The sequence below is a fragment of the Sceloporus occidentalis genome, unplaced genomic scaffold, assembly GCF_023333645.1.
Source record: "Sceloporus occidentalis isolate IW3139 unplaced genomic scaffold, rSceOcc1.0.p SCAF_70, whole genome shotgun sequence".
In the NCBI taxonomy this organism is placed as follows: domain Eukaryota; kingdom Metazoa; phylum Chordata; class Lepidosauria; order Squamata; family Phrynosomatidae; genus Sceloporus; species Sceloporus occidentalis.
This window is the reverse complement of record NW_028317050.1, coordinates 3,132,988-3,205,076: the sequence shown is the minus strand read 5'-3', so window position 1 is coordinate 3,205,076 and position 72,089 is coordinate 3,132,988. Positions and strand designations below refer to the sequence as shown.

General features: G+C 42.6%; 1 protein-coding gene across 1 annotated transcript; it reads right to left on the bottom strand.

The window, feature by feature from the left end:
- Positions 1-15,540: 15,540 nt before the first annotated feature.
- On the bottom strand, positions 15,541-66,326 carry SHISA7 (shisa family member 7). Its single transcript, XM_089494249.1, has 6 exons — positions 65,965-66,326; positions 57,550-57,704; positions 49,531-49,590; positions 39,281-39,436; positions 36,975-36,980; positions 15,541-16,124 (listed from the first exon to the last, which is right to left on the bottom strand). The coding sequence occupies exons 1-6, from the start codon at positions 66,324-66,326 to the stop codon at positions 15,541-15,543; spliced, it is 1,323 nt and encodes a 440-aa protein (XP_089350375.1).
- Positions 66,327-72,089: the final 5,763 nt, after the last annotated feature.

The following is a 72,089-nucleotide window of genomic DNA, read 5'->3' as shown; positions in this document are numbered from 1 at the left end:
CACGACCATACGATTCACAGGGGCAGATGCACCACAAGTAACCATTCTTATATATGGTTAACTCCTGCACCGTACCAGCCTTAAAAACCTGAACCCCCAGCTAACGCAGAAAATAGGAGAGGGATGGGCGGAAAAAATTATTGCCCCTATAGCACAAGCCCCCCTTATTATATATACCCCTCAGGGAGGGCAATTACCCCCTCCCCTCCGGTCTTGCACGTGCCTCAAAGCATTAACACATTAAGTGCCAAAATTTTGCCTAGTCATCCCTTAACCCTTACAACCAGGCATTCAAAGGGGTACCTCGTCCGGCACTTCATTCATGGGACCCCTCCATCCCATTGTTTCCCTACGGGGCTGTTCTAATCAGTTTCAAGGTTTGGCCGAGGTAAATGTCTGTAGTGGTGGAACTGGGGGAGGGGGGGCTGACTTATATAATGGTGGTCACTCCCTGGTTGCAAATCCTGGCTGTCTGATGGGATGATATACTGCTGGGGGTAGCCACAGAAGTATTTGCAAAGTCAAGGCCCATAGTCAATAGGGAAGAGGCTGGCTGTCAGGCCTCTCCAGTGGCCCCAGTGATGGAGGGTTCAGTCACAACTAATATACAAAAACATACCCACACATAAATATACACTAACATACCAAACAAGGACACATCTTTACACACATTTACTAACATACCCAGATACACACTAGAATCGGTGGATTTCGATATCTATTTGAGAACTATGTATGAGATACTTGTTACTGAAGACTTACCCTTGTGTAATTACGGGATTGCATGATGACACCAGCACGCTCCTTTACGAGAAACCTGAAAGTGTACCGATGAAGATGGTGGCTATAAAGAAGTTCAGCGTATGCCTGGTAGAAGCCCACACGGGGGGAAATGTGGCATCATTGAAGGATACACCGATTTTTGAAAGAGAAGCTTTTTTTTTCCGGCTTGTTTTTTAGCTTCCTCCATTTTAAAGAAGATCTGCATATTTGTCTTTGAGGTGCCTACTGATCCCTTGATTTCACATGAGTACATTTGGTGCATATTAATAATCAAGGTTTCAGACAATATTTCACTATATTGTGCTTTCTTTGTTTCTCCTGCTCCTATGTAAGCTCTCGCACAGCTAAGCCAAATACAAGATCTTTTGAAGAGCCTGCTGTTTTCGATTATATGCGAGTGCAATTTATGCATATTAACAACCATAAGGATATTTAGATTACTACACTATATTATCTTTTTTCTTTTTTTTTTAGCTGTTTCAGATAAAGGAGTCTGATGCAGTAACAGGTTTTCTATAGGTACTACTTTTATGATTGTTTTTTTTCACAATAGCACATCAACCACTTTTTTTGTTGTTTATTCTGAAGGTGTAAGTAAGAGTTACATAGGTTCACATTGCAGCTGGTGAGAGAGTAGAGCGCTTTTTTTTCCTTGAGTGGCTGAGTGACAAACAACAGAGGGTTGTAGTCAATGCAGTATATTCAGAGCAAGGTCTTGTAACACAGTGGGGTACCTCAGAGATCTGTACTTGGTACTTGGTCTCCTTAATATTTTGATTAGTGATGTTGCAGAAGGTAAGGTATGTCTTTTTGCTGATGACAAACAACAGGGTTGATGTTCCTGGAGGGAGAAGCCAAATGGCAAATGATTTAGGTAAACTGGAAAACGGTATTAGCAGTAGAGGGAACTACTTCTGCTGTTGTACAGAGTACTGGAAAGATTATTGTATTGTGTACAGTACTGGAGAACGTACCTCCAGAACAATATAGATATGTTGGAGAAAGTTCAGAGAAGGGCTACTAAAATGGTTCATGGATTAGAGAATAAAACTTACCAGGAAAGGATCTGCAAGAAAGGGGGACGGTATGATAAAGGAAGAAGGTTGGGCAGTCTGGATGTGCCGAATGGTTCTTATCTGCCGTCACTGGGGGTCGGCCAATCATCAAGTGAGTGCCATATTAGAACACAAGGGCGGGCTGCCCGTGGCCAGTACAAAACTATCCACCAAAGGTGCCTATTGTTAAAAATTGTGGACGGGCCTGGGGCATCCAGCCCCTGTGTGCTTGTGTGGCACGCCCTCATGAGAGGCACCTGTGGCAGACAGCCCTCCCAAGTATGTCACTGCTCCCATGCACTTCCGCAAAAAGGTGGAACCTCCAGACTGTTCCCGTGGCTCTGCCTTTTTGTGGAAGTGCACAGAGTGGCCAGTAATGCAGATAGATTTGTGGAGAAAGAGAGATACAGAAGCACTTATATTTTACAACAATTCTATGAATGAACCCCTGAGACCCATGTAGGCTTTTTATGCTCCCTGTAAATTGTTGCAAAGGTACAGCCCTGTTCACTGGCATATGGCATACATATGGGTACATATCAGCTTGGGGCAAAAAGAAATCAACTACTGGTTGGGATATGTTATAAACCACTTAATGTTAATACTGATGAGGAAGAACAGCTGTTAGAGCAAATTGAGAAAGCTGCACATCTGGGTAACACGTTAATTATTGGAGATTTTAATTACCCAGACATAAATTGGGATAGAGGGACTAGAGTTCTGCAAGGGGACTCAGGTTTTTGAACCTGTTAAATGACACCTTCATGTGACAACTGGTAAAAGCACCAACTAGAAATGATTCTTGTCTGGATCTTGTTATAACAAACAATGTTGATCTATTGTCAACATTCAAGTGGGGGAGCACATATGCTGTCTTTTGAAATAAACTAAAAAAAGGAATTGCACATGGGGAATACTAAAACATATAATTCTAAAAAGGGGATATGAGAGCATTATATAAATATATTCAGGGCCAATACAAACCATTGTGTGGAAATCTATTCATAAACAGGACTATGCATAGGACACGTGGTCACGGATTTAGACTAGAAGAAAGGAGTCTAAGGCAAAGGAAAGAGTTTTTTTACAGTTAGGACAATAAGGATGTGGAATTCTCTGCCCGGAGAGGTAGTTTTATCAGAGTCTATACAGACATTTAAACAACAATGCGATGTATACTTGCAAAAACATAATATTTAGGGATACAATATTTAAATTATGGAGAAACAGCTTCTTGATCCAAGGAGAGATCTGACTGCCATTCTGGGGTCAAGAAGGATTTTTTGTGCAAAATTGGAAAGAGTCACAACTGGGTTTTTTGCCTTCTTTTGGATCTACAGCAAGAAATAAACAGATATGGGAAAGGCTGATGGACTTTCTTTAGATACCGTCTAATTTATTATAAATAAAATGATTTAAAAAAACATTTTTCTGCTTTTATTTGAAATAGTGCTTACTCTACAACAGCTAATGAAAAAACTGCTTTATAGATTATAAAAATTGTCCTGAGTTTTGAAATATCTAATGTTTTTATGGGGTTTTTTTTATAGGGGACTAAGTGTAAGTAGTGTATTGCTATTTCAAAACGATTTTGAAAACTGTCAACCATCCCCCATGTCCTATTTGGGACATCTTTGAAGCTGGTCAATCTTATTTATACCATCAAACCATCTATTGCAAATGCTAGTAATTTAATTCTTTCCACGCAATAATTGTACCACTAGCCATTGTCATGGTTTTCCTACTCCTGCAAAGGGGATATCTTAGATTCTGCCCCAGATGTTCTCCCTTCTGAAGTGTCTGAAGTCTCCAACTCTGTGTCCACATGAAACAAGAACATCAAGCACAGTGTATCCCGTCATTGTAATTCATGCATGAAATTCTCATTAGATAGTTTTAAAATTAAAGGTATTGATTTAGTTACACCTAGGTGGTAATAACGTAGAGAATCTATCAAAAAAAAGAAACTGAATGGATTTTTAAATTAAAAATGTTTAAGAAAGGAGGTTTAAATACTGATTTAGATATTGTAGCTTTTATATGACCTTTTAACCAATATTTAGGTGCATCTATAGCTTTTTTTAAATACCCTTTTAAAAATTTTTTATAAATTATTTTATTCATTTTTATCTTTTTAAATGTATATTCATCTAGATACCAATTTTTATTTGACTCTATTTTGTTTTTATAGCCTTTTTGTGTATTTGAAGACTTTTATTATATACACTTGTGTTGGGAATAGCTCCGCTTGGAAAGGGAGTATAGTCACCTCTTTATCTATTCCTTTTTTCATGTCTGCCCTATGGTTTTTTTAATATTTTTATATTCAATATTTTTTATATTTATATATCATTTGGGAATAACTTGTTTAAAGCATATATAGTTACTCCGTTTCTTGTCCCCAATTAGTATTCCATAAAGAGACATTTATGGGGAACGGTATACACACATAAAGGAACTTACGTCTATAATAGGCATCAGCACTTTATTGGACAGTCTTTTTATTTGTGGATTACATCACTGAAATCAAGTCAAGAACCAACACTATCATCCGGTCTCCTTTGGATCACCAGGAAGCCGTGGAGCTTGTTTGACTCACAGCACACTAACACGCAATCTGGCGTGTTCACAAGTTTGTCAGTGCACATTTTATTATTATCCTGCACTAAGGGAAAGATACTACACCATTTGGTTTCTGTTGTTTCTTGTTATCTGAGATTGACAAGAAACCCAGAGGAGCTTAAAAATGACAGATACATTGTGAGTGTGACATAATATACATTTGTGTTTTTTTATACTACAAATTGTTGTTTTGTTTTTATTTTTTATCTCTTTCTGGTCTTGCCGTGAGCCCCCTAAGTGGATATACAGTATCTCACAAAAGTGAGTACACCCCTCACATTTTTGTAAATATTTTATTATATCTTTTCATGTGACAACACTGAAGAAATTACGCTCTGCTACAATGTAAAGTAGTGAGTGTACAGCCTGTACAACAGTGTAAAATTGTTGTTCCCTTACAAATAACTCAACACACAGCCATTAATGTCTAAACCTTGGCAACAAAAGTGAGAACACCCCTAAGTGGAAATGTCTAAATTGGGCCCAATTAGCCATTTCCTCTCCCCGGTGTCATGTGACTCATTAGTGCCATGTCTCAGGTGTAAATGGGGAGCAGGTGTGTTAAATTTGGTGTTATCGCTCTTACACTCTCTCATACTGGTCACTGGAAGTTCAACATGGCACCTCATGGCAAAGAACTCTCTGATGATCTGAAAAAAAGAATTGTTGCTCTACATAAAGATGGCCTAGGCTATAAGAAGATTGCCAAGACCCTGAAACTGAGCTGCAGCACGGTGAGCAAGACCATACAGCGGTTTCAGGACAGGTTACACTCAGAACAGGCCTCGCCATGGTGGCCCAAAGAAGTTGGGTGCACGTGCTCAGTGTCATATCCAGAGGTTGTCTTTGGGAACTAGATGTATGAGTGGTGCCAGCATTGCTGCAGAGGTTGAAGGGGTGGGGGGTCAGCCTGTCAGTGCTCCGACCTTATGCAGCACTCTGCATCAAATTGGTCTGCATGGCTGTCATCCCAGAAGGAAGCCTGGTCCGATGAGACCAAGATAAACTTATTTGGTTCAGATGGTGTCAAGCGTGTGTGGCAGCAACCAGGTGAGGAGTACAAAGAAAAGTGTGTCTTGCCTACAGTCAAGCATGGTGGTGGGAGTGTCATGGTCTGGGCCTGCATGAGTGCTGCCGGCACTGGGGAGCTACAGTTCATTGAGGGAATCATGAATGCCAACATGTACTGTGACATACTGAAGCAGCGCATTATCCCCTCCCTTCGGAGACTGGGCCACAGGGTAGAATTCCAACATGATAACGACCTCAAACACACCTCCAAGACGACCGCTGCCTTGCTAAAGAAGCTGATGGTAAAAGTGATGGACTGGCCAAGCATGTCTCCAGGCCTAAACCCTATTGAGCATCTCTGGGGCATCCTCAAATGGAAGGTGGTGGAGCAGAACATCCACCAGCTCTGTGATGTCATCATGGAGGAGTGGAAGAGGACTCCAGTGGCAACCTGTGACGCTCTGGTGAACTCCATGCCCAAGAGGGTTAAGGCAGTGCTGGAAAATAATGGTGGCCACACAAAATATTGACACTTTGGGCCCAATTAGGACATTTCCACTTAGGGGTGTACTCACTTTTGTTTGCCATGGCTGTGTGTTGAGTTCATTTTAAGGGAACAGCAAATTTATACTGTTATACAGGCTGTACACTCACTACTTTACATTGTAGCAGAGATTCATTTCTTCAGTGTTGTCACATGAAAAGATATAATAATATATTTACAAAAATGTACTTTTGTGAGATACTGTATATCTCTCTGTGGAAGGCCAGGTTTAGAAGCGGATAAAAATTTCCTTGGACAAAGAAGAAGACAGAAGACAGAGCAAAAAGATGCAAGAGAAAAAGAGGAGCGAGGGGCAAAAAGTAGGGAGACATTCAGAGAGAGCGTGAGTGTGATATGAGAGTGTGAGATAATGTAAATGAGCGTATGAGAGAGTAAGAACATGAGAGAACATGATTAAGAATAGTGAGTGAGAGTGGAAAATAGGGCTGCAACTAAGGATTATTTTAATGATCGATTAGTTGGCCATTTATTTTTTCGATTAATCAGATAAAAATTAATATGAATTTTTTTTATTTATTTAAACTAATTTAATGAACAAACTGGGTGTTGACATTAACATGTGTCATTGTATCAGTGAACAACTTCCTATTTTACTGACATAATAATATATATAGGTACAAGAATCCAAACATAATATTTCTCAAACCTGTAAACTATTTTTTCATATTTAATAAAAACTATGCATTTCTCGTTTTTATTTCCTTTTATTTTCTAACCTGCCCCAGTTATGCACATCTGCCCCCGGGCTTGCCACTCCCCCCCCCCCAGATACGGCTTATACCCCCTGATATGCCACTCCGCCCCCTGAGATATGCCTTATACCCCTGTATATGCCACTGTGCCCCTGATATGCTTTATATCCCCTATATGCCACTGTGCCCCCTGATATGCCACTGTGCTCCTTATATGCCTCATATATATGCCATATACCCCCCGATATGCCATTCTGCCCCCCAGATATGCCTTATTCCCTCAGATATGCCACATGCCCCCTATATATGCCACATGCCCTCTCCCCAGACTTGCCCCCCGTACTCCAGACTCCCTGGTGTCTAGTGGGAGCAGCAGGTGAAGGTCTGCGTGATGCGTGTAGACAAACCTGGGCTGCTGCTGGCACTTTTGCTGGAGCACCGGAAGGTCATGTCATGCTGGTACTCCATCATAGAAGCCCCAGCGGAAGTAAAGGGCAGTAGCGGAGGTTGTCTGCATCGTGCAGACATCCACCAGCTGCCAGAGAGTAGGATCCAGGTCCCATGCAGCACTGCGGGGGATACTGGCAGCCGGTGAACGTATGCACAATGCGCTAAGACAACCTCCGGGACTTCCTCCGGGGCTTCTATGACTGAGCACCAGAAGATCATGTCAGGCCGGTGCTCCGTCATAGAAGCCCCAGCGAAAGTGGAGGGCAGTAGCGGAGGTTGTCTGCAACGTGCAGATGTCCACCAGCTGCCAGAGAGGAGGATCCAGGTCCCTTGCAGCGCTGCGGGGGATCTGGATCTTAGTCTTGTATTTTTCAGAGCATTTTCTCTGAAAAAAAACCTTGTCTTATAATTGAGCAAGTACATTTGTTTTGTGACATGGAGGGCCAATGTTTAGGAAAGGAGCACACTAGGGCAACCTCATGTCCCGGATTCCCCAGGACAGTCCCGCAATGGGACTTCATGTCCTGCGTCCCAGGCAGCTTCAATCTGGGACAGTGCATTGTCACGGATTGAGAGCTCTCAGTAGACATGGATCTGGGGGCGGCTTCTTAAAATGAAATATTGATCTGAAAGAGAATGGATCCAGCCAGCACCGCTCAATAACGTTTGTGGGCGGCGCCAGCGTGGCTCAATAATTTTCCTGGGCGTCGCAAGCCCCGCTCAATTATATATGATATATGTATATATTTATGATTGCTAACAGCAATCACACTCTTATCATGTCCAGGCAGCCAGTACATGCTAGAACCCGAGCATGATAGAAGTGTGATTACAGGCTCCCTATACCATGCTATTCTTCCGCCCCCACTTACACATCTATGCTATCACACACACACACACACTAATTCATTTACTCATTCACAAACATTCATTCACTCATTCATATACTAATTCATTCACAGATGCCCATTCATTCACTTAATCATGCATACTTGCTCATCCACCCTCCCCCACCACCTTACCTGAACTGCAGATCTTCTGCAGGGGCCCTGCTGCTTCTGTCTGTGTGAAAAACTTCTCTTGCCCTGCCCCAGGAGAAGAAGGAATGGTTACTCGGCTGGGTTCCTGCTTCTCCTGGCCAGTACAAGAAATGCGCAGGTAAGCAGCCTGACGATTATTTCCGGGCATTTCTTATTTTGGCATTTTGCAGATAATGCCCTTTTCAGCCGATATATTTCGGCCACCGATATATCGGTGCATCCCTAACGTTATATATTATTTTTTTCAGGACAAGAAGGGCTTTATTTAGATGTCATTATTTTGATTGTATCATATAATTTACTATAAAAAAGTATAAAATCCGCTGAATAATTTTGAGAAAAATGACTTTTTCTGATCTATAAAAGTTAATGAAAAAACCTGCTAAATAGATTCTACTGTTTGTCCTGAGTTTAGAAATACCCAATGTTTTTATGTTTTTTTGCTTTTTTCTGCACGTTATGGCGCAATAAGTATATGTAGCGTTTTGCTATTTCAAAACCATTTTTTCCAAATTTTCCATGTGCTATTTTGGGTATATTTGAAGCTGGCCAATCCAATTTACCCCATGAAACCATATATTTTTGAAACCACAGACACCCCAGGGTATTTTAACTCTTTCTATGCACTAATTCTACCACCAGTCTTTGTCAAACTTTGTGGTAGTCATTTTTTTGCGGTTTTTTTTCCACACATTTTACTTCATGTATGCATTATCAGGTCCTAGTATATGTCACTGTCATTAAACACTCCAATATGTGTTCAGCAAGTACAGTGATACCACCCGCGTAAATTGGGACAGTCGGGGGGCATGCCATGGCGTCCAATATGCACTTGCTGGGACACAGAAGGAGGGAGTGAAGGGTGAATGGAAGAAAATAATAAAGGAAATAAGAAATAAAAAAAGGGAAGAGAATTTAAGATGAATTGAGAAAAGAAGGGACTGAGGCCCAACCTAAGCGGACCCAGCCCCACCAGAACTCAGAAGAGGTGAACTGGATCCAGAGCAACCGGGTTGCCACATATTTCTCATATTATTCTGATGCATGTTTTACCAACTCCTCCATTGCCCTCATCTCCTCCTGATTCATTGATTGTTGGTCCCATCTACATACTGGAACTCTGCTTCTCCAGACAAGATTTCCTGGGATCTTTTCTATGAAACACCGCAATGGAGGGGGTTTATGGTGATACATTTTCTTTCAGGACTCAACAGCTTTGCTTCTCCGTTGGTGTGGATTTTAAAGGGACCATTTTCATTCATACATTTGTTCTGGTAACACATACAATTACTCTTCACCCATTTGGATCTTACCTTATTACTCATTGTGACAATGTAAAAATGTTAGAGAGCTAATTTTGTGAGTTTATTTCATCTATATGTTTTCTTCATTTGTTTTTTAGATATACATTTTTTATCAGTATTGTGGATATAATATTGTAAGTTTATCATTTATCACTGGATGTTTTCATGGTGTTTGTTGTGTCATCTGGAGTAGGTGAAGAGTAGAAGGAAAGGACCCAATGCATCACCCCCCCCCCCAAACCCAATGCGTGACAGAGTCGCTGCCATGATTGCCCTATCCACCCTATCAAAAGGCTTTTCGGCATCTCTAGAGAGCAAGAGGCAAGAGCGTTCTAAGGTTGCCAGGTGCATTAGATTGAGGGCTCTGATGGTGTTGGTGTTTGATCACCCTTGATAAAGCCTTTATCGGCGAAACATTGGGGATCACATTTCAGGAGCGTTGTTGTCCGCCCTCCAGTCTGTAAGCATGTAATAGAATTTCTCAGTAACTTTAGAGGGATAACTTTACAGCAACATAGTACTTTGCCCCCTTTAATCAGACCATTTTGTTACATTGACGCTTTATTAAACATAATCGGCAATGATTGGTAAAAAAAAACCTACCCTGAGGTTTGTATTCAATTTTGAATCTAAATGTTTTGTTCCTTGGAGCAAATGACTACTCACTTTTGAACAAGAATATAAGACCTAGATAGCAAATACTTTTTTATGTGTCTGGTAATAACTACAGTCATTAGAAGCTACTTGTGCATGACGAAGACTTGGTTGCAGCCCTGTCCTGCAGCATTTATTTGGGATGTTTCTGACTCTGACCCCTAAAAGCTGGAATATAAACCCCTTAATTACTGGGCTGTTTTTTTTATTTTTGCACCCTTCATGACCAAGGCTGTTTTAACACATTTGCAGTGCTCCTGTTTAGTCGTAATTTTCGGCTCTCATTTAGTGTACCCACACGAGTTATGTATTTTATTTTCAGAACACGAACGACTTTCTTTGGATACCAGTTATGATTTAATGTAAAAAAATAATGAAATATTATGAAAAATGGAAAAAAAGGCACATTTTCTCTCTTTTTGCTATTCTGAAAAATGTGTTCTTCCCAAATCTTTGCTCATTAGAGCTGCTGTGCTGTACAACCTAGTGTTCCCTGCTGTTGCTCTCTCTGGTATCCTGACCCTGGCTTTGGACCTCGGCTGACCCGTCTTCCGTAACCCTGACCAAGGCCTCCATTTTGACCACTCTCTATCTTGCATCCCGGACCCCTCACTAGTACATATCCTAACATCTTTGGGACATCTTTGAAGTCAGCCAATTCAATTTACCCCATCAAACCATATAAGTGTCTGGCACTTCATTGGCTCTTAAGGGATTAAGCAAGGTTTTAACCATTCAAGCATGTATATGGACATACTATATTTTTAAAGGATAGTAAGTGTGCATATTAGATTAACATCAACAAATGTTTTAGTATATTATTAGATAGAGCATATATAGTAAGACATTACTGTTATTTCATTCATAAATTGGAATCAAATATATACATCAAAGGTATATTAAAGCATTACTATGTCCATTTAGAAGGCCCTTTCATGTATTGTCTCCATCCAGAAAATGGAGAGTTTTCAATAATTTAAATAATGTGGAGTTTAAAGGTTTATTTCAAAAACTACATAACTCCCATCATTTAAAAATGTGAAAGAGGGACACTTTAAAAAAAATTAAAAATAAATCTCCCGGAACTCACCAATACAAGCAATTGCACTTTAAAATGTCCCACTTGCATCGCCACTTAAAACACGCTTCGTTCTTACCAGCACAGTCATGCATATTAAAAATAACCAACACATTAAATTGATTTCCCATGAGGCTCAGCCAGACACACTACTTCCATGATGTTGGCTGAGCATCATGGGAAGTGCAGCAACAGTAAAGCTGCAGATGCTAGCTGTGAACTAAAATTCCCATGATTCTCAGCCAGCCAGGTGTCCACCCTAATGCTGGCTGAGCATCATTGGAAGAGTAGTCCACAGCAAAAGAGATTTTTTTTTAAATTAATGTTTTTACTCCCCTGCCCATAAACACACATATACACATACACTGCCTTTACACACACATATACACTGCCCTTACACACACCTGCCCATAAACACACATATACACATACACTGCCCTTACACACACACACATACATGTACACTGCCCTTAAACACACACATACACTGCCCTTACACACACATTCACGTACACTGCCCTTACACACACACACATATACACGGGGGGGCATGTAACTATTTGCTGTCTTGACAACTACAATAGCCAGATTATAAAACTGACTGTGTAACATAAATATGGACACAATGGTACGCTAAAAACTACCATTAGAAAGAAAAGGCCTCTGCTCTTTGCAGCCTCTCCTTTTTTCATGAAATGCTTTTCACAGAACACAACTAGTAGTTTACTCCCATAATGGCACAAATTGCTGAAGTCTCTTGCACAAATGTCAAACTTGACAAAGTATGTGTTTGAAAAACAATAAACTAAAACTAACACTACCATCTTGCAAACTACATTATATTTGACTTCATTATGCCTTTGAAGAGCCATGACCTTTTAAGTAGTTTTCCAATACAGCAAGAAAGACAATGCTATTATTTCAAATTTAGTCTTAGTGTTGACAGGATCGTGACACATACTATTAGGGGTAACTATTCACTTATGATGATATGGGCAGCAGGATAGGCAATTTTTAAGCAACACTTGAGAGCAAAATATGAACCGCACACTGTGTTAGGAAAAGTAAAGCAAGTTAGAACGCTATATATAGGGTTGGCCTTAGGGGTGTGCGACCTGTGCGCCTGCACAGGGCGTCTCGGCAGCAGGGGCGCCGTGCAGCCGTCCCATCACCAACGCCGAGGCGGCAGGGAGAGGAGGAGGAGAGAAAGGGGCGCCGAGTGGTCGCACATGAAAAAAGTTTTTAGCAACCGCTCGGCCCCCTTTGTCTCCTCAGCGCCCTACCGCTGGCCCTGACTGCAGTGGTGGGAGCTCGAGGCCTCTGTCGCGGTGCATGACGTCATATTCAGACGCTCAGCAGTGAAGCTGTGTGAGCCGCGGCAGGACAGAGAGACAGGCCTCGCATTCCCATCACAGGACTTCCCCAGGATAAGTGAACTGCAAAGGGGGGGTAGATAGTAAGGAGGGGGAGATTGGTAGATAGTAAGAAGGGGGAGAGGGGGTCAATAGTAAGAAGGGGGAGAGGGGGTTAATAGTAAGAAGGGGGAGAGGGGTAGATAGTAAGAAGGGGGATAGATAGTGAGAAGGGGGAGGAGATTGCGAAAAAGGTAGGTTGTAAGAATCTTGAAAGAAAGAGTGAGAATGAGTAAGAGAATTAATGAATTAATGTGTGGATGAATTGTGTGAATGCGTGAGGATGAATAAATTGGTATGTGGATGAATTTTGTGAAAGCGTGAGATAATTAGGGCTGCAACTAACAATTATTTTAATAATCGATTAGTTGGCTGATTATTTTTTTTGATTAATGGATTGAATTTTTTACATTTAAAATAATGTAATTTATCGCAATGGCCTCTCTCTATTCACCTTCTTATTTTACTGACATAATAATAAAAGTTACAAGAACCCAAACACAGTGTTTCTCAAACTAGGTTTTAATACAAAGTTATTAGTAAATATTAAATCATATGTTAACTATTTTTCATATTTAATAAAAACTATGAGAAAAAAGCCTTGTTTATATTTTATTTTATTTACCAAACTGCCCCCAGTTATGCACAGCTGACCCCCAGCTTGCCACTCTGCCCCCATATATGCCTTATACCTGCCTTACATGCCAGAGATTCCACTGTGCCCCCTGATATGCCACTGTGCCCCCTATATGCCTTATACGCCTTATATGCCAGTGATATGCAACTGAGCCCCCTGATATACCTTTTACCCCCAGATATGTCTTATGCCCCCCTGATATGCCTAATATCGATATGCCACTGTGCCCCCTGATATGCCTTATAACTTCCAATATGCCACTCGCCCCCATTTATGCCTTATACCTCCCTATATGACATTGTGCACCCTGAAATTCATTATACTATTTTATTTTATTTACCAAACTGCCCCCAGTTATGCACCTCTCTGCCTCCTATCCCTCCCATACACCACTCTGCCTCCTCCCCCCTCCCATACAACACTCTGCCTCCTCCCCCTCCCATACACCACTCTGCCTCCTGTCAGCAACGGAGGTTCACAAGACACCAGGGAGCCGGGTAGAGAGGCAGAGTGGTGTATGGGAGGGGGAGGAGCCAGAGTGGTGTATGGGAGGGTGGTTCCCATACACCCCTCTGACTCCTCCCCCTCCCATACACCACTCTGCCTCTCTCCCAACTTTTGTGAACGTTTTGTGAACCTCCGTTGCTGACAGGCACTTTCACTGCAGCTTCATAGAAGCCCCAGCGAAAGTGAAGGGCAGTAACGGAGGCTGTCTGTGGGCAGACCCCCACCAGCTGGGTGCACGATGTTACTCACCTTCACTTCTGCTGGGGCTTCTACATCATGTGATGCTGCCACTGCATCGTAGGAGCGGAAGTGGAGGGGAGAGGCGGAAGTTGTCTGTGCGCATCGCACGGACACCCACCGGCTGACAGTGAGGGGAATCCAGGTCCCCTGCAGCGTTGCGTGGGATCTGGATTCTAGTGTTATAATCCGATCTCTGTTTGAGGTCGGATTATATAAGGAGAGGAGTTTTTTCATTTGCTCTGGAAAAAAAACTCTTTTTATAATCGATAAAAATCAATTCGACTAATCGATAATGAAAATCGTTGTCAACGATTTTCATTATCGATTATTATCGATTAGTTGTTTCAGCCCTAGAGATAATAAATGAATTAATATCTGTATGAATTGTGTGAAAGCGTGAGATAATAAATGAATTAATGTCTGTATGAATTGTGTGAATAAGGAAGATAAGGATGATATTAACACATATTAATGAGTGGATAAATTGTGTGAATGAGAGAGAATAAATTAATGTGTCGATGAATTATTAAAGGCAAATCAAAAATAAAGTATATAAACCATTTTAAAACTTAACTTTAAATATTGAATACATTAAATATCAATGCTGTAGTATTTGAATACTATCTTAGTATATGATGTTTATTTATATGCTGTTGGCCCAGCTGCAATTCCCTAAAAATAATAAACTCTGAAATTCTAGAGAGATATTGGATAGTTATTTCTCCATTCCATGTTTATTAATGTGTCTTCATAAATTCTAAATCAAGGATTATACCTAATTTTTGGGTAGTCCCTAATTAATAATAACCATTTTATTGATGCATTATAAACAATAATTGTGTACATCAGAAAAAAGCTAATTGTTATTCATGAAGAATATTTTTGGACATGCCATTTCAGAAATTAATGTTTTGTTATATACAAATTCATACACATTTTATACAATACAATTTTCTATGAAAATGCCCATCTTTTGTATTATTGTTTTATAATCAGATTGGCATTCTCTTGTAAACCAGCCATAGTGAAAGTTGAATTTTACACATTGAACCAGGATATTGTTCTTAGCAGCCTGGGGAAAATTAAACCATAGCTTTGCCTTTACAGTTAATTACATTAATGAGTTCTTTCCAGCCTTCACATTTCACTTTAAAACAAAACAACAATGTGCAATGTGCATGGCCTCTAGTCTTAGTTGCTTTCATTTTAATGCTGAATCACTGCACTGGTAAAATAATTTTGTTAACTTAATGGGAGTGAAAGTCTACAACTGCATAGGTATCTTGGAAGGCAATAAATAATTCAAAAACAAAAGATGAGATAATACACTACCATCATCATGACTCAAGAAAGCCAATCTTTTCTTAGCTTTATTTCAACAATATCTGATGATAAAAAATATGCAATAAGGAAATATAAGGAAAGCACAAAACAAAAATCAACTACTTCATTTTCTAAGAAGGTAAAATCAAAATGTACTATCTCAAAAGTTAAACAGTGACCTCATTTTTGCTTCCTGTACGCAGATGCTGGCTTGGAAGATGGCCAGGGATAAACTGAAGTTGCTCAACTGTGTCTTGGCGTTTGGTGGCAAAGGCTTGTCGTCTATTTGCTGTATGGTTCCCCATATCCCAAGTGGTTTTAGGTGAGTTGGACGATGTGGGGTGGGAATTCATTTTGATCATGTGGTGACGATCCAGCATTGGAGTACTAGCACAGATATTGGTGTGTGACAAGGCCTTCTGGTGGCCAAGGCGCACTTCTTGGAATGGAGCTGGTCCACGACGATGAATCTTTTCAGGAGACAGCAAGTGCTCCTGCGAATGCAAGACATCGCGGGACAGAAGGTGTTCATGCGAGATGAGACGATCTCTAGGTATGGTATAATCATTGTGAACTGGATAGTGATTGTCTGAGAGGATATGTTCCTGGGACATGACTCGCCTTGGTGTCTGAGATTTTTCTAGGTAGCCATCTTGATCACAGTTCATTTTCATGACATGAAGTGGAAGGGTGCCACGTGTTAACTCTGCCAAGTGTTTTCTTTTAAGGTAAAAGTCATCCATGTCTTTTTCTGTTTCAATAAAAAGTTTAAATACAAAACAAGATAAAATTACTTTTATCCAAAACTAAAGCACTTTTTTTAACTATATGAACAATATAATACATTTATTAATTTCAACTGAATTTTTCATTATTGTGGTGATATGCACAGAGAAGTTGAAGGTTTTCACAAAAAACAACAGAGGCCGTTAAAAAACAGTTAAGTTAATAAAGTCAAGTTAATTTTGCTGGACATGTCCACGGCAAAATAAAAGTAACATTAATGAAAAAAAATCAAGCAGTTGTCCTTTTGACATTTTACACCTAAAACGTTATTTTCAAGTGTTCCTGATGGAGTGCACAAAACCAGTTTTCTCCCCAAAAAATCAGAAGGCGGATATCAGGAGGTTAAAAAGTATAAATATATCTTTAATCTTGAATAAAATCTGGTAGCGTACATTAAAAAGTGGTATAAAACGTCCCGTAACTTACGCTTGGTGTTGGCTACACTCATATTGCATATATTTACTTCTGAGCGTGCGGCTCTTCCCCTCCTGTTTTCGTCAGTACGCACAACGCGTTTCGCTCCAAAAGCTTCTTCGCTTTTTTTTCTTTCCCCACAACTCTATTTTTTTGAGCACTGTCACTAATTACCTTTATTTCACATTAGTTTTTGGTTGACTGGGGTTTTACCCTCAGTGGTTCAGCAGCACTTATTACGTTTGTTCAGCGCTTCACCTAAAGTCACTTATTTTTAAATATAAATCTAAGTTTAGGGAGGCAAAGTGCATTATTAGATTATAAGTACACATCGAGGAGAAAATAGCTAGGTTAACAAATAAGAGTGATACAACCTTTTTAGATCTATAAGTGAGAGAAGAAATTCGGGAATAATGAAACTCAAGACACAAGGGAATAGTATAAATAAGAATAAAGATCTAGCTGACTGCCTAAATAAATACTTCTGTTCTGTTTTTACAGAGGAAAATGAAGGTGAGGGACCCTTGTTAGCCAAGAAAAATAGGGTGACACAGCTGTGTTTACAGAGGAAGAAATTCTACTTGAACTGTCCAAAGTAAAACCAGACAAATCTAAAGGATCTGATGGGATACATTCAAAGTTATTAAAGCACTTCAATGTGTGCTTGCAAAACCGCTACCAGACTTATTTAACCAGTTCCAGAAGACTGGAAGTTGGCTACCGTAGTACCGCTGCATAACAAAGGTAGTAGGGAAGTCTCAGCCAACTATAGTACTTACTTAATGTTGGTAGTTGGTAAATGGTAACCATGCTAAATGGTTATCTGGAAGTAAATGCTTTGCAATATCAAAAACAGCATTCATTTACTACAGGAAGATCCTGTCAAACTAAATTCATATATTGACTGGGTAACTAAGATAATATACCAGGGAGAGGCTGTTAATACCTCCTAACTAGATTTTAGTAAGGCATTTGACACTGTCCCTTATAAAAAGGCTTTGCGTTTGGATGCCAGAATAGTTCAATGGTTTGATGAGTCAGAAGGTTGTAGATAGTATAGTAGTATAGTATAGTATAGTATTGTATAGTATATAAGGTTTAAAAAAGACTTCAGTCCATCAAGTTCAACCTTTCACACATACCTACTGCTAAAGTTCTAAAGTTGATCCAAAAGAAGGCAAAAAAAGAGATCCCCTCTTAGATGTCTCTTTTCAAGTAAAAACAAGTTCAGTTTTTCTAGTGTTTCTTCATAACTAAAATTCTCCATTCCTTTTATTAACTTTGTAGCATGCCTCTGCAGTTTCTCCCGCTCTTTAACAACCTTCTTAAAAACAGATGCCCAAAATTGCACTGCATTTTCAAGGTAAATTTATATTTTCATCTCGTGATTTAATACTCCTCTTTATGCCTTACTGGCTTTTGCTTTTCTAAAGTAAAGTGTCTTGGTAACAGTTACAGTGATTCCCCCATCTCCAGAAGGATATTGACACATTGGAGAGAGTTCAGAAGAGAGATACAAAAATGGTAAGTGGTTTGCAATACAGAAATTATCAGGAAAGGTTAAATTATATTAATATGTATAACTTGGAGTAAAGAAGAGACAACATTTCAATACAATACAGGAGGCACGCTTATTTGAAAGAAGGAGCAATGTTAGAACAAGAGGTCATGGTCTAGAGGGTCAGGGGCTTAGATGCAACCTAACAATGATTACTAAGAGGTTACTAGATAAACTGACCAGTCTCCCAGCAGAAGTAGTGGAGGCTAATACAATGAAGGAATTTAACCTAAGTTTTAGAAGTAAAGAATTGTATTTCATTTGCTATTTTTATATCTATATGGATAGAGGTTTGTTGCCTGTGTGCAAGCATTCTCCATGATGGTGTTAATGTAATTGTTATATAAAAATACACAAATCTGCTAATTACCACTCAAGTTCTCATGTAACTGAATATTATCGTCAATTCATACTTTGCTTTTCATAATAGTTTTTTTTACTTTATGGAATATTTAATAATATAAAGTCATGTAATGTACTGTCACCTCAACAAAACAGAAGTTGATAGTGTCACGCACAGCGAGGTAGGACACAATGTACGGAGGTTCAAGCCGGGGTCGGGGTACCAGAGATCACGAGATACGAATGACAAGCCGAGGTCAGGAATCCAGAAGTCAGAGGAAACGAATAACAAGCAGGGGTCAATAACAGAAAACACGAACCAGAACGCGCACTGAGGAGTAACACTATAGTAATAGGTACGACCATCAGAGGGCAAGGTCTGAATGTCCACTGGGAGTTTATAAAGGAAGAGGAAGTGACTAGGCACCAATTGGAGCAATTGGCACCAAAATTTGAACAGGCTGATGTCACTTCCTGTTTGGTGGAATCCGGCAGCCATCTTGAGTGTGGCTAGACCGTAGCCTATAAGTATAGGTGCCTGCGGTTCTGGGTCTAACCACCAGAGGGTGTGCTGAGGTAGATGGAGGTCTTCCTCTCCTCTGTGGAGGTTGCTGTGGCTGGTAGCTAGCAGAAGGGGGTCTCCCTCTCCTCCTTGGAGGCTGCTGTGGCTGCTGTGGCTGCTGGCTGACAGAGGGAGGTCTCCCTCTCCTCCGTGGAGGCTGCTGTGGCTGCAGGCTGGCAGAGGGCGGTCTCCCTCTCCTCCGTGGAGGCCGCTGTGGCTGGAGACTGGCAGAAGGTGGTCTCCCTCTCCTTCGTACCAGCGGCCGCTGATCCAGGTTGGTGACAGTACGCCCCCTTAAAGGGGCGACCTTCGCCAAGACATGCTGGCCTCCGTGAGTGAAAGTACCGAATCAGGCCCATGTCCCTTCCAATGGACAAGGTACTGGAGACTCCCTTGTTGTCTCCTGGAGTCAAGGATGGCCTGGGCAACGCGTTCCCCTCCTGCTCCACTGGGGTCGTGGGGAAAGCGGGATGACGCACGGTGTATTGATTACACACGAGTGGTTTGAGTAGGGAGACGTGGAAGACCCTTGAAAAACACAGGGTCCGGGGCAAGGAGAGTTCATAAGCCACAGCATTGACACTTTGGACAATTGAAAAAGGACGATGAAGCGCGGCGCCAACTTCATGGTAGGAACTCTGAGCCTCAGGTACCTGGTGGATAACCACACCCTGGAGAGTAGGTAGGGTGTGGCGAGCGTCTTCTGTCAGCGTAGCACTTCTGGCGCAGAGCAGCCCGTTCCAGTGCAGCTTGAACAGATAACCAGGTGGAGTGGAGAGAGGCAATACGTGCATCGAGGGCTGGAACCGAGGACGTAGGGAGAGAGCTAGGAAACACCTGCAGATGCAGACCGTAGAGGTAGTAGAAGGGAGAAACCCCAGTGGACTCTTGTATAGAATCATTACGTGCAAATTCTGCGAATGGCAGGAGATCAACCCAGTCATCCTGATGATCGTTCACAAATAAACGTAGGAACTGTTCGAGGTGCTGATTAGCTCGCTCAGCAGCCCCATTAGTCTGGGGATGATATGCGGCGGAGAAAGCAAGGTTGATTCCGAGAGCCATGGTAAACTCCCGCCAAAAACGTGCCACAGATTGCGTTCCACGGTCAGACACAATCTCATGTAAGCGTACCACCTCCCGAATAAAAACCTCTCCATCTTGGAGAAGTGGTCCACAATCATAAGGATCACGGTGTGAGCCCGGGAACTGGGTAAATCAACAATAAAGTCCATTGCCAGATGAGTCCATGGAGCAGAGGGACAAGGAAGAGGTGGAAGCAGACCGGCAGGTGGTAGTCTGGAAGCCTTATTAGCAGCACAAGCTGTACACGCTTTGACGTATTCTGTAGTGTGCTTGCTCCAATCTGGCCACCAGAAGGTTCGGGAGACCAGCTCTTTCGTACAGGCTGTTCCGGGATGACCAGCCGTCTTAGAACCATGGCAAAGACTCAGAACCTCTGTTCTCAGCTCTAACGGTACATATAGTTTGCCCGCAGGTAAGGCTGATGGAGCTCCATTCTGCATGCCTGAGAGTTGGTCAATCAGGGGAGTTAGACAGCGGAGTAGTACAGGTGCCACGAGTTTACCTGATGGAATGATGGATTCTGGAACCCGGTTCTCCTCCTCCTCGGGTATGGTGAACATGCGTGAAAGGCCGTCGGCTTTGACGTTCTTTGTCCCAGGTCTGTAAGTAAGCACAAAAGGGAATCGAGACAGAAAAAGCAACCATCTGGCTTGACGAGGGTTAAGGCACTTAGTGGACCCAATATATTGTAAGTTCTTATGATCAGTCAATATCGTAGTAGGCACATGAACCCCCTCGAGCAGATGACGCCACTCCTCCAAGGCGAAAATAACTGCTAGTAGTTCCCTGTTACCCACGTCATAGTTCCTTTCAGCTGGTGTGAATCGTTTAGAAAAGTACCCTGCAAGGGTGCAACGGGCCACTGTAGGAGGCTCTATGGGATAGTACTGCTCCTACCCCAATCTCAGATGCGTCAACCTCCAACACGAAGGGTTGCTGTGGGTCGGGATGTCTGAGTACTGGAGCAGTGATGAACTTGTCTTTAAGGCGAGCGAAGGCTTGAATTGCCTCAGGTGTCCAAGATTGTGTGTTGGTAAGGGCCGTGAGCGGTGCAACGATCTTAGAGTAATCTCGAATGAATTTCCAATAGTAGTTGGCAAACCCCAGGAAGCGTTGAAGAGGTTTCAGCCCTATCGGTTGAGGCCATTCCTTGATCGCTTGGACCTTAGTCGGGTCCATCTCGAACCCCTCTGGGGTTATGACATACCCTAGGAACGTCACTTTGCGTACCTCGAAGGAGCATTTTTCTAACTTAGCGTAAAGTCCATGAAGTCGCAATCGTGCTAAGACACTGCACACGTGTCTCAGATGAGTCTGGAGGTCAGGAGAATATATCAGGATGTCGTCCAGGTATACCACTACGAACTGTGGAAGGAAATCTAGAAGACAATCATTAATGAACTCCTGGAAGACTGCCGGGACATTACATAGTCCGAAGGGCATAACGTATACTCATAATGGCCGGACCGAGTGTTGAAGGCAGTCTTCCACTCATCACCGGGTCAAATCCTGACGAGGTTGTACGGCCCTCGCAGGTCCAACTTGGTATATATTTTGGCATCACGCAGTCTGTCGTTCGGTGATCAGAGGTATCGGGTATGTATTACGTCGAGTGATCTTGTTGAGACCTCGATAATCTATACAGGGGCGAAGGTCCCCATCCTTTTTCCGTACGAAGAAGAAGCCTGTCCCTGCGGGTGACGTAGATCGCTGAATAAAGCCTCGTTTAAGGTTCTCCTTGATATAAGACTCCATAGCTCGTGTCTCAGGAATGGATAGTGGACAGACACGCCCACGAGGAGGCATAGTCCCGGGTAATAAGTCGATAGGACAATCATATGGCCTGTGTGGTGGTAATCTCTCTGCCTCCTTCTTGTCGAAGACGTCTCCGAACTGTTGGTATGGTTCAAGCAGCAACACTGGAGGTTTTGAAGCTGGGGACAAGGAGGCGAGGCGGATCGGTCTGTGGCAATTCTTGACCAATCCTTATCCCATGCCGTGATCTGTCATGGAACTCCAGTCTATGGTGGGGTTATGAGACTGTAACCACGGAAACCCCAGAATGAGTGAATACCCACCTTCATGTTCCCCACAATCAACTGAAGCCCAAGCAAACCTGCATACTTTGCTACAAGCCCTCACAACCTGCAATACCCACCATCATGTTCCCCACAATCAACTGAAGCCCAAGCAAACCTGCATACTTTGCTACAAGCCCTCACAACCTGCAATACCCACCTTCATGTTCCCCACAATCAATTGAAGCCCAAGCAAACCTGCATACTTTGCTACAAGCCCTCACAACCTGCAATACCCACCTTCATGTTCCCCACAATCAACTGAAGCCCAAGCAAACCTGCATACTTTGCTACAAGCCCTCACAACCTGCAATACCCACCTTCATGTTCCCCACAATCAACTGAAGCCCAAGCAAACCTGCATACTTTGCTACAAGCCCTCACAACCTGCAATACCCACCTTCATGTTCCCCACAATCAACTGAAGCCCAAGCAAACCTGCATACTTTGCTACAAGCCCTCACAACCTGCAATACCCACCTTCATGTTCCCCACAATCAACTGAAGCCCAAGCAAACCTGCATACTTTGCTACAAGCCCTCACAACCTGCAATACCCACCTTCATGTTCCCCACAATCAACTGAAGCCCAAGCAAACCTGCATACTTTGCTACAAGCCCTCACAACCTGCAATACCCACCTTCATGTTCCCCACAATCAACTGAAGCCCAAGCAAACCTGCATACTTTGCTACAAGCCCTCACAACCTGCAATACCCACCTTCATGTTCCCCACAATCAACTGAAGCCCAAGCAAACCTGCATACTTTGCTACAAGGTATACAGAGTGGACCAAGAGATCTCCTTTATTATCTGTTATTGTTTTCTGTATTGTTATTATCATTTTCCTGTTTCCGTGCCTGAATTGTCTATTACCCTTTTTTCTTTCTATCTATGCTTTATGGCCTAGGAATGCCCTTACTGGGAGTTGCAGCATTTTTCCACTGATTGTTTTATTTGTTTTTATTTGGTAAAATTTATGTCATGCCTGTCACTACTTAAGTATGTTATATTTTACTTTCTATCTTTCTGCTCCACTAACCCCTTATCTCCTATATCTGCCCTCTTACTGCCCCCGTCCACTTTAACACTATTTAACACTCTCTATTACAGCCCTCACAACCTGCAATACCCACCTTCATGTTCCCCACAATCAACTGAAGCCCAAGCAAACCTGCATACTTTGCTACAAGGTATACAGAGTGGACCAAGAGATCTCCTTTATTATCTGTTATTGTTTTCTGTATTGTTATTATCATTTTCCTGTTTCCGTGCCTGAATTGTCTATTACCCTTTTTTCTTTCTATCTATGCTTTATGGCCTAGGAATGCCCTTACTGGGAGTTGCAGCATTTTTCCACTGATTGTTTTATTTGTTTTTATTTGGTAAAATTTATGTCATGCCTGTCACTACTTAAGTATGTTATATTTTACTTTCTATCTTTCTGCTCCACTAACCCCTTATCTCCTATATCTGCCCTCTTACTGCCCCCGTCCACTTTAACACTATTTAACACTCTCTATTACAGCCCTCACAACCTGCAATACCCACCTTCATGTTCCCCACAATCAACTGAAGCCCAAGCAAACCTGCATACTTTGCTACAAGGTATACAGAGTGGACCAAGAGATCTCCTTTATTATCTGTTATTGTTTTCTGTATTGTTATTATCATTTTCCTGTTTCCGTGCCTGAATTGTCTATTACCCTTTTTTCTTTCTATCTATGCTTTATGGCCTAGGAATGCCCTTACTGGGAGTTGCAGCATTTTTCCACTGATTGTTTTATTTGTTTTTATTTGGTAAAATTTATGTCATGCCTGTCACTACTTAAGTATGTTATATTTTACTTTCTATCTTTCTGCTCCACTAACCCCTTATCTCCTATATCTGCCCTCTTACTGCCCCCGTCCACTTTAACACTATTTAACACTCTCTATTACAGCCCTCACAACCTGCAATACCCACCTTCATGTTCCCCACAATCAACTGAAGCCCAAGCAAACCTGCATACTTTGCTACAAGGTATACAGAGTGGACCAAGAGATCTCCTTTATTATCTGTTATTGTTTTCTGTATTGTTATTATCATTTTCCTGTTTCCGTGCCTGAATTGTCTATTACCCTTTTTTCTTTCTATCTATGCTTTATGGCCTAGGAATGCCCTTACTGGGAGTTGCAGCATTTTTCCACTGATTGTTTTATTTGTTTTTATTTGGTAAAATTTATGTCATGCCTGTCACTACTTAAGTATGTTATATTTTACTTTCTATCTTTCTGCTCCACTAACCCCTTATCTCCTATATCTGCCCTCTTACTGCCCCCATCCACTTTAACACTATTTAACACTCTCTATTACAGCCCTCACAACCTGCAATACCCACCTTCATGTTCCCCACAATCAACTGAAGCCCAAGCAAACCTGCATACTTTGCTACAAGGTATACAGAGTGGACCAAGAGATCTCCTTTATTATCTGTTATTGTTTTCTGTATTGTTATTATCATTTTCCTGTTTCCGTGCCTGAATTGTCTATTACCCTTTTTTCTTTCTATCTATGCTTTATGGCCTAGGAATGCCCTTACTGGGAGTTGCAGCATTTTTCCACTGATTGTTTTATTTGTTTTTATTTGGTAAAATTTATGTCATGCCTGTCACTACTTAAGTATGTTATATTTTACTTTCTATCTTTCTGCTCCACTAACCCCTTATCTCCTATATCTGCCCTCTTACTGCCCCCGTCCACTTTAACACTATTTAACACTCTCTATTACAGCCCTCACAACCTGCAATACCCACCTTCATGTTCCCCACAATCAACTGAAGCCCAAGCAAACCTGCATACTTTGCTACAAGGTATACAGAGTGGACCAAGAGATCTCCTTTATTATCTGTTATTGTTTTCTGTATTGTTATTATCATTTTCCTGTTTCCGTGCCTGAATTGTCTATTACCCTTTTTTCTTTCTATCTATGCTTTATGGCCTAGGAATGCCCTTACTGGGAGTTGCAGCATTTTTCCACTGATTGTTTTATTTGTTTTTATTTGGTAAAATTTATGTCATGCCTGTCACTACTTAAGTATGTTATATTTTACTTTCTATCTTTCTGCTCCACTAACCCCTTATCTCCTATATCTGCCCTCTTACTGCCCCCGTCCACTTTAACACTATTTAACACTCTCTATTACAGCCCTCACAACCTGCAATACCCACCTTCATGTTCCCCACAATCAACTGAAGCCCAAGCAAACCTGCATACTTTGCTACAAGGTATACAGAGTGGACCAAGAGATCTCCTTTATTATCTGTTATTGTTTTCTGTATTGTTATTATCATTTTCCTGTTTCCGTGCCTGAATTGTCTATTACCCTTTTTTCTTTCTATCTATGCTTTATGGCCTAGGAATGCCCTTACTGGGAGTTGCAGCATTTTTCCACTGATTGTTTTATTTGTTTTTATTTGGTAAAATTTATGTCATGCCTGTCACTACTTAAGTATGTTATATTTTACTTTCTATCTTTCTGCTCCACTAACCCCTTATCTCCTATATCTGCCCTCTTACTGCCCCCGTCCACTTTAACACTATTTAACACTCTCTATTACAGCCCTCACAACCTGCAATACCCACCTTCATGTTCCCCACAATCAACTGAAGCCCAAGCAAACCTGCATACTTTGCTACAAGGTATACAGAGTGGACCAAGAGATCTCCTTTATTATCTGTTATTGTTTTCTGTATTGTTATTATCATTTTCCTGTTTCCGTGCCTGAATTGTCTATTACCCTTTTTTCTTTCTATCTATGCTTTATGGCCTAGGAATGCCCTTACTGGGAGTTGCAGCATTTTTCCACTGATTGTTTTATTTGTTTTTATTTGGTAAAATTTATGTCATGCCTGTCACTACTTAAGTATGTTATATTTTACTTTCTATCTTTCTGCTCCACTAACCCCTTATCTCCTATATCTGCCCTCTTACTGCCCCCGTCCACTTTAACACTATTTAACACTCTCTATTACAGCCCTCACAACCTGCAATACCCACCTTCATGTTCCCCACAATCAACTGAAGCCCAAGCAAACCTGCATACTTTGCTACAAGGTATACAGAGTGGACCAAGAGATCTCCTTTATTATCTGTTATTGTTTTCTGTATTGTTATTATCATTTTCCTGTTTCCGTGCCTGAATTGTCTATTACCCTTTTTTCTTTCTATCTATGCTTTATGGCCTAGGAATGCCCTTACTGGGAGTTGCAGCATTTTTCCACTGATTGTTTTATTTGTTTTTATTTGGTAAAATTTATGTCATGCCTGTCACTACTTAAGTATGTTATATTTTACTTTCTATCTTTCTGCTCCACTAACCCCTTATCTCCTATATCTGCCCTCTTACTGCCCCCGTCCACTTTAACACTATTTAACACTCTCTATTACAGCCCTCACAACCTGCAATACCCACCTTCATGTTCCCCACAATCAACTGAAGCCCAAGCAAACCTGCATACTTTGCTACAAGGTATACAGAGTGGACCAAGAGATCTCCTTTATTATCTGTTATTGTTTTCTGTATTGTTATTATCATTTTCCTGTTTCCGTGCCTGAATTGTCTATTACCCTTTTTTCTTTCTATCTATGCTTTATGGCCTAGGAATGCCCTTACTGGGAGTTGCAGCATTTTTCCACTGATTGTTTTATTTGTTTTTATTTGGTAAAATTTATGTCATGCCTGTCACTACTTAAGTATGTTATATTTTACTTTCTATCTTTCTGCTCCACTAACCCCTTATCTCCTATATCTGCCCTCTTACTGCCCCCGTCCACTTTAACACTATTTAACACTCTCTATTACAGCCCTCACAACCTGCAATACCCACCTTCATGTTCCCCACAATCAACTGAAGCCCAAGCAAACCTGCATACTTTGCTACAAGGTATACAGAGTGGACCAAGAGATCTCCTTTATTATCTGTTATTGTTTTCTGTATTGTTATTATCATTTTCCTGTTTCCGTGCCTGAATTGTCTATTACCCTTTTTTCTTTCTATCTATGCTTTATGGCCTAGGAATGCCCTTACTGGGAGTTGCAGCATTTTTCCACTGATTGTTTTATTTGTTTTTATTTGGTAAAATTTATGTCATGCCTGTCACTACTTAAGTATGTTATATTTTACTTTCTATCTTTCTGCTCCACTAACCCCTTATCTCCTATATCTGCCCTCTTACTGCCCCCGTCCACTTTAACACTATTTAACACTCTCTATTACAGCCCTCACAACCTGCAATACCCACCTTCATGTTCCCCACAATCAACTGAAGCCCAAGCAAACCTGCATACTTTGCTACAAGGTATACAGAGTGGACCAAGAGATCTCCTTTATTATCTGTTATTGTTTTCTGTATTGTTATTATCATTTTCCTGTTTCCGTGCCTGAATTGTCTATTACCCTTTTTTCTTTCTATCTATGCTTTATGGCCTAGGAATGCCCTTACTGGGAGTTGCAGCATTTTTCCACTGATTGTTTTATTTGTTTTTATTTGGTAAAATTTATGTCATGCCTGTCACTACTTAAGTATGTTATATTTTACTTTCTATCTTTCTGCTCCACTAACCCCTTATCTCCTATATCTGCCCTCTTACTGCCCCCGTCCACTTTAACACTATTTAACACTCTCTATTACAGCCCTCACAACCTGCAATACCCACCTTCATGTTCCCCACAATCAACTGAAGCCCAAGCAAACCTGCATACTTTGCTACAAGCCCTCACAACCTGCAATACCCACCTTCATGTTCCCCACAATCAACTGAAGCCCAAGCAAACCTGCATACTTTGCTACAAGCCCTCACAACCTGCAATACCCACCTTCATGTTCCCCACAATCAACTGAAGCCCAAGCAAACCTGCATACTTTGCTACAAGGTATACAGAGTGGACCAAGAGATCTCCTTTATTATCTGTTATTGTTTTCTGTATTGTTATTATCATTTTCCTGTTTCCGTGCCTGAATTGTCTATTACCCTTTTTTCTTTCTATCTATGCTTTATGGCCTAGGAATGCCCTTACTGGGAGTTGCAGCATTTTTCCACTGATTGTTTTATTTGTTTTTATTTGGTAAAATTTATGTCATGCCTGTCACTACTTAAGTATGTTATATTTTACTTTCTATCTTTCTGCTCCACTAACCCCTTATCTCCTATATCTGCCCTCTTACTGCCCCCGTCCACTTTAACACTATTTAACACTCTCTATTACAGCCCTCACAACCTGCAATACCCACCTTCATGTTCCCCACAATCAACTGGGGTTTTTCGCCCGCCCTCCCTGCCCCTCTCCCACCTGCCCCAGTGGTGTTCTAATATATATAGACAGTTAAGTACCAGCTCTATTGGAACACGCCAGTAGAGGGCACCAAACTGTAGATCCCTTTACTACCCACTACTCCCCATTAAAGCATTCCAGATCCTATCCCTCCCCATCTCTCTGCCGTCAAAGCTATCCCAGTACCTCTACACTAAACCTTTATATGTGAAACCTACCTATACTTGCTCTACTACTCCTGTCCCCCACATATTCTTCCCTATTCCCATCACTCTTAACCAGCAAACTCAATCAACATGCGCAACCTAACCAATCTTATTCCTATCATCTCCAACCTTAAGCTACCTCCCGTCTTTAACTGTGCCCTATGGAATGCCCGCTCGGTATGCAACAAACTTGCTTGTATACATGACCGTTTTCTATCCCATGCTTTTAACCTCCTAGCTCTTACTGAAACCTGGATCCCCTCCCATGACACTACTGCTTCTGCTGCACTCTCCTTCGGAGGACTACACTTCAGCCACACTCCTAGGCCTGATGGCAGAAAGGGTGGTGGTGTAGGCATCCTTCTCTCACCTCACTGCACCTTCCAGAATATACCAAGCCCTCCCTCCCTCTCATTCTGTTCCTTTGAAGCTCACACAATCCGTCTTTTCTCTCCACTCTCTCTTCAAATTGCTGTCATATATCGCCCTCCAGGTCCTACCTTGCAGTTCTTTGACCACCTTTCTGCCTGGCTCCCTTTCTTCCTCTCTCCTAATATCCCCTGTCTTATTCTGGGTGACTTTAACATTCCTTTAGATATATCTAACAACTCTGCGAGCTCCAAACTCCTCTCCCTGACATCCTCCTCTGGTCTCTCTCAATGGACTAACTCCCCTACGCACACCGAGGGACACTCACTTGACCTGGTTTTCTCCAGATCATGCTCCCTTTCAGACTTCTCCATCTACCCGTTCCCTCTGTCTGACCACCACCTTCTATCCTTTTCTCCAGTGCTAACCCCTAACAGGACATACTTACAGCGCACACCTCATACTTGTAGGCCATTACCAGACAATGCCATTACCCAACTGTCAGCCTCACTTGAACCTCTCTTACCTTCCATGTTAACCCTTTCCTGCCCAGACACAGCAGCCTCTTTTTATAACAACACACTTGCTTCATCCCTCGACACCATAGCTCCAATTACTACAAGTTACCCCCGACAAGTTAAACGCCAACCATGGCATACCAAAACCACACGGTTTCTTCAGAAGTGCTGCCGCACGGCTGAGCGTTACTTCAGAAAATCCAAATCCAGCGAAGACTTTAATCACTATAAATTCATGCTCCACACCTACAACTCTGCCCTCTCTCTCACCAAACAGCTCTACTTCTCCACTCTCATATCCTCTCTTTCTTCCAACCCACGACGCCTTTTTTCTACTTTCAACTCCCTTCTCTGTCCCTCCACACCCACACCACAAACCTCTCTCACTGCCCAAGATCTTGCTACCCACTTCAAAGAGAAGATCGAGACTATTAGAAAAGACCTCTCTTCCTTACAACTCCCTCCTACACCACTCAACACCACTCTCTCCACTCCTACTATACTAACTGCCTTTTCCCCTACAACCGAAGAAGAGATAGCCACTCTTCTTTCTTCCTCTCACCCAACAACCTGTCCCCTCGACCCCATCCCTTCACACCTCACAAAGTCTCTATATCCATCCCTTGGTCCATCACTTACCCACCTATTTAATCTTTCTCTATCATCTGGAACTGTACCATCTGCCTTCAAGCATGCGCTAATCACACCAATTCTAAAGAATCCTTCCTCAGATCCCGTCTGTTTGACTAACTACCGCCCTATCTCTCTGCTTCCTTTTATCTCTAAGCTGCTTGAACGGATTGTGTACAACCGCCTCATTAACTTCCTCTCCTCTAATTCCCTCCTTGACCCTCTACAGTCTGGTTTCAAACCCCTTCACTCTACTGAAACAGCTCTAACAAAAGTCTCCAATGACTTGCTCTCTGCCAAAGCAAAAGGTCACTTCTCTATTCTAATTCTACTGGATCTCTCTGCTGCTTTCGATACTGTTGATCACCACCTTCTTCTACACTCACTTGCTTCTATAGGCATTCAAGATACAGCTCTCTCCTGGATCTCCTCATATCTGTCTAACCGTTCCTTCTCTGTCAACTTCTCTGGCAAGACATCATCACCCCTTCCACTTTCGGTTGGTGTCCCCCAAGGTTCAGTCCTTGGCCCTCTGCTGTTCTCTCTTTATACTTCCTCTCTTGGCAAACTAATCAACTCATTTGGCCTCCAGTATCACCTATATGCAGATGATACCCAAATCTACCTGTCTTCTCCTGATCTCTCTCCATCTCTCCTGTCCCGTATTACCAATTGCTTGTCTGCTATTTCTTCATGGATGTCACAACACTACCTGAAACTTAATCTTTCTAAAACTGAACTCATTATCTTCCCTCCCTCCATCTCCACTCCACTACCTGAATTCTCTATCACCATTAACAACACGACTATCTCTCCTACTAACCAGGCCCGATGCCTTGGGGTCATCCTTGACTCAAACCTCTCCTTCATCCCTCACATTCAGTCCCTCGCCAAATCCTGCCGCTTGCACCTAAAAAACATCTCTCGTATCCGCCCATTCCTCACCCAAGAATCCACAAAAACCCTTGTTCATTCCCTTATCATTTCCCGTCTTGACTACTGCAACACTCTTCTGGCTGGCACTCCACTGTCTCGACTATCTCCTTTACAGTCTATCCTAAATGCCGATGCTAGGCTCATCTTCCTTGCACGTCGCTCCTCTTCTGCTTCCCCCCTCTGTGAAACCCTCCACTGGCTCCCAATTACCTTTAGAATTAAATTTAAGATCCTGGTACTGACATATAAGGCCATCCATAATACTGCTCCTCCGTACATTTCTGACCTCATTAGCAAATACTCTCCTACTCGATCCCTACGTTCCTCCCATGGGCTAAGGCTCTCCTCCTCACTCATCACCTCTTCCTTTTCCCGTCTACAAGATTTCACTCGAGCTGCCCCATATCTCTGGAATCTACTCCCAAGGAACCTTCAGCATTCTCCCTCCCTCCCAACTTTCAAGAAACATCTAAAAACCCACTTCTTCAGAGAAGCATACCATCTTAGCTGCTAGAACTTCCTTGTCATCGATACAACCCCCACAATACCTCTCACCCTTTCTCTATGCCTTATGTTTGTCACCCCATTTCCCTCTAGATTGTAAGCTTGCGAGCAGGGCTCTCTCCACCAAATGTATCGGTTTGTCTTAGTCTGTCAATTCTTGTCTTGTCATATCCCTTGAATTTATGTATTGTATTAAGCGCTGCGTAAACTGTTGACGCTATATAAATAAAGGATAATAATAATAATATTGTGGGGGAACGGATGACGTGGAAAGACAGCTGTTCCTCGTGAAGGAGCCCGACAGTTAGCGTGAGTGGTGACGTAGAATGGGTCACAGTAGACGGTTGAAGGGGTCTCCCATCAATGGCTTCTACGATGAGGGGAACCGCTCGTGGTTCAGTAGGAATGCCGGCTTGTTGGCAAAAGGTAGCATCTATGAAGTTACCCACCGCTCCGGAATCTATAAAGGCCTCAGTAGAGATGTGACCGGAGGACCAGGATAGACGAACAGGAACTGTCATGCAGGAAACTAGCAAATCAGAGGAAACATCTAATACACCTATGGCAGGTCTCCTGAGCCTGCTTAGGTGCGGGCATTCCCGGCTTCTTGGGGCAATTTCTCACAAGATGTCCAGTCTGGCCACAATACATACAGAGACCCTCCTGTCTCCTAAGGTTTCTTTCTTGCTCAGAAAGTCTAGTAGCCCCCACTTGCATAGGTTCTTCAGGGCTCATAGTTGAAACAGCCGGGGGAATGAAACGTGGCGCTAGATTTATATTGGGTCGCCTGGGTCTCTCTCTGTTCCTCATCTCCTCCCTCTGTGCTTGTCTGTCGCGCAGTTGGAGATCGATTTGGGAAACGTAAGCTATCACATTCTCCAACTCGACAGGTAAGTCTCTAGCCACAATCTCATCTTTTAGAGTCTCAGAAAGTCCATTTAGAAATGCGGCGACCAGTGCCTCATTGGTCCAGTTCACCTCTGCCATGAGAGTGCGGCATTCTATGGCATAGTCCAGAAGAGAACAAGACCCCTGGCGGATGATGAAGAGAGATGATGACGCAGTAGTCCGCCTCCCAGGAAGATCAAATACTGAGCGTAGTGAGGCCACAAATTCAGCGTAGGAATGAAGTACCAGATTGTCACTTTCCCCCCTTCCTCTCTCATACCCCTGTGGAGACGCCGGGATGTCCATTGGACACCGGCAAGACAGGAGGCGGGGTCTTGGGAAGCGGCACATTTAAAAGCCGAGCACTGACACTCATTCAGTGCTCGGTTGTTTTAACGGTTGAGCTCCCTATTACCTTGTCCTGGATGTCTACTTACCTGATACCTGTTGCCGAACCTTGCTTGATACCTGACTACTCTCTCCTGATACCTGTTGCCGAACCTTGCTTGATACTTGACCATTCTTACCTGATACCTGTTGCCGGACCCTGCTTGATACCTGACTACTCTCTCCTGATACCTGTTGCCGAACCTCGCTTGATACTTGACCATTCTTACCTGATACCTGTTGCCGGACCCTGCTTGATACCTGATTACTCTCTCCTGATACCTGTTGCCGAACCTTGCTTGATACCTGACTACTCTCACCTGATACCTGTTGCCGGACCTTGCTTGATACCTGACTACTCTCACCTGCTACCTGGATACGCTGGACTTAATACCTGTTGCCAGACCTCGCTTGCTATCCGGCTGCTCTGGTTCTGGTACGTGTTACTGGACTTTACCTACATTCGGCTATACACTTCGCCCCTATCCCTGCATACTGGTTTCCTCACCTGACCCCAGCATAATATAACAACCGAGCCATTATGGAAACCGCGGGGTTAGCGGAGACTGTTGCTGCTCTCTCACAGCAGATGGCAGCGCTCACCCAATCGTTACAAGAGGTCCAAACCGGTCAGAACCTTTTGCAACAACAAATACCACCAAGTCCCTTGGTATTACAGGGGGCAACCGCTCCAGAACCACAGGTAGCCATGCCTGATAAATATTCCGGGGACCGCAAAAAATACAAGACCTTCATTACTTCATGTCAGATATTATTCAACCTGAAACCCAGGTCCTATCCTTCGGACTATGTAAAAATCCAAACGGTCATCTCCTTGCTGTCGGACGAACCCCAACTCTGGGCCCATCACCTGCTCCACAACAACAGCCCAGTTCTTGAGACATGGGCTTCGTTTCGTCAGGCCATGGACGCCTTATACGACGAGCCATTTCGCACCACCTCCGCTACAAGCGCAATAAGGGCGTTACGACAGGGTAGAAGACCCGTGGAGGAATACATAGCAGAATTCCGACGTGTATCCCTGGAGACAACGTGGAACGAATCTGCCTTGCACGACCAATTCCGGTTGGGGCTATCGGACCCCATAAGGGATGAATTAGCCCGCACCGCCATACCATCCTCTTTGGAGGACTTCACCAGACTGTCCATTCAAATAGACAGGAGATTACGGGAAAGAAGGGCGGAACGCCAATCATCACCTTCATCCTCTTGGCCTAGCGTGCGACCCCAAAACAGAACCACACCCAAAGACAACCCTGAGGAGCCTATGCAACTGGGACTCATCAGAGGCCCACTGTCCGTAGCTGAAAAAGAACGGCGCAGGGCTCTGGAGTTGTGTCTGTACTGCGGCACCAAGGGACATTATGCCAACGAGTGCCGAAACAAAAGACGATCACCCAAGGGTAAGCAACCCTCGCTATCAGCCTCAAATAACCATGTGACGTCTACTTATTATGCCTCTCACCTATCCCTTTCCGTTACGTTTCAGTGGAAGGGAGAGTCTATAGTACTCTCAGCGATGATTGACTCTGGAGCCAGTAGCAACATCCTGGATGCTGACGTCATCCAACGGTACGGTATATCCGTACGAAACAAAACAACACCCCTCTCGTTACGGTTGGTGGACGGGAGTCCACTGAAATCCGGTCCCATCACTACAGAGACCGTTCCTTTGCGTGTACACATCAACCCTAACCATGTAGAGGACTTGATATTCGATGTGGTGCCCTCTCCCGTTTTTCCTGTGTTATTGGGACTCCCCTGGCTGAGGACACATAATCCTGTCATTGATTGGGAGACGAGTGTTGTGCGCTTCATGTCTAATAAATGTGTTCTTCACTGTAAGCCGCCTATGTCCGTTAATGTTGCCCACGATTATAGCTCTCTACCGATACCTACCATACCAGACCATTACAAGTGCTTCTCCGACGTGTTCGAGAAGAAAGGAGCAAGTCGGCTACCGCCCCACAGGGTATACGACTGCCCGATAGACTTGTTTCCAGGGGCTCCTATTCCGTTTGGCCGCTTATACCCCATGTCCGATCCCGAACTTGTTACGCTAAAGGACTACATTGATGAAAATCTGGCCAAAGGTTTCATAAGACCGTCCACCTCCCCTGCTGGAGCAGGCATATTTTTCGTGTCCAAGAAAGACGGTGGCTTACGTCCTTGCGTAGACTACAGGGAGTTGAACAACGTAACGATAAAAAATTGCTATCCTCTGCCTCTGATCCCTGAGTTAATGGAACGTGTCAGGTCTGCCTCCTACTTCACCAAGATAGACCTCAGAGGAGCGTACAACCTGGTGAGGATAAAGAAGGACCACGAATGGAAGACTGCCTTCAGATCCAGGTACGGACACTTCGAATACCTGGTCATGCCTTATGGGTTGTGTAACGCCCCAGCAACCTTCCAACATTTTATGAATGACGTATTCCGGGATATGTTGGATCATTTCGTTGTAGTATACCTGGACGACATCCTGATCTACTCACCTTCGTTATCCTCACACAGGGAACACGTGTCCAAGGTATTGGAACGCTTAAGGAGCAATGATTTATATGCCAAACCCGAAAAGTGTGTTTTTGAAACCCAAACAGTTGAATTCCTGGGTTTCATCTTAACCCCCAACCAAGTGGAGATGGATCCAAAAAAAGTCAACGCGATACTACAGTGGCCTGTCCCTACAGACAGAAAAGGCATCCAGAGATTCGTCGGTTTCGCGAATTTCTATCGCAGATTCATTAGGAACTTTTCAAAGGTCATACAACCGATCACCGCATTGACATCAGTCAAAAGAAAGTTCTGCTGGTCCGAAGCTGCACAAAGAGCCTTCACGTTCCTGAAAGACAGATTCACCACGGCCCCCATATTGATCCACCCGAACCCTCAAAAACCATACACACTTGAGGTCGATGCCTCTGATACCGCAATTGGTGCCGTCCTATCCCAAAGAGACGACACAGACAATCAGCTCCATCCCGTCGCCTTTTATTCCCGAACATTAACCCCTGCTGAAAGGAATTATGGAGTGGGTGAAAAAGAAATGCTCGCCATGAAGTCAGCCTTGGAAGAATGGAGACACCTCCTAGAAGGAACGCTCCATCCCATAACCGTATACACAGATCACAAAAACATGGAATACTACAGAACAGCCAAACGGTTACAACCCAGACTCGCCAGATGGTCTCTATTCTTCTCACGGTTTCGACTGCACATAACCTACAGGCCTGGTTCTTGTAACACCAAAGCAGACTCGCTTTCCCGCATGCATGACATCCCTACACTCCAGCAGCAGGATGATAACACAGTGCTGAGATCCGGACATTTTCTGGCTACCACTCCTTCTTTTTGGAACGCGCTACGTCCTGATACCTCCGATCCAAAACCGGCTGATGCACCGAACCTACGACTGAATGACGGGTTCTACTACCATGACAACCAGATCTACGTCCCTCCTCCAGCACGGTTACAGATCCTGAAACATCACCATGATACACCAGCAGCGGGACATGGGGGCACCACCCAAACCACGGACTTGATAAAGAGAACCTTCTGGTGGCCTACCCTCCATGACGACGTCCTTGAATTTATCCGTTCTTGTTCCGTTTGCGCCAAGGCAAAGAGCACGCGTACCAGACCTGCTGGTCTCCTGTGCCCGCTTCCCATACCCACAAAGCCATGGACGGACTTATCTATGGATTTCATCACAGACCTGCCACCCTCAAACCACCACACCACCCTCATGGTGGTGGTTGACAGGTACACCAAAATGGCTCACTTCATCCCCGCAACACGACTACCCACGGCGGACGAAACGGCCTCTCTTTTTCTTCGGGAAGTGTTTCGTCTACACGGCCTACCGGAAACTATCGTATCGGATAGGGGAACGCAGTTTACGTCCAGGGTATGGAAGGCGTTTTGTGAAGAACTCCACATCCATCGATCATTGTCCACCTCGTTTCATCCCCAAAGCAACGGACAAACGGAGCGAACCAACCAGACGCTTGAACAGTACCTCCGTTGTTTCACCACCCACCTGCAAGACAACTGGTACCACCTGGTACCCATAGCGGAATTCGCATATAATAACCATATTCATTCTTCAACGCGAATGTCTCCCTTCTTCTCCAATTATGGATTCCATCCCTCCATGCTCCCCGGTTCACCGATCTCCGGTATGGTTCCTTCGGTGACAGAACGAATCACACGAATGATCGACATGCATAAAACGTTACACCGCACCCTCACCAAGGCACAAGAGAGATCCAAGTCCCAAGCAGACAAGCATCGCACCCAGGCTCCCATATACAAACCAGGTGACAAAGCATGGCTCTCCACCGCCCATCTCAAATTATGTTGTCCCTCGAGGAAACTGGGACCTCGGTTCATCGGCCCCTTTGTTGTGACTCGTGTCCTCTCTCCTGTGACAGTCGAACTACGTCTGCCTCCGACAATGAGGATCCACCCGGTTTTCCACGTCTCGTTATTAAAGCAGTGGCACGCCAATCCTTTTCCTGGGAGACGTCCCGATCCCCCTGCTCCTGTTCACTGTGATGATACCGAAGAATATGAAATAGCCCAGATCCTGGACTCCAGACACCACAGAGGACGTCTCCAATACCTCATCCAATGGAAAGGGTACGATGACGACGAAAATTCATGGGAGGATGCCCGAGGGGTACACGCTGACGACCTAATCCGTTCGTTCCATTTACGTCACCCTCGCAAGCCTGGTCCCTTGAGAGGCCGGAGACCTCTCCTCAGGGGGGGAGCCTGTCACGGCCCCGTACGGAGCATGTCCCCCGAGTACCCGCCACTAGCGGGTACTCGATACTTACCTCCTCGGTCCTCCGACACCCACGATCCCCCGGATACAGCGGGACGACGCGGCACCGATGCCTCACGGTACCGGTGCTCGGCGGTTCGTAACAACGAACCGCCACAGAGAGAAGGACGTGCGTGGTACTGCACGCCACGCCCCCCTTCCTCTCTCATACCCCTGTGGAGACGCCGGGATGTCCATTGGACACCGGCAAGACAGGAGGCGGGGTCTTGGGAAGCGGCACATTTAAAAGCCGAGCACTGACACTCATTCAGTGCTCGGTTGTTTTAACGGTTGAGCTCCCTATTACCTTGTCCTGGATGTCTACTTACCTGATACCTGTTGCCGAACCTTGCTTGATACCTGACTACTCTCTCCTGATACCTGTTGCCGAACCTTGCTTGATACTTGACCATTCTTACCTGATACCTGTTGCCGGACCCTGCTTGATACCTGACTACTCTCTCCTGATACCTGTTGCCGAACCTCGCTTGATACTTGACCATTCTTACCTGATACCTGTTGCCGGACCCTGCTTGATACCTGATTACTCTCTCCTGATACCTGTTGCCGAACCTTGCTTGATACCTGACTACTCTCACCTGATACCTGTTGCCGGACCTTGCTTGATACCTGACTACTCTCACCTGCTACCTGGATACGCTGGACTTAATACCTGTTGCCAGACCTCGCTTGCTATCCGGCTGCTCTGGTTCTGGTACGTGTTACTGGACTTTACCTACATTCGGCTATACACTTCGCCCCTATCCCTGCATACTGGTTTCCTCACCTGACCCCAGCATAATACCACTGGGAGTTTATAAAGGAAGAAGAAGTGACTAGGCACCAATTGGAGCAATTGGCGCCAAGATTTGAACAGGCTGATGTCACTTCCTGTTTGGTGGAATCCGGCAGCCATCTTGAGTGTGGCTAGACCGTAGTATAGGTGCCTGCGGTTCTGGGTCTAACCACCAGAGGGCATGTGGAGGTAGATGGAGGTCTTCCTCTCCTCTGTGGAGGTTGCTGTGGCTGGTAGCCAGCAGAAGGGGGTCTACCTCTCCTCCTTGGAGGCTGCTGTGGCTGCAGGCTGGCAGAGGGCGGTCTCCCTCTCCTCCGTGGAGGCTGCTGTGGTTGCTGGCTGACAGAGGGAGGTCTCCCTCTCCTCCGTGGAGGCCGCTGTGGCTGGAGGCTGGCAGAAGGTGGTCTCCCTCTCCTTCGTACTAGCGGCCGCTGATCCAGGTTGGTGAGAGATAGCTTTCCATTTATAGACAACTAAATATACTAAATACTCTGTTCATAAAGCTGCAGATCACAATTTTAAATTTAAATTCTCATAATCAGGCAATTAATTGGTCTTACAGTTTGACAAATGTAGTAATTGTATATAAGAGGATTCTAGCTTAACACAGTTTTTTAAATACCTTGTAAAAATAAAGGAAGTAGAAGTAAAGTAAGTAAAAAACATAATTTGAAATTCTTACCAAGTCTCTTCAGTGAAGAGTACCGGCTGATGTCAGACCTGATGGCAGACTCATAAGAAGGTGGTAGGTGGGAGAGGTTATGGAATGAGCGAGAGAAGGACAAAGTATTGTACTTTGTGGGTGCAGCTGGAAACTGAACATTGTTCATTCTGCAATCTAGTAAAAAAACCCCAAAACAATGTGTTAATGAATAAGAAAGATAAAATATATATTATTTAAAAGGTATAAATTAGTATTAGAGTGAAAGAAAAAACACTGGATTAGAGCCCTGCGCGGGACGTCTTTTTTAATCCCGCTCCCGCCCGCTCCCGCAATGTGGGTGTTCCGCTCCCGCCACATTTGTGGCCAATCCCGCCCGCTCCCGCCACATTTGTGGCCAATAACGACCGCCTCCTTACCTGATTTCCCGCGCAGTCCCGCAAGGCTGCCCTCGAGCTGTTCCCTCACAGCGTCTCTTCTCTTGCTCCGCCCAGGAACAAGGCGGAGTCACAGGAAGTGACGTCACATCACGTGACTCTGTTTTGTTCCTGGGCGGCGCAAGATAGGAGACACTGTAAGGGAGCAGCAAGAAGGCAGCCTTGCAGGACTGCGTGGGATTACCGGGACCCACAGGTACAGTGCCTGACCGCCTGCTCCCGCCCGCAGCCCCAGCAAAACCGCCCGTGCCCGCAAGTTTTTTCTACACTGGATTGCTGGAACGTATAGTAGATGGATGTTAGGTAGTTCAAAATGCTAGCTCTGGTATACCTGGGAGAGCCTGCCTTGAACCCAATGCCTAGCTGAGCCTTTGCACATTAAAAGAGGATTATTATGAACCAAAATCTTATTTCCATCATTTAGTATGTAAAACCATCTGTATGGGGGCTTAAGAGGATTGATGCAGGTGAGGATGGGTTAGTTAATGCTGTGCAATTGCCAGCTTTTTCCTTCAGTGTTAGGTGAGCTGGAAGTGTATTTACAACTGCATTGGAGGAGTCATATAATACAAAATAGTGAGCAGAATCCCTAGAGAGGGGAATTTTGGGTCTGTTTGTACATGGCTTGTACAGCATAGTTAGTTAGTGCATGCAGCTGAAGCCTTGAATTTTACAGCAAGACAGAAGGCTCATATTTGCATTACTTCCTTTACTCTCACCAACTTAACAGCAAAGAAAAGGTGAACACAAGAACGTAAGAGAACCAGATAACAGTGCAGGAGTATATAACCCCATCAATATCCCCTCCTCTTCCTCTTTCTTTGCTGCTCACTGACTGGTTAGTTGGCTCCTAGTTTTGGGGACCTGACAGGGGTTTTCTCTTCCATTCTAACCAGTTTTCCCTCCTGTTTATTGTTTAAGTTTTTCTCCGTTTGCTATACTTTGTAGTGTTTTCCACTGTTTTCTTCTCCCTTGCGGTGGCCATCTTGGAGACATTCTCATCTTGCGAGGTCTCACCGCCATCTTTGTGATGTCGGCACCGCGGGGGCCATCTTGCTAGGTCTCCGACCTGGCTTCAAGTCAGTTTGGCGGTCATCTTACTTATGACCACGAGGTCTCGCTATCGCACAATTTATGCAGCCATCTTGTTTTCGCCTTGTCGGCAGTGTAGCTTACTCCTACCTGCTGTTTTCACTTGTTACAGCTGCACCTAGATGCTCTGTCCACTCCTCCATGAAGGAAGGGCTCTCAGAAGGACCTCTGACTCTTCTGGATGAGTGGCCTGCAGGGGAGTCGAGCGAATCCGCTCTCTCTGACACTCTGGATTCCCCTGGAGGGCGGATGTTGCGCTTTGTGCCCGAATACACGGTGGGTGAGCCCCACCAGTCAATGTTTTCTATGGCCCTCGGGCCAACCAGACGCCTGGGTCTTAGAGCCCTCGGATGAAGTCCTTTTCAACCCTATGGCCATGCAGCATCCAAGGACCACAAAATGGGCCCTGCCGGGGCACATTTGTAAGTATCTACAAAAATGGTTGTGCTGGCCCTTGGAGAGAGGTGCACAACAAACCGTGGACTGAATGTAATGGACAAGATTGAGGTCACTCTGGAGTTCAAGCTAAACGCCCTCCAGCTCCTGTCTCACATCAAGCGCGATCCTCGTAAGGGTCTAAAGCAGGGGCTCAAGTCGGCCCAGGACAAGCTCCTGGATCTTGTGGGGTCAATCACCCAGATACTCTCCCTAGTGGACCAGGCCCTCCTCCAGGATATGAGTCTAGATTCTAGCCTCATACGAGATTGGGCTCTACCCTCAGTTTGCCTCCTGGACGCAGGATGCTTGTCTGGCCGAGCTGGGCTCCAAGAAACTGGGTGCAGCTGCTAAAGGCCTCCCCTTGGCGATACCCTTGTCCAGGAGCTCAATTGACATGTGTTGGTCATGACGTCGTGGAGCAATGCAAAGACTTCCATAAGGGGGGGTATTTCAGGAGAGACCACGTTTCTCGGCCAGGGTGGGCGACCACGGGCCGGGTCTCCAACCATTACCAACCAGAAGGCTCCAGAAGCTATGGGCAACCCGCACCCTCCTTTAGCGGCTGGTTACCGTTCGTCCTTTTCACGGGCAAAGGAAGGTGAGCTGTACCTTTTCAGAGAGGAGGATCCCACGATGGTGAGTATGGCTGCTTTCTTTCCTTCTTCTCTGCCGCAGGTTGCCGGCAGGATCTCTCAACTGGGATTGGATTATGTCAGACCTCTGGGTCCTCCAGGCAGTAAGGGGTTTCCAGATAGACTTTGTCTCTTCTCCTTTTGAAGCAGATGCTCCTCACAGAAGCCGTGCAGAGCAGGATCTGGTGGATATGGAACTCCTCAACCTCCTAGAGAAAGGTGCGATTCAGAGGGACTCAGGTCCTCCGGGGTTCCTTAGCTCCATCTTCTTGGTAAGAAAGCGATCTGGAGAGTTTCGCACAGTTATCAACCTCAAGGCATTGAACACTTTTGTGGTGTACAGCCATTTCAAAATAGAAGGCATCCATCTGCTGCGGGACCTGTTGATGGCAGGAGACTAGACTAGGCCTAAAGGACCCCTACCTAGCAGTTCCCATCCATCTGGACCATAAGAGATTCCTCTGGCAAGGTCACGTCTGGCAATTTAAGACCCTTCCTTTTGGATTCAGTTCTGCCCCATGGTGAAGATCCAATTTCTGGGATTTAAAGTCGACTCCGTGGAGTCTCTGCTGCATCTTCCCATGTCTAAGATTACTGCCATCAAGAAGGAGATTTGGTCATTACTCTGCAACATTATCCTGCAAGCAGAATACTGGAGGATAACCAGTTTGTGGATTGGTTTTCCAGGCACTGGAGGGATTTGAGGGACTGTAGAGTCCACAGGGAAGTTTTCTCAGAGCTTCAACACTCCTGGACTAACGCTCAGTTGAGCCACTTTTTCAGCTGGCTTCTGGACCTGGCAGCCCTGACAACCGATGCATTTCTGCAGGAGTGGCTATAGTTTGGGAGCTTATGCGTTTCCCCCATTCTCCATGATCCCTCGTGTAGTTCAGAATCTCAGGCGCTCTCAGGTAGTTCTGCTTCTGGTCACTCCATTGAGGCCCTCCGTGCTGTGGTTCCCAGCTTGGTTGGAAACATCCGTCCAAGATCCCTTGGCGCTTCCATATTTTCCCTCCTCTCCCTCACCCACTGGTTCTAGAAGGGCATCTATCCTTGGTTGCCTGGATGATATCGGGTGTCCGCGAAAAGGCTTCGACTTATCAGAAGTGGCTCGACTCCTGCTCCGGGAGTTCTGGGCTCCAGGCACGCGCAAGTATTACAAGGTAGCCTGGAGAGTCTGGCACATTTGGTGTGTGGGACAATAAGTGGATCCTCATACAGTCCCTTTGAATTTCATCCTTCATTTTTTGGAGGATTTCTATGACAAAGGACAATCTTACAGGTTTATCAATCTGTTCAGGTCGGCTATTTCCAGAGTTCTCTATAGAATTTCAGGTGAGTCCACAACTAGGAGTCAAAAACAAAATCATCAAAGGCAAACACCAAGAAGAAATGAATCACAGGTCAGGAAAACAATGCTCCAGCAAAGGAAGCTGGGGTCAATTCTGGTCATTAACACCTTTGATTAGCAGATATCTACAAATGTTTAGGAACTAGAACATGGCTGACACAGGAACGCAGGAATCATAGCAACCACAGAACCTCCTGGTGGTGACATGGGCATATAACTTTTACTGGTTGTAATCCCAAGATTTCTAACAGTATGTTATGTGAGCCTCTCAAGTTGGATGTCAAGTCAGTGAGTCCTATTGGAGTTCCAAGATCCTGTCTCTGCCTGAGAAGACAAGTCAAGAACAATAAGATGCAACAAGTTGGCAGTCAACCCGAACTACAATCCAGACATGAGTTATTTTATTTCAACAAACTCATTGAAGCTGGCCAGAGCTACAGGACTCAATTCTCGTGCAAGAGACCCCAATAAATCTATTGAGTTTACAATTTGCAATATCAACTGTAATCAAAAATACTTTTTCAAGCTCAAGACGATTCTTTCAAAATTGGGGGGGGGGGTTATACATGGATTGATGGTGGTCATTCTATTAAGTGCGGGTGAACTGGGCGCTACAGCTTCACCTACTAAATGAGTTTAGGGTTTTTCTACCATTCCACTTCATTGCTGCATACATTAGGGTATAAAAAAGAGAGAGTTTTTAAAAGGTAATTATTAAGATAGCAATAACATAAGGAAAACTACCTTTCAATTTAAGTGCAAAATATCAAATCTATTTCCATGAACGTTACATTAATTTTAATCAAGTAACTTTGTAACTGATAACATCCATAAATTAGTTTACAGTTGACCTTATGATAGCACTTAAAAAAAAGAATACTTTCAATACAAACATCTTGGTTCAGAGGACCTGGAGTATATGCATACTATACCATAACATCATAATAAACAGTAAACATAAATAATATAACATGCACTCACATGACAATAAGCAATAGTTCATTCAGAAAACAAAAGCCAACCAACAATACACTGATCAGCCATAACATTATGACCGCCTAATATTGCATAGGTCCCTCCTTTGCTGCTAAATAGCCCTGACCTGTCGAGGCATAGTGTTAGGCACGATAAGGCACCTGTTAGCTAGAGTTGGAAGAGGAGTGATGAGGAAGTCCGAGGCCAAGTAGGCAGTGAGCAAATAAAACGGCAGGGTCAAGAGGGAACCCCCGGGTCGGTAAGCAGGCAGCGAGTAAAAGGCAGGGTCAAAAGTCAATCTGGGTAAATAGGCAGGCAGTGAACAAAAGGCAGGGTCAAATAAAGGGACGTGAGCAAAGAGCTGTAGCACAGAGAGTGTCTCAGAATATCTGAGCACCGGCATGATGGATCTCAGGCGTCACATCATGCGTTAGGCCTGCAGACACGCCCCCCCTTGCCTCCCGTGATCGAGCACGCCGAGGAAGGCGGCACTGGAGCTGTATATGGGAGTGGAGACAACGACGGACGCCCCATCTTGCAACTTACAGGACTTGCTGCTAATGTCTTGGTGCCAGATACCACAGCACATACAGCACAGAGACCTAGTGGAGTCTATGTGTCAGGCACGTACCTTGCCACCACAGCCCGACCGTGCTATGCTCCCACGAAAGGGAATGCATCCTGGTGCCATGTGTTCTCCAGGTAAGCGATGCACATGCACCCAACCATCCACGTGACGTAAAAGAAAATGTGATTCATCAGACCAGGTCACCTACTTTCATTGCTCAGTGGTCTGTTCTTATGCTCACGTGTCCATCGTAGGCGCTTTCAGGAGTGGACAGGGGTCAGCATGGGCACCCTAACTGGTCTGCGGCTATGTGGCCCCATACGCAACAAACTGCAATGCAGTGTGTTCTGACACCTTTCTATCAAACAAAAAGAATAGAACCAAGTCTAGAAAATAGGAGAAAATGTTAAATAAATAAATAAAGGATAACTTCCCTTTCTTTTCACTATGCTGGATACGCAGCTGCAACCCTTAGAAACACTCTCCAGGTGTCGTTGTAGTAAAATCAGAAATCCACTAGGGGGCGCTCGTGTATCTCAACAAAACAAAAAACAAATGATAGTGTAGATGTAGAGATATATTTTACAATCAATATGTCCCAAATTTTGCACTCACACTTTTTTTTTTTTTTCCTATATACATACACATAGAATGTTGTATGTAAAATAATGACTATCACTCACTTACTGAATATTATCTTTTATTTATTGATTGGTATTTTTGCATACACCTACAGAACACCATTTTGTTTATTTTATCTTATATATATTTTTTATTTTTTATTCAACATTTTTACAATACAGTTCATACATTTATTTTCCTTGATCACACACATATACACATAATACAGTTCATAATACAGTTCATTCATTTAATTTCCCAGTTCACATATATATACTTATAAAAGATTTTATGTACATTATATACGTAGACTAGTATACAGTCATAATATAGAATCTTCTTTACTCCAGATATTTATATTTTATATTTTTCATTTATTATTTATATTTATTTTTATTCAGTATTTCCATATTTTTACATACATATATTAGAATTCATGTATTTATTTCTCTTTTTTTCACACACATATACACACAGTACGGTTCACATATATACACATACAAAATTCTACGTACATTATATACTCATACTATTACACAGACACAATACGGAATTTTCTTTAATTCAGGTATTTATACAATTCTGTATTTATGATTTTTCATTTAGTATTTGATTATTCTTTATATATACAGTTCATTACAAAATTCATTTACTTTTTCGATTCTTTATTTCTTATCTTTTTTAAATACATATAGTTTATTATATTATTTCATTACCTCCTCAACAAATTTATGTACATGGATTATCCTGCATACTTACATTTTTCTTCTGTTCATCTGACTATGCTGTATCGGAGAGAATTATGCCGATCGAAACCCGGAAGTAGGGCATCTCCTCACTAGAAGCCGTCACGTCAGACGCCGATACGCCGTGCCGTCAGACACACTGATGGACCGATTCGTCAGACGCACAGACGGACGGCGCGAAACTTTAAAAAGACACCGGCAAAACACTTCCGAACACTCCTGATGAAGCCAAACCAGGCGAAACGCGTAGAGTTTGAAACCTAGGACTACCTTTTCTTTCACTCGGACTTTGGACTATCTTTTAATAGCTTTTTTAAAAGCTTTTTGAATCTTTTAAAACAATTCTCGAAAAGGCTTTTGTAAAAGCCTCATACTGCAGTTTTTTAACATTTTCATACAGTCGTTTTTTCTGCTATTTATATAGAGGTCTTCTCTAACTATATATGGTGAGAAGACCCTGAACAAATTAGATAATAAAATATTATTTTACTTGATTTTCGGTGTGCAGTATCTTCATTTGTGAAGAACTTTTTCTGCCATTGGAATCCAACTACAAGGAGGAACATCTTGATACTACGGGCACAAATCATTCTACCTAAGCGTAAGTGCAACTTCATTCTTGCGGTTCCCACCTCTAAGCAATATTACACTATTGGCTTGTTTATGTGTTTTGTTTTATATATGCCGCATCCGTAACCCACCAGGCGGACGGTTGAGCTACTACCTTGATTGACTCAGACAAAGTGTGAGTGCAAAATTTGGGACATATTGATTGTAAAATATATCTCTACATCTACACTATCATTTGTTTTTTGTTTTGTTGAGATACACGAGCGCCCCCTAGTGGATTTCTGACCTTTCTATCAAAACCAGCATTAACTTTTTCAACAAGTTGCGCAACAGTAGATTGTCTGTTAGATTTGACCGCATGGACCAGCCTTCGCCCCCCACGTGCATCAATAAGCCTTGGCTGCCCATGACCCTGTCTCCGATTCATCGTTCTTCCTTCTTTACTTTTGATAGCTACTGACCACTGCAGACTGGGAAGTTCCCACAAGAGCTTCAGTTTTGAAGTAGCCAACACAATTTGGCCCTTGTCAAAGTCACTCAGATCTTTACGCTTGCTTATTTTTCCTGCTTCTAAAACATCAACCTTGAGGACAAAATGTTTACTTGCTGAATAATATATACTACCTGCTTACAGGTGCCATGATAATAAGATTATCAGTGTTATTAACTTCATCTGTCATTGTTCATAATGTTATGGCTCATCGGTGTATATCCAGACAACAAAACAAATGCTCACTCCTGAGAACAAATCATAACACGAAAGGAAAAGTGTGCAGAACATTAAGTAAAATATAAAAACTGTGGAAAAGTCCATTAGCTATCATCAATACACTCTGAGGTCTATTTGCAGCAGCAAAAGACCAACCTACCAATTCACTAATGCAAAATTACCTTTGCACTTGCAAAGAAATCACACAAAACTCACATGCACTCAACTGTAGATTCAAGTTGACGCAAGTTCAAAATAAGCTAGTAGTTCAGAGGTTTATTAAACAACAAATAAGGTGGGGGAGCTGGAGAGGGGCAAAGTCCTAAATAATACCTCCCTCAACCTCTTCCCCTAGTATTTTTTAATTTTATGAGCACATGCAAATTTTCATTCAACTCACATATCAATGCCTGAAAATGACCACGTTTAATTTTGTGAATATTAGCATGCAATCTCAGGGGAGGCTGGTCAGTTTACTCTGGGCTTGACTGACCACTCAAATACATAGTAAACTGACCTTTGTATCTACATCAGGGAGAGATGCTTGAAGGGCCAATACAGCCTTTCTTTCTTGTAGTCACATGAGATTATCAAATTATCAAATAGGATTGACGGCTAGTCATTAATCAGACAAAATTCAGCACACCCTGTCTCACTTGTGTTAGTATACTGTATACTCATTTACTGCATTTATTTTTGTAAATTATGGTTATAACAGGCAATCAATTCTCTTTTTAGTCACCAAAGGAAGGCATGGGGAAGTGTTATACCAAAAAAGGTATTTTAGCCCTGGGGCCTGTGCTGATGCCCACATTTATTGTGGGTACTAAATACACTAGTCAGCTATTGTTGTTCAGCTAGGTGTTTTTCTTCAGCTATCACCTACTGTCATATTCATTCTTCATATTTTTCATCACCTGACAGCTTCTTTTTTTCTTGTCCCTTTCGGTTTACCAGCTGCATTTGCATCTCTTTACACTCAAGCCATGCACTTGTTGTCTTTGTGCTCAGCTCCCAGTAGATTTGTGTTCTTTTTGCTGCTAACATAGTACATGGGTCTCATGCGAGAAGGAGACACACCTATAGAAACTTCTATATTTGTCATGATCCTACCCAGGCTGCGGAGCTGCATATCTCACTCTTGTTTCAGTTTCCCTGTTTTGCTTGAATCCATTCCTGGATTTCCTTTTGCACTGTTCTGATCTCCCATTCCTTGCTTCTGCTTCAGCTCTTTGCTTTTGCTTTGTATCCTTTATAAGGTGTGCCCCCCCCCGTGTGTTCTGTTTGTCTCAGTCTGCAGTCTAAAGGTATGTCTCAGTGCTATGTGTTTGGGTTACATGTTTAGTTTGTTTCGTACCTCTGTCACCAGGGATTAGCGTTAGGACCCACTGTCATTGGAGTACTTTGGCGTAGTGGTGGGCTAAGCATACTATGGCCATAAGATGTGACGGAATCTCCAATAGTTATCAAACAGTCCTAGGCTAGTTTCTGTATTTTTGTGTATCAGTCTGTCCCTTATCCCCGGTAGAGGGGTGTCCTGTTCATGTCTTGTTCCATGTAGTGCCCTGTATCATATATCTTGTCTATTATGTTTCTTGCCTGGTCTCCCTATCCCTTGCTTGTTATGTTTCTTCTATAGCCTCTACTTAGCTTCCACACTCCCAGCCTGCAGCATCCTGCACATGAGTCTTGTGTAATGTCTCATGCCTGTTCCAGGGAGCCTGCAGGATTTAACTTCGTTCTGGACTACATCTGCTGCTATATCTGGGCGCTGGTGTGTGGCTGCACAACCCTAGATGCTCATCACCCGTGAACTCCATCTTTGGGCGCGCTGGGTCATTACAGTCGTCCGTATGGACCCAGTTTCCTGACAATATTTTACATTTGTTCTATAAAATAGTTTATAAAATAGTGTTAAAATCCCTTTTTTTTTTTTATTTATTTTATTTTAAATTCTGGGAGGCTTGATTTAGGGTGCTTATGTTATACAGACACTTAACATATGCCTATAAAATTGGGCCTAACAGGTGCCTATTATAAACCAGATTTTATGGTAATAAAAAGCAGTAGCTCATGTAATGTAAACAGTTCAGACATCACCTATAGGGATTATGTATAAAAAAAAGACTTACCTAATGTTGCTGAGTGCTTTGGACTGTTGACTGTCAGAATAAAGTTATGATGTATATTATCTGAAAGAAAAATAATTTAGTTCTGTCTGCTGCATTGTTTTAAAGAAACAAGAAATAACATCAATAATTTCCATATTTCTAATCTCTAAAATGTTAACACAGTATTAAATCCATTTAATTTCCTGCATGTTTGCAACAATTGTATTTTGCTTATTGTGGCCCTGTGAGAGAAAGAAACAGACTATACATGGTCACTGCACTGATTTTGAGGTGAGTATTAAATTAACAACTTTTTAATTGTAATAATAATTGTGAGGAGATGGGTGCATGTTGTAAGGTCAGGATGTGATCTAGATACGCATGAATGGCACATGGACAGCAATGGACAGCACTAGAGTTCATTTTAGGTAAAACAGAACAGAAGAAATACTAAAATACTCTCTGTTTAAAAAAAATGAATCAAAAACCAAACTTTAGGATAAAAGTCCAAGAAAATGTATAGCTATTATCAACTAATGTTTGAATTGAGAAAAGTAACCACCATTGTTGATGTTAATTACTACTGGCTTAGAAATCTTACCATCTTGTTAGTACATTGTGGCAATATTTTGGAACATTTTATCTATATTGTTAGGGTGGCATAATTTATTTCTAGTATGCAGTTAGTATAATTAGTAGTGTGATACTTGATTACCCATGACTACCTAGATTAAAGTTGCATATTTTAATTGATTGTGTTCTTTTGTGGTACAATTCTGATTGTAAGTATATTTTAATTGATCTTAAAAGTTATGTTTTCATTTTGATAAAGAATTACTTATATTTTGAAAAAGGAGGGACAATGAAATAGCATTCGTCCTGATACGCACACGAAATTTGAAAAGGTAGAGGTAAAACAACTGTAAATGCTGTGATCCTGATTTGTGACTGCAGTAGTCTACCTGGGTTTGCTTTTAGACAACACATAGTTTATTTGGGTTATTTTGGTGTTTAGAGGTCCCTCCCTCTGAAAAATCAAGCTTCAACTGTAAAAAAAAAATAAAAAAATTAATTTGCAATCTCATGATTTGGAGGTCTCTTATGTAACTGGCTATCCTCTTGTAACACTGCCTCTCCCGCTGCTTTTTCCTATGGTGGCCTCCACCTCACTCACACTCCTTGATCTGATGACAAGGAGGGTGGTGGGGTAGGCTTCCTACTCTCCCCAACTTGCTCTTTTCAACCCATTCCCTCTGCTCCATCACTCTCTTTCTCCTCATTTGAAGTCCATGCTATCCGACTATTTAATCGTAACTCCTTACGCATAGCTGTTATATACCGTCCCCCTGACCCAGCTAACATCTTTCTTGACCACTTCTCCTCATGGCTGCCTCTCTTTCTCTCTTCTGATATTCCTTCTGTTATCCTTGGGGACTTCAACATCCCAGTTGACACCCCATTAAGTCCCATGGCTTCAAAATGTATTTCTATTACCTCCTCCTCTGTAAGTCAAATTGTTTTGTTACATACTATTTGTTATGTCCTGTCCACCCATTGTACAGCGCTACGGAATTTGATGGCGCTATATAAAACAATAAATAATAATAATAATAGTCAGTAGGATGGCTTTCAAGCCTCTCCAGGGCCTCAGTGATGGGGGTTCCGTCACAGTTTGTTCAACTAAAACTGTCAATTTTCCGGAAGTATTTTGTCAAACATTTGTCAATGGGTGGAGGGTCAATTTTAAGGCAGCCACGTGTGTTGATATGGTCTTGATAGATATACATTAATTGGTTGGCATGCAAATTTAAGCCCCAACCATAAACTGGAAAAGTATTGGCTTATTGGCTTTTTCATAGAACCCTATAGACCAGATTAATGCCTTATTAACCTCATCCATCATAAAATGAAGCCTGGTTCTCACAAGCTTCACTTGATTCTTCATTCTCAGGCCTGTGGTGGGAGCACGAGGTCTGTCACTTCAGACCTCGCTTTACTGCTCCCTCATCACTACGCGCCGGCTATTGATGCAGAGCGCGGGGGTACAATGTCTCTTCAGGCTCAATCTCCTTGCTATGTGATTCTCAATTGTCTGGGGAATTTGGCAGTTTAGTTTTGAACAGCAAAGAACCTTTATGTTGCTGCCGTGGCTGGAAATAATCCAACATCTTGTCCAAGGTTTCCTTGGGTTTTGGAGTAGTAATTAACTCTGTACAGGTAAAGCCACAAGGCAGTTCTTTAGTTGCTTTTGAGTGGTATAGTGCCTTATGCTACCAGAGCTCAGATAATCTGTGAAGGCACTACCTGTACACTTGGGGACTCTCTTTTCCATGCCTGTTGTCCCCATATAGTCATTTCAAAATCATTGTTTTCAAAATCTAGTCATTCTGCCCCCGTGACCTATTTGGGATTCATTTGAAGATGATCAGTTCAATGTATTTACATCAAACCATAAATGTTTGAAAACTAGACAACCCAGGGTATTTCACATGCTAGTATTTTAACTCTTTCCATGCACTAATTCTACTAACAAACAGTGGTAGTAATTTTGCATTTATTTCACACACATTGTACCTCAATTATGACTTTACAGCTCCTGGTATATGCCACTTCCAAACACCCCAATATATGTTCAGCAACATCTCCTGAGTGCAGTGATACCACCCATGCATACGTTTGTTGAGTTGTTTGATGCTAAAAAGGCGACATCTGTGATTTGCACATTTTTCAATTTGAAATTTTTAGATCAGGTCATCCTGCCCCCATGTGGGATTTGGGACATTTTTCATGCTGGCCAATTCAATTTACCCTTTTTCAAAATATACAGTTTTGAAAACTAGACAACCTGGAGTATTTAAAATACTAGTATTTTAACCCTTTCCATGTAGTATTTCTACCACCAGCCTTTGTCAACATACCAGTATCTATTCAGCAACACCTCCTGTATTCAGTGATACCACCCATGCATAGGTTTGTTGAGTTTTCTGGGGTTAAAAGGACACATTTGTGACATGCACAACTCAGTTTTTCAACTTGGAATTTTGACATCTGGTCACCCTTCCTCCACGGGATATCATTGAAGTTTCCCATTTTCCATTTACCCCATAAAAAAACATATATTTTTGAAAACTAGACAACCCAGGGTATTTCTAATGATGGTATTTTAACACTGTCCATTGACAATTCGACCACTAGCCTTTGACAAAGTCTGCAGTAGTCATTTTTTTTATTCAAACACATTAGTAAGTATAACTGGACATCTGGTAAGTATAACTACCAGTCCACTTAGCTTGGGGCTCAATTCCTTGCTAAGTGATTCAGGGCTGAAGAACGTCTGCGGTAAGTGCTCATTTAGTGACGGCGGACGTGACATAGTGCCTATTGTAAAGTTTGGTAGAGGAGGGATAATGGTCTGTTTTTAATGGTTTGAGTTAAGCCCCTTTGTTACAGCATACAAAGATATTTTAGAAAATGTTATGGTTCCAACTTTGTAGCACCACTTTTGGAAATATCGTATCCTGCTGTAGCATGACTGTGTCCCAGTGCATAAAGCCCTTCTTCTGGGATGAATCGGAACAGCGATTGTGACCTTGGCCTTATTTTCCAACTTCAGCCTGACCTTACGAAGGCTATGATCAGGATGCATGAAGTCCATCTGGCGATCAAGCACCAAATAAAAATATCAAGGTAATCAATGTACAATTTAAGAATTTCACTATATTATGATTTAATGCATTTTTACACACTAATGCATTTTTTGTACACTCAGTCAACTCATTGCAAACATGAATATGCCCTCTGTGTCTTTCCTTCTCCTAAAAAGGTCAAGGGAACATTAGCCAACAGCACCCCAACCCAGTAGGAGAATTGCTAAAATACCCTGTGACAAATCTTTTATCGCTTACTGCTTAAAATAGGTCTCCTGAATCATAGTTATGGAAAAAATCAGATCATCTCAGTTCCTTAAACAAAGAAGATTCCTTCTTCAGGAGAATTCAGGCTAAAAACATTCATTAGAGGGTTTAACCATCCTCTAAGGGAGGAGATTATAAAATGTGGACTATTCTGCACCAGCCTGCAAGAATTCCAACTAAAACTAAAAAAACATTACCTGAAAACCTTTGCTGAGACATCATATAACACATTTATTCATTACATATTACACATTGCATATAAAAACCTTTATGGGACTATGCTGTACCATCTCAAAAAAACACCCCTACTAAACTCTCCCTTACCTATTTTCCCCTTATTCTACCTCATCTTTTCCTCATCTTGCATTCTTTTACAACTCACGCCGTACCCTTTAACTCTTCCCCACAACCCAAAATCCATTCACTCCTCAACTTTTATGTCTTGCATGCTTTCAATGGTTCAAATTTCTTTTTATATAGCATACAATGAGTGTATTTATAGATTGTTCCACCAGACCAGTAGCCAGTACCATTCATCATCCTATCCTACAAAGAGCTGCAATAGATTATAGCCCACTCTATCCCTAGTCATTTATTATCATTTATTGTTTTATATAGCGCCATCAAATTCCGTAGCACTGTACAATGGGTAGACAGGACATAACAAGTAGTATGTAACATAACAAATTCACTTACAGAGACAATAGGTGAGGAGGGCCCTGCTCAAACAAGCTTACAATCTAGAGGGATTTAGTGGGGTAACCAGTTGAGTCCTATTGATTCCTTGGCTTAATTGCCTTATCTTAAGCTAAGAAAAAATAAGGGTGTTTATTTTTTTCTAATGTTTACCCCAGACACTTCTCTTATTACTCTCTGTTACATGTCTGCCCGAAGAGTGTGCAATTCCTACTGCATGAATCTTTAGTTTGCTAGTGAAGGCGAGGATATGTTCTTTTATTGCTGGTTTTGCCAGCAATGATATGCATTTACCATTTGCTTCAGAGGTATTGTGATTCCTCACTCCCTTCAGAGGTGAAAGAGGCCACCAACAAAAGCAATAGGTCCTGAACTGAGGGGTTTGATAAGGTCTGGCAAGTTACTGGTGGTCTGGGGGTACTCTGTCCTTTAATAGATTCCCCCATTGGGTGTTTTAGAAACATTTTGCCGTGATTAATCGTGGTGATGTGGGAGAGCTTGTCTCCTATTCTGACATCTGTCTTGGTGATTAGCCACATCCCCTAAACATGTTGAAGAATACATATTAAGGTATTTACAAAGCACTTTAATATGTGTTCATTGTTGGTGAGGCCTCATGGGACAGCTAAATATATACACATGAGCTTTAAAGGCTAATATTGTTTTATTATTTTAGTCAAATGAGCTGAGCTTTGCTTATAAACACTGTCTACTTTCCCTACAGCTGCCTTCCTCCTCCTGACAGCCATTACCACCTGATGTAATGTGTACCTGCAAGGGCACCGGTGGATCATGTTTGCCTCTTCACATAACAGTATGATGCAAGGTGGAAACCTGCTTTAACAATGGTGTAGTAACTGTTTAGTAATTCAATTTTTTAGGTTAAAGTACATCAAGTTTAACCTTTTTTTTTTTTTACATATTCTTCCTGCTTTTGATCCAAAAGAAGACAAATAAACCCAAATTAAGTTTTTTTCTGATTTTTGAAAACATTTCCTTCTTGACTCCAAAATGCAATCAGATTTCTCCGTGGATCAAAATGTTCTGCTTTTCTTAAAAAAAAAAAAAAATAATAATAAAAAAAAACAGATCCTCTTTCAAGACATTCATTGGACCTCTCCTGGCAATGAATTCCATACCTTTATTGTCCTTACTATAAGAATTGTTGTCATTGTAATCTTTGCTCTACCAGTTTTTGTTACATTTCTTTTAATGAACAGGTCACTAGAGAGTGCTTTATAATGGACCTGCACATTTATACAATGTTATACTATCCTCTCTAAGACGCCAGTTTTCTAGATGCAACTTTTTTAGTCTCTCTTCATAACTTAAATTTTGTAGCCCTCCTTTGGACTTTTTCTAGTTCCATAATGTCCTTAACTGCTGCCCAGAATTGCACAGCATATTCAAGGTGAACTTTGACTTGTAAAGAGGCAAGATGATATCCTCCTCCCATGAATCAATACATGCCATTATCTTATTGGCCTTTGCAGCTGCTGACTGGCATTCCGCACTGTTGGTAAGTCTGTTGTCAACAATTATTCTTAAATTCTTCTCCTTAGTAGTTTTTCCATGGAGATACCAGTTAAAGTAAATGTTGCATTGTTATTATATTTCCCATAACGCAAGGAATCATTTAGAATCTATCCTAACACATTTGTGACTATTGGAAATTATGAAGCACTTTTAACCTAACACTAAGAAGATTAACCCCTTCAGGACCGGGATGTTGATACTAAGGTGTCGCTAAAGGACCAGAGCCGTTTTTGTGTTTTTGCTATGTCTTTCTTCAACTGTAATTTCTCTCTTATCAATTAGTGCACCCACACAAATCCATATATTGTTTTTTTCAGCACAAGTAGGGCTTTCATTTGAAACCATATTAAGCTGGCTGGGTAGTACATTGTTTTGTTTGAAATAAACTGGAAAAAGTGGGGAAAAAATGAAAAAAATGCATTTTTTTACAGTTTTGTATCCATACAAATTGTACACACATTGAACCAATGGGAAAAAATTCTCCAAAATATATTCATTAACTTGTCCTGATTTGGAAACCACCCAATATGGCCAGGATTTTCATCTATTTTGACCAGTATAGGGCAAATATTGCAAGGCATGCATCATGTTTTTAAAATGTCATTTTTTTTTCAAATTTGGCATGGTAGTCTAATAACTGCAATAGTTGTCACAGATACTGATTATCCCCCCAAAATTATATGTTTATGAACAGTAGATAAGTCAAGGTGTACAACTAGGGTCATTTTGACACTTTTCAAACAGGGATTTTATCGCCCCTTGCTGCCAATTTTTTTTGCATATGTTGCAATGTTGCTTTAGATTTCATATTATATTTTGTATAGAATATGTGCAACTGCACCAAACACCAACATCCCCCGGTTCCAATAAGACCTCACATGCATGGTTCATGCATTTTTTGAGGAAGCTATGAGGGCAAAACTGGAACATGCGCATTTTAGTTTTCAAATTTGGAATTTTCAGAAATTGGTTTGCTGGGCCCATATCCCATATAGACCAGCCATTGCAGGGAGGAGTCTCTTTGATTGCAGCATTGAAGGGGTTAACGCTGCACTGTCGCTCTCATGGAGCTATCAGGCAGCAGGGGGATGTTGTGTCAGGTGTGGGGACCCAATCAACACTCAACCCCCTTTCCTGAAGCTGCCCGTGGCAGCTGAAAATGTGATTGCAGGTTTTTCTGCAATCGCATTTTCAGCCTACAGAATCACTCTGTGGGAGTGATCACAGGCTCGATTGTGGCGATGTGGGGACGGTTTTTAGGGATGACGTACCTGGTATGTCCCGGTCTGGTGGTGACATATGACCAGGAAGTACCAGGTACGTCACGGTCCGGAAGGGGTTAATATAACAATCAAATGCCATAGACAACAAAAATATTTACAAGTCAAAGCAGCATGTTCTGTAGACAATGATGACTTCTGGAAATAATTACCAACGAAAACTATAAAGGGATACACCCCACAGATAATGTGAAAATGTCTACTGTTATATAAGCATAAGTATAGCATATTTTACCTGTTTATACATCGTACATAAGATTTTAGTGGCAAAGCAGTGGATATGACCCATGAGCATCGTAATGTCTGATCATGTCTTATGCTAGAATTAGTTAACATTTTCAATTGAAGCAGAGTTCTGTGTCTTTTTGGTGGATATAAGTCTATAATTTGGATATGTTCCAAGTTTATTTTATGTTTGTGAACCCATCCAATATTTTATGATCTACTCAATTCAGTTTTGGCTACTGAAAAAAATAGTAAAATGCCTACTTATATGACTTCAAAAACTTAGAAAACATTTAAAACCTAGGCAGCTGAAAAAAGATGAATAAAAAACTAACAGCAAAACAACTTTTCAGCCATTATAAAATTAATATCTTTTGTTGCTTACTCACCATGATTGTTTTTCAAAGACATCATAGGGTTGTAAAGGTTTTTGGGTGGACGTGATAGCCCATTATCATGTGTTCCTGAATTTAGAGTTGTGCTATTGTTTCTTTCACCGTGACTTCCTTGAACTGACTGATGTCTGAGAATATCCACAAGGGCTCTGAAAGATAATTATAGAAAAATATATATGTAAGTGAAGGGAATAATCTAGTTTACACATAATAAATTATTATTTAATACTGCTATAAGTAGAGAATATAGTGTTATATTTACTAGCGCTATTGGTGAGTCACTAAGTTATCTCAACAGAGAAAAATATTTGCCTTGTGTCTTACCATCAAGATGCAATTAAGTAAATGAGAAAGAATAAGGATATAAACACCACAGAGTCACAAAATTTGCACAAAGTCACAAAGAGTAAGAGGAAGAGGGGTTTTCCAGTCAGGGATACCGCATCTTCTTCTTCCTCTTCTGATGTCCCCCAGGCTGCAAAAATTCATATTAATAAAGATAAAATCACTCAGGTCTCATGTGCCCGGGTTAGACAACGGATTCCACTTCTGGGGTTTACATCCCTCCTTTTTTGGGGGGCTTCACGTCTTAAGGGACAAAGAGAGCATGACCATGGACAAGGTATTGTCTGAGTTGCCTGTAGTGTCTCACACTCATATTACTCAGGAGACATTGAGAAAAGCCAGAGGCAAATGGCCAGACATGGGAGCTGGATCTTGATTTGGAGGTTGATCTGGTACTGGGGTTCCACATGGGTGTCAAAGAAACGTGGTGGGATGATACACATGACTGGTCAGTAAACATACTAGGTTACAGAGGAAATAGCAAAGGAGGAGGGGTTTTGTTTATATGTGAACTCTAAATTAAAGCCCAGTATTAAGGAAGGTGTGTGTAATGACTCTAACATGGTACCAACATGGAAACACTATGGGTGGAGCACAGACATTAAAAAGGTTGCACATTCTTTGTTTGTATATGTTCTACACTGACAAACAGGGCATTGATTGGGGAAGATAAACTTTTATTGAAAATTGAAAAGGCTGCAAATCTGGGAAGTTTTAATCATGGGGGATTTTAAATACCCAGATATAGATCGGAATTGTGGAACAACTAGTTCCACTAAGGGCAGCGAGTTTTGTAACCTGTTCAATGAAAAATGATGTCATAATTATTTGACACCCGAACCAGAATGGATGCTTGGCTGGAATTGGTAATAACTTCAAATTAGCTGCGTATCACAAACATCCAAGTAAGAGAACACTTTGAAAATAATGTCCATAACATGGTTTCACTTTCATGGTTTCAGATTAATTTAACCCCTTGATGACAATTGCCGGTCCGGGCACGTCACGGAAATTCAAGTCGATAACGACAAATGGACCGGCACGTCATTAAACGGGTGCAGAAAGCGATCTATTTTCGCTTTCTGCACCGAAACGGCGTTGCTGTAATGCCTCGACCTCGAGGCATTCAGCAACGCCATTATCGGCACAAAGGGGCCATCTCTGGCCCCTCCCCGGGGCGTCAACATCCGCCATACTTTGTATGGCGGCGGACGCCCATTTTAAAAGCGTTTAAACACCAAACACTTACCTGGGGATGGACTATGACCGGTCCGGAGAGCGGTCACAGCCGCAGCTGCCGGTGATCGTCGCCATCAGCAAGATGGCGGCGGTCCGGGAAAATTCAATAAAGAAAAACAATAAAGTCTAAAAAGTTCGCTAGACGGTCTCCAGACCCTCTAGAGAACTCTGGCTCCACTTGCAGGTTGAATATAGGTACTGCATTCAACCATGCAAGTCAATGGAGCTCAGCTTTCTAATCACAGTGTGATTAGAAAAAAATAAAAAATAAAATAAAATTAATAATAATTAGAAAAAAAATAGTAAAAAAACAGTAAAATGTAAAAATAATTTCCCACTGATGTCACTATCAGGGGAACCTTCAAGTTGAAAAAAAATGTTAAAAAAATTAAAAAAAAAGGCAAAAAAATATATATATATAAAAAATATATTTTTGTGAGCAAGTCCTAAAATTAGCATATTAGCTTAAAACAATTCTCGCATGGAAAGAGTTAAAATACTGGCATATTAAATGCCAATGGGGTGTCTACTTTTAAAAAATGTATGATTTGATGGGGTAAATTGAATTGGCCGGGTTCAACAAGGTCCCAATTAACACGGGGGGAAGGATGGCCACACATCTAATTTCCAATTAGAAAAATGCACACGTACCAAATGTGGCCTTTTAGTTCCCCCCAAAAATGACAAACCCATGCATGTGGGGTATCACTGTACTCAGGAGATGTTGCTGAACACATATTGGGGTGTCGTGTGACAGCGGCATATACCAGGAGCTGTAAATTCATACATAAAGTAGGTGTGTGTGGGAAAAATACACACACAAAAATACTACTGCAAACTTTGAAAAAATGCTGGTGGTAAAATGTGTGCATGCAAAGAGTTAAAATACCAGCATTTAAAATACCCTGGGGTGTCTAGTTTTCAAAAATATATGGTTTTGTTGGGCACACTGAAATGGCCCGGCTCAAAGATGTACCAAATAGGGCATGGGCAGTGGATCCCCAAATGCCAAAGTTCAACATTGAATATTGTGCATGCCCCAAATGTGGCCCTTTTGCCCCCAAACAGCCAGGCAAAATCATTCATGTGGGGTATCACTGCGCTCAGGAGATGTTGCTGAACACATATTGGGGTGTTTTGTGATAGTGACATATACGAGAACTTTTTTAATTCATACCTGAAGTAAAATGTGTGTGACAAAACATATGCAAAAAAATGACTATCACAAAGTTTGACAAAGACTGGTGGTAGATATGGTGCATGGAAAGAGTTAAAATACTAGCATTTGAAATACCCTGGGGTGTCTAGTTTTCAAAAATATATAGCTTTATTGGGCACACTGAAATGGCCCGGCTCAAAGATGTACCAAATAGGGCATGGGCAGTGGATCCCCAAATGCCAAAGTTCAACATTGAAAAATGTGCATGCCCCAAATGTGGCCCTTTTGCCCCCAAACAGCCAGGCAAAATCATTCATGTGAGGTATCGCTGTACTCAGGAGATGTTGCTAAACACATATTGGGGTGTTTTTTGATAGTGACATATACCAGAACCTGTTTATTCATACCTAAAGTAAAATGTGTGTGAAAAAACAAATGCAAAAAAATTACTACCATAAAGTTTGACAAAGGCTGATGGTAGAATAAGTGCTTGGAAAGGGTTAAAATACTAGCATTTGGAATACCCTGGGCTGTCTAGTTTTCAAAAATATATGATTTGATGGGGTAAATTGCATTGGCCGGCTTCAAAGATACCCGAAATGGCACATGGGGGGAAGAATTACCAGATTTGGAAAAAATGGCTTTGAAATAGCAAAACGCTACCTGTACTTATTGCTCCATAACGTGCAGAAAAAAGCAAAAAAACATAAAAACATTGGGTATTTCTAAACTCAGGACAAATAGTAGAATCTAGTTAGCAGGTTTTTTTATTACCTTTTATAGATGAGTAAAAGATTTTTCAACTAAAAGTTAGAAACAGTCATTTTTTTCTAAATTTTTCACCATATTTTATACTTTTTTTTAATAGTAAATAATATGATACAATCAAAACAATGTCATCTAAAGAAAGCCCTTCTTGTTCTGAAAAAAACAATATCTAATGTGTGTGGGTTCAGTAAACGGGAAAGAAGAAAATTACAGCTAAACACGAGCAGCGCAGAAATGTTAAAACGCCCATTGTCACGAAGGGTACAAAAAGTAAAATCATCCTTTGTCACGAAGGGGTTAAAAAGATAATTAGTAACTACTCCACCAACACACTTAATTTAAGAAGGGCCAACTTTGACACTTGAACATATACACTTGGAAGGATTGTTTTCTGGACATAACACAGACAAGTGGAATAGCTTTAAGTAAACATCACAACATTAAACACATCAATATATACCTTTGGGAAACAAATCCAAAAGACAGAAATTAAAACCACTTACCAGTAACGTAAAACAAGAAATTAAATACAAAAAAATGGCATTCAAACATTATGAAGCAAGGGATCAGCAGCATTACCTACAGAGTACAAAGATGCCAAGAAAGCCTGCAAAAAAGCAATTAAAATGGAGCAATTGTAAAATAAGAACCTGTTGGCAAAGTAGAGTCAAACTAATCCCAAATGTTTTTTTTTTAGTATATAAATCTAATTATATAAATAAATACTATCTGAAATGGAACATTTTGTTAGTGAGAACCAGTGGCGTCGCTACAGGGGGGCAAGGGGGGGCAATTGCCCCCCCTAGGTTATTCCTTGCCCCCCCTGTTGCCCCCCCCGCCGAATTTGTAACCACCCAGGACAGTCCCTGGCTGCTAACGACGGCATGGTGCCGTCGCTAGCAGTCCCAGTCAGGTGCTAACGACGGCACCATGCTGTCACTAGCACTATCTTACCTTGATGGAGGTCTGTGGACCTCCATCACCACCTACCTCGGCGATCTGCCCCTCACACTGAAGGGCATCACCGGGGCCACCCGATCCGCCCGGTGACGTCTTGCGCAATGACGCGATGACGTCACCGCGCAACTTTATTAACAACTGACAATTGTCAGTTAAAGAGGTATGGGGGCATGCTGCTTAGATGCCTGTATCCAACATATACCATTGGAAAGGTAATCGCCTCACCTTTCCAACGGTATATAGATTGTAAAAAAAGAATAAAAAATATTAAGTGAAAAAAAATAAAAATGTAAAAAAAATGATTTGGGGGTCTCTTAAGGCAGATAAAAAAAGATCAAAATTGCCTAGAGACCCCCAAATTAAATTATTTAAACATAAAGTAGTTTAACTTTAAAAAAAAAAAAAAGTTTAAGTATTCTAGCTAAATGATCACTGTGGTAGCCAATGTTACCACAGCGATCATATAGCTATAAAAAGTCACATTCCCTTTTTTAAAATGGCCGATACTCATTTTTAATCCTATGATCCCTTTGATCATGGGGTTAAATTTAGCCAACGGTAGAGGGAGGCAATTTTTGAAATCCTGATGAACTGCAAATATTATTAAAATCAGCCATTTAGCCTGTGCGGTACGTGAGTACCGAGTTTTTATGTGAATTCCAATTGATCTTTACCTGCAAAGCTTGGTTTGTGCTTGACATCCGTAGTGGGGGCATTATTTGAAGAGTTGGTAAAGGCATACATTCAAGAATACATCTTGAATCTTGAAGACGTGTCTTGTCAATCCAACCTAATAGCATTCTATGAAGTCAGTAACAATATAGATCTAGGAGTGGCAGTAGATGTGATCTATTTGGATTTTGGTTCCACATAAAATGTTACTGTACAAATTGTTAGAAATAGACTTAGGGGCAAATGTATTTGGAATGTGGCTAAAAAATATAATGCACAGAGTGGCTGTAAATGGAACATTCTCAAACTAGACCAAATTATTAAGTGGAATATCTCAGTGGTCTGTCCTGGGTCTTCTTCTTTTTCATTTATTAATGATCTTCCACATTGCATTGAGAGTCATGTCTCAGTGTTTGCTTATAACACAAAGTTAGTCTAACCTTGATCTTGCATCTCTGCAGGAGGATTTAGATAGAGTGGGGGACCAGGTAGTCAAGTGGCAAATGAAGTTCAATACAGACAAATATAAAGTTATGCATAATTAACAACAATGACACATATACTTTCAAAGGTATCTCCTTGGGAACAACTACTAAGGAGAAGGATTTAGGAATAACTGTAGTCAACAGATTTAGCAACAGTGCACAATGCCAGTCAACAACTGCAAAGGCCAATGAGACATTGGCATGCATAAAACGGTGTATTGATTCACAGGTGTAAGATATAATCTTCTCTCTTTATAAGTCACTATTAAGACCTCACCTTGAATATGCAGTGCAATTCTGGGCACCGGTCCTTAAGAAGGTTATTATGGAACTACAAAAACTTCAAGGAATGCTACAAAATTAGTAAGGGGATTGGAAGATCTTAGTTATGAAGAGAGACTAAAAAAGTTCCATCTATATATGCTAGATAAACAGTGTCTTAGAGCAGGGGTCCCCAACCACAGGGCCGTGGACTGGTACCAGGCCATGGTCTATAAGCAACTGGCCACATGGCAGTTCAGGGTAGATCCTCCTCTCTGGCAGCCGTGGACATCTGTGTGATGCAGACAACCCTGTTGCTGCAGGCACTTCCGGCACTTGACGGAGCGCCAACATAGAAGCGGATGTGACGAGCAGCAGCAGAGGTTGTCTAGGCGCATCGTGCAGATGTACACCGGCTGCCCCCACTAGGCACCAGGGAGTCTGGGGGTGCATTGGTAAGTCGGGGGGGTCAGAGTGGCATATCTAGTGGGGCATAAAGCATATCAGGGGACCAGAGTGGCATATCTACGGGGCATAAAGCATATCAGCAGGCATAGTGGCATATCTAGGGGGGTATAGTGGCATATTTAGGGGGCATGGTGGCATAAAGCATATCAGGAGACAGAGTGGCATAACAGGGGGCAGAGTGGCATATCAGGGGCCAGAGTGCCATGTCTAGGGGGTAATGGTGGCATAAGGCATATCAGCAGGCAGAGTGGCATATCAGGGGGCAGAGTGGCATATCTGGGGCACAGAGTGGCATTTCTAGGGGGGCATAAAGCATATCTGGGGGGCAGAGTAGCATATCTGGGGGCAGAGTGGCACAATTGTATGTGCTTTTTATGGATGGAAAGACAACCAGAGAAGTTGCAAATATATTTCATTATATTTTAAATGTAATAATAATAGAAGTAAAATGCACAATAAATGTAATGCACTTGAATCAAACCCAAAACACCCCGCCCACGGCCTGTGGAAAAATTATCTTCCACAAAACAGGTCCCTGGTGCCAAAAAGGTTGGGGACCGCTGTCTTAGAGGGGATGTTATAACATTTTATTAATACAGCACATGCAGGGCCAATATAATGACCTCTCCAGTGACCTGTTAATTAACACAAATGTTAATTAAGGGATTATTTCCAGTAATAAAGATATCGAGTTCACAGCCAAGAGAGGTGGTGGTATCAAAAAAAGGGTCTGGGTATTTTTTTAAAAAGCAGAACATACAGGACTGGAGCAGAGTCATGTGATTTCACGTACATTCACGTGACTCTGCTGGGTTCCGCTTCGTCTGTGCAGTACAAAAGACCCTCCCACAGGTAAGTAGCAGGGCTCTTGTGATCCCGGTTGCCCTGACTGCCGATCTCACGCGGGCCGCACCTCAAGGGCCGCATGTTGGACGCCCCTGATATAGTCCCTTTTCTCTTCAATATCTCCCATACTAGATCCACATTAATGAGAACATTATACTTTAATGTTTTTAGCATCTAGATTAGATTATTAGAGGAAGCTCAATGCTATATTTCCCTCTGCAATGGTATTGTTTGAACATACTAAGTCACTGTCTATTTACAATGCAGTTTATACACAAAGAAGCATATATTACTGGAACACAGTGCAGATCCTTACCTTAAAGGGTATATTATTTGTAGCCATTAGTTTTAATTTCTTTGTTAATTAGTGTTAAGTTTTTCTTCATTTTAAGGATTTCCTGAATTTGGCATGCAATGTACTTTTCATATCATTGCCATATGTTTGTTATAAACAAAATGATTTATCACTTAGAGTGTAACCCACTGAATTGTAAGGCGTAGAAGACAAAAGAGCAAAGTAACATAAGCACTTATGTTCTTCAATAATTGTTTGCTCAGTTTTTAGAAAATGGTTTGTAGGGATTGTAACAAGTACAGACTTAATGGGGTGTATTCACGATGAGTGCATGGAAAAATTGGACATTTACATCAACCTTGACGGATAATCAACAAAAATACCCTCTGCTCAGGGGGATAAGGGCCAGGACTGCATACTGACATTTAAAGGGGAAATGGGCGGGGAGTGGAGCGTGTCAAGACCCCACTCCTGCGACCCGTAGGATTCTGGTGTTGACCCTGAGAACCGGAGCTTCTCCCTGAGTTCTCCAGGTCAAACCCAGAGAGTTCCCAGGTATATTTATGAGAGGCACACATCTCATCCTGTTACCAGTGGGTAATTTATCTGAGAGTATTGTATAATTTACCAGTCTACTATTTATCTATCTATCATTACTGAGCATTTCTCCTTAAAGTTTCATTAAAGGTTCATAATAATATTAAAAGCTGAATAAGTGTAACACATCAATTACAATTTGACCATACTCTAAATAAGCTGATATGGCCCTCCTTTTTAACTTTACCTGATATAGCAAGTTACATATTAACTGGCAAATTATGTTTAATATTAGATTAGAAAGTCACATAATAATAATGCAATATTTTGTAATAATGCAATAGTTTTTGTTTAATTCAACCCTCTCTGCTCACCTGGGTACATTAATCTCTCTCCCCCGTGGGCGCCGAGAGGTCTTGTTGAATACAATCTTTGCTCCGATGCCCACGGCTAGGGTGAAACTAATGACACCACAGATGACATAGACAGTGCTATTAGTTTGGGCTGCATGTCCATTATTGTTCAACTTGCTGTTAGCACTGGTAGTGGTAGGCTGGGTAACACGTGCCCAAAATGGGCTATTGTAGTTACGACAACTGTCCTGGTCCAAGCGCTTGTGATGATGCTCACAACAAAAGCGATAGTGACAGGTGCCGCAACAGTATCGAAAAGTGCCTGTTGTACAGTTAAATGTGGCATCATACTGCCCCATCACATCATAGTATCCATAGCACATGTCTGGGTTGATTTGGATTTTTCCTGAAGAAGTGTTCTGGGCATGTGGGCGCTTAATATGTGCAAGCAGCATTGGCAAAGCCTGTGTTTGGTTAATCTGCCATTCACTTTGCACAACTCCAAAACTGAGAGCTGAGTGTACACGGACAGCATCCATAATAACACTTAGTAACACTGTCAAAAAATGATACATGGCACGTCAGACAATTACAGTAGCAAATATGTTTTCTTTTAAATGTGTGATTGTATCCTTTGATTTTGGTGAGTTGATCACGTTCCAGATGCTGTGGTTGTTCTGTGAAGAATAATGATGTACCTCACACTTGTCTTCTAATGTTTTCTTAAATTTTTATAAAACATCTTCACTAAAAAAAGGGACTCCAAAGAAAACCTAAAAAAGAAAGGAAAAAATTATTTTGAGTTGTTATTGCATTTAAATCATGAATCATGTCATTTATGTATAACTAAATTCTGTTTCTGAGTCTCATTCATTTCTATCAGTATTTCAACCTATAAAAACAATATACAAAAAATAAAATAAAAACAATATCTATGTATCCTACAATAAACCATATTAAATGGTTAAACCCTCAGCATATGGAAATTCATTGTCTAGAACAGCTACACACCATGCCCACCTGGGACTCTGACCAAGAGTGTCTGTGCTCTTGCATCACATAAATCAGTGCTATATGGAGGCACAGTAGTTCCGGCTTCTGTACAGTCTTTCTTAAAGTGACAGACAGCGTTTGCAGCTGTCGCCTCGTTTAAAACCCTTTGAATAGGAGGGCTGTTTAGATAATCAGAGGACTTCAGTGAACTGCCTGAGTTAGTGCCTTATGTATTTTTTTGGCCGTGTATGTTGTGCTTGCTCTGTGTTCTTCTGGTTTGACCTTGGCTAATGTTCTGACCATCCTGACCGTCTCCTGACTGATTTTGGCTACGTCTTGACCAAGTATTCTTCTGCTCGTCCGGTTTTTGATCCTGGCTTGTTCCCGACCATTCTGTCCATCTCCTGTTCTGACTTTGGGTATGTCCAGACCAAGTATTTGTTTGCCTTTCAGTGACCCTGGCCTGTTTTTGACAATCCCCTTATCTCCAGTATATGGGTCTTCTCTGCCCCTTAACCCACCTGCTGTCTTATTTCAAGAGGCTGATTCATTTGACCACCTCTAACCTCCTCCAGCGACGAAAGGCATCATAAACACGCTTAACATAAAACGCTTCTGACAAGTATCTGTCTACTTCTCTCAAACTACTGGAGCCAATGTAGATTGTCAGTGAGGATTTTGCCCTTCACCCGTGTTCCCAGGAAATGTAAGAACTGACTCTTATACTTGTGTGCAAATCAGGTCCTGGCCTGCCTTAGACTGTGGGCCCCTATTATCAATTGCATTAACATGAAATAGATCAATATATTAACATAACATCATAAACACGCTTAACATAAAACGCTTCTGACAAGTATCTGTCTACTTCTCTCAAACTACTGGAGCCAATGTAGATTGTCAGTGAGGATTTTGCCCTTCACCCGTGTTCCCAGGAAATGTAAGAACTGACTCTTATACTTGTGTGCAAATCATGTCCTGGCCTGCCTTAGACTGTGGGCCCCTATTATCAATTGCATTAACATGAAATAGATCAATATATTAACAGAAAAGCAGTTCCAAAACAGCTGCAAATATATCAATACAACAGGACAAAAACTACATAAATTAAAAATGTAGCAAATTGGCACATAAGCAGTTCTGAAAAAGGCAAAATAAACTCCCCAAAACACAATATATAGACACAAAAGCAATTCTGAAAAAACTGCATAAATAATACAAAGTACTGGGATAAAAACTGTGACGGTTCCTAGAGTCACCCTATCCCTTCGCTATTGTTGCCCTGACTCCCAGAGGACTATTCCCAAAAGAGCGACCTGATCGGAGCACGGACAGGCTCCAGGGGCATTCGTGAGTGAGACATTCACTCACGTCGCTTTGCTTTTCTCCTACTAGGATCAGGTCGCCATTTTAACCGTATCATCTTTACATCCCTGGGACTCTATCTTAGATTTAGCGGAGGGCTGAGTACATCGACCACCTAGTAAGTTAACTCCGAAGGCCAGTGGTACCTAGGACTGTTTCCTATGGAACTGTTTGCGGCTACCACCTCGTGTCCGGCTGGTTCTTCCACTCAGTGGTTCGGGGACTTTGCTGGACTCTAGGACGTCGCTATTTTCACGGATTGTACCCCTCAGTTAATGTTATCCAGTGACATGAAGCTCTTCATTGTGTTAATAGTAAAAATTTATTTTATTGCCTTATTCTGTAATAGTTCGCACACGGCACACTAAGGTCTGGGAGATAATCTAATAAAGGTAATGCGTGCTCCTTATCTTAGTAGCGCCTGTGTCCTTTTGTATTGTTCCCCCCCTGTGGTGTCCCTTCCTTTAAAAGGCGAGACTTGTCCCATAATAAACAGATTCCTTTTGTTGTACCTAAAGACTAATTTCGCCTGTTTATTTGGGTACTGGATAGCGATATCCCTTTACTTTGCTTGGGGATATTGCCTACGGATTGCGGTGGACTATCGTCTTGAAGGGAGAAGTCGCTCTTGACAGAGAGGGACAACCTTAGGTCCCTGGTTGGTCCGTCACAACTGGTTGGCAGCGGAGGGATCCGACTTCTCCAGAACCCACACTGAGACCAGCCCAGCTGGGGGAAATATAGCCGTTGGCTTGACCCCGGTCTCAGCAACTCAGCTTGCCAGTGGATGGAGCGGTGCTACGATCGACTAAAGCGGAGCACCCTCAAATATCTACTGGAAGCTAGAGGACTGATAGCCAGCAATAAAAAGCAAGGCGGTCATGAAGGAGCTGATGGAAGGTGACCAGAGGAGCTCACCCACGCCTCCGGTTCGCGGCTACCATTCTCTAGAGCACCTGTGTGTAGGGGGTGCTCACAAAGACTCCTCCTCCTGTGCAGGTCCTCTTCGAATGCCAGGAGGAGGACAGAGGACGTGTGCGCTCCCCACGCTCCCCTCTTATCCCTTGCCTCCATGGCGACGGAAGGACGCACTGTCCGTGACGTCCCTAGCTGGGGACGGGGTGATTGATCGCAGCAAGTTTAAAACCGAGCACTGGCTTGCATTCCGTGCTCGGTTATCGTGTTTGCTGAGCTCACTGTTGTGAGCAGTATATTCCTAAAACCTCATTGCTATCCTGCTATTCTGCATATTTACCAGAACGTACCTGTTCCTCTGAAGACCTGGTTCCCTAACCGGTGTTCCTCATTTTACAAAGTTTGTTTCTTTGCCTTCTCGTCGCATCTTTACCTGGCGTTCCTGTTCCTCTGAAAAGACCTGGTTACCTAAACAGCACTAAGCGACCTGTTCATTCTGTTGCTGAATAAATCTGATATTGAACACCATTCTCTGCATCCTAGGTTCCTTCTCCATTACCAGTGTTACAGGGGATCGGACATGTTGGATGTCCAAAGGGAAGTCCAGTGGCGCCTGGACCTCCTAGGCAAAGACAGCCCACAGGAAATCGTCCAAAAAAAATGATCTCTGAGGCAACACAGCACCGGATGGCAGAGGTGAACAGTGCCGGGAAAAGAACTGAATCCGGACACGGTACCTGCCATAAGTAATTGCCCTACACGGTGTTTCGAATGTTTGAAGATGGGAAGGAGGACATAGACAGCTTCCTGCAAGTCTTCGAGAGGCAGTGTCGACTACAAGGACTGGAAGAAATCTACTGGGTGGCTGTCTTGGTAAGCCGTCTAACGGCAGAGCTGCCGAGGTATACCAAGCGGTACAAGAGGAAGAGAGCCGGGACTATGAGCAGGTGAAAGAACGCTTGCTGGCCAGGTATGGCATCAACCCGGAGGCTCACTGGATTAAATTCCGGAATTTGCATAGAAAAAAAGGTCAGCCGTTTACGGAATAGGCACATCAACTGACCCGGGCAGCGGAAGGCTGGGTGACCGGCTGCCAAGTAGAGACAATTGACCATGTTATGCAGCTGATACTGTAACGGCCAGGAATGGTCAGGATCAGTAGCTTAGGATCCACAGTGCAGAACCCGGGCACGAGCCAGAGGCAGGCACAATGGTACTGGAGTAGCACACCAAAACGAAGCCGGGTAGGGGCTGGAGAAGTCCGGATAATCGTGAGATGAAGCCGAAGTCAGGATAACCGTGAGACGAAACCGAAGTCAGAACTTGGAACAACACAAAATCGCAACTGAGCCCAGAGAAACAAAGCAAGAAACTCTTTGACAGGCAGTTAGTGGACCGCTAAGGATCCCACAAATAGCCCCCAGGCAGATAACTCTACCTCAAGGTAATTGCATAAATACACAGAAAAATGGGCTGCACATGGGTCTACTGCCACATGAGTAAATGGTCGGCTATCTTAGGAGAGGCGTGCGCATGCGTGAGGATCCCATCCGGCAGCGTCTGTTACAGATAATCCTGGAACAATTTTACGAACATTTGCCGGTACCCTTTAAAGAATGGGTAAAAGATAAGAAACCCACGTCCCTGGACAAGGTGGCGGTACTGGCAGACCAGTATATTGATGCCAGGTGGTCATCAACTACTGTAAGCAGACCAGCAGCCAGGTGGACACCAGCAGCTCCGCCCGCAACAAGATGGACACCAGCAGCCCCACAGAACCCAGCTCCAAGCCGTCCCACACCGGTAACGTACCCTCGCCTACCACAAAATGTCACTAGGGTGTAATGCCACACATGCGACCAAGTGGGCCTCTACCAGTGGGACTGCCCGCAGGAGAAACCACCATCCCGGGAAATGTGGAGGAGACCGGCGACAGTTCCATGGGCAGCCACCCACTGCGTGGAATCTGGACCTACTTCCAAAGACTGGTGCGAGGAAGACCTGGGGATCCTGCACGAAGCAGTAACAAACTGGCAGAACAGTGGCTGTGCGAGTAGCCGGGGGAAGGATTATGCGGGTCCCCAGCGCAAAGGTCTTTATTGATTGGGAGGCTGGGTCTAGAGAGATGGAGGTGGGCATAATTGAGAACTTGCCTGCGGAGGTACTGTTGGGGAACGATTTGGGGGGCTGAACTCCTCCTTTGTTCTGCCCCAGCCACGGAAGCTTATCCGGTCACCACCAGGCAGCAGGCTAAGCGTGAAACGGCTCTGCTCAATGACGGGACCCAGGCAAGACACAACCCTGACCAATCTACCCCTCCCCCGACCCTACCCCCTGTACAGTGGGCTTCCCCGACTGACTTTGCGCAGGAGACTTTGACAGACCCGACTGGGTGGGGCAACTAGAGTGGGATAAGGGTCTGTTGTATAGGGTAACTGAAGGGAAAAAGTCATTTAATCTTCCCAAAAGACAGCTAATGGTTCCCTGGAAGTACCGACATGACATGTTGAGGATAGGGATGACATTTCCCTAGCCAGCCACCTCGGGGTGACTATGACTAATCACCGACTGACCCAGACTTTCTTCTGGCACGGAGTGACCGACGACATCAGACAGTACTGCCATAAAAGGAATGGAACACTTTACTTATGAAGAAAGGTTAACAAATTTAAATATGTTTATACAAACGATTGTCTGGAAATCCATTCATAAACAGGACTTTGCAAAGGACACGTGGTCACGCATTTAGACAGGAAGAACAATAAGGATATGGAATTATCTGCCTGCAGAGGTACTTTGTACAGACGTTTAAACAGTAACTGGATGAATACTTGCAAAAACATAATATTCAGGGATAAAAAAATTTAAATTATGGG

Excerpts from the sequence above, each read along its gene's own strand:
- SHISA7 (XM_089494249.1), bottom strand. The coding sequence starts at position 66,326 with ATGTGCTATGGATACTATGATGTGATGGGGCAGTATGATGCCACATTT. Across the intron at positions 49,591-57,549 it reads GTCTTTGAAAAACAATCATG|ATAATATACATCATAACTTT; the intron begins GTGAGTAAGCAA and ends TTTTTCTTTCAG. Across the intron at positions 39,437-49,530 it reads AAAGCACTCAGCAACATTAG|ATTGCAGAATGAACAATGTT; the intron begins GTAAGTCTTTTT and ends TTTTTTTACTAG.